At 40.7% G+C, this 52,752-nt stretch overlaps 2 protein-coding genes across 3 annotated transcripts in view; one reads left to right on the plus strand and one right to left on the minus strand.

The window, feature by feature from the left end:
- Positions 1-11,803: 11,803 nt before the first annotated feature.
- Positions 11,804-36,872, minus strand: eif4eb (eukaryotic translation initiation factor 4eb). Of its 2 annotated transcripts, none has more exons than XM_043674449.1 (7): positions 36,752-36,872; positions 28,156-28,262; positions 25,746-25,841; positions 20,658-20,721; positions 17,524-17,637; positions 16,866-17,005; positions 11,804-12,937 (listed from the first exon to the last, which is right to left on the minus strand). In XM_043674449.1, exons 1-7 carry the CDS (start codon positions 36,767-36,769, stop codon positions 12,823-12,825), a joined length of 654 nt encoding a protein of 217 aa, XP_043530384.1. In that variant the 5' UTR covers positions 36,770-36,872; the 3' UTR covers positions 11,804-12,822. The 2 variants fall into 2 exon arrangements, with proteins under 2 accessions (XP_043530384.1, XP_043530383.1); XM_043674448.1 differs by lacking the exon at positions 36,752-36,872 and adding an exon at positions 32,220-32,303.
- A 15,492-nt stretch (positions 36,873-52,364) lies between these two features.
- The window catches only part of metap1 (methionyl aminopeptidase 1), a 36,453-nt gene continuing 36,065 nt past the window's right edge, over positions 52,365-52,752 (plus strand). The window contains exon 1 of the mRNA XM_043674450.1: positions 52,365-52,539. Within this exon, the coding sequence (XP_043530385.1) occupies positions 52,399-52,539 (141 nt within the window). The 5' untranslated portion in view covers positions 52,365-52,398. The remainder of the gene's footprint in view (positions 52,540-52,752) is intronic.

Raw genomic sequence — 52,752 nt, forward strand, 5'->3', positions numbered from 1 at the left:
CCTGGATGCTGCCTGACCTGCTGCGCTTTTCCAGCAACACATTTCCAGCTCTGATCTCCAGCATCTGCAGACCTCACTTTCTCCTCATGTATTTGGAAAGGCAAGGACTGATTAGGAATAATCAACATGGCTTTGTGCGTGGGAAATCATGTCTCACAAACTTGATTGAGTTTTTTGAGGAAGTAACAAAGAGGATTGATGAGGACAGAGTGGTAGATGTGATCTATATGGACTTCAGTAAAGCGTTCGACAAGGTCCCCATGGGAGACTGATTAGCAAGGTTAGATCTCATAGAATACTGGGAAAACTAGCCATTTGGATGCATAACTGGCTCAAAGGTAGAAGACAGAGGGTGGTGGTGGGTGGTTGTTTTTCAGACTGGAGGCCTGTGACCAGTGGAGTGCCACAAGGATCGGTGCTGGGTCCTCTACTTTTGTCATTTACATAAATGATTTGGATGCGAGCATAAGAAGTACATTTAGTAAGTTTGCAGATGACACCAAAATTGGAGGTGTAGTGGACAGCGAAGAGGGTTACCTCAGATTACAACAGAAATCTTGACCAGTTGGGCAAATGGGCTAAGAAGTGGCAGATGGAGTTTAATTCAGATAAATGTGAGGTGTTGTGTTTTGGGAAAGCAAATCTTAGCAGGACCTTTTCACTTAATGGTAAAGTCCTAGGGAGTGTTGCTGAACAAAGAGACCTTGGAGTGGAGGTTCATAGCTCCTTGAAAGTGGAGTTGCAGGTAGATAGTGAAGAAAGCGTTTGGTATGCTTTCCTTTATTGGTCAGAGTATTGAGTACAGGAGTTGGAAGGTCATGATGCGGCTGTACAGGACATTGGTTAGGCCACTGTTGGAATATTGCGTGCAATTCTGGTCTCCTTCTTATCGGAAAGATGTTGTGAAACCTGAAAGGGTTCAGAAAAGATTTACAAGGATGTTGTCAGGGTTGGAAATTTTGAGCTATAGGGAGAGGCTGGGGCTGTTTTCCCTGGAGCGTCTGAGGCTGAGGAGTGACCTTATAGAGGTTTACGAAATTATGAGGGGCATGGATAGGATAAATAGACAAAGGCTTTTCCCTGGTTTGGGGGAGTCCAGAACTAGAGGGCATAGGTTTAGGATGAAAGAGACCAACGGGGCAACGTTTTCACACAGAGAGTGGTTAGTGTATGGAATGAGCTGCCAGAGGAAGTGGTGGAGGCTGGTACAATTGTACCATTTAAGAGGCATTTGGATGGATATATGAATAGGAAGGGTTTGGAGGGATATGGGCCAGGTGCTGGCGGGTGGGACCCTAGATTGGGTTGGGGTATCTGGTCTATGGATGAGTAGGACCGAAGGGGCTGTTTCTATGCTGTACATCTCTACGACTCTATGGTCCTCTTGGCAATGATAATACCTTGTATGGTTTTATCTTAGCACATCTACTGTAATAAAATGACCCACTTAGAGTCATAGAGCTGTACAGCACGGAATCAGAACCTTCTGTCCAACCTGTCCATGCCAACCAGATATCCTAAATTATTCTCGTCCCATTTGTCAGCATTTGGCCCATATCCCTCTAAATCCTTCCTATTCATATACCCATCCAATGCCTTTTAAATGTTGTAACTGTACCAGCCTCCACTACTTCCTCTGGCAGCTCATTCTGTACATGCACCACCCTCTGTGTGAGAAACTTGCCCCTCAGGTCTTTTTTAAATCTTTACCCTCGCACCTTAAACCTTTGCCCTCTAGTTTTGTACTCCCCCACCCCGAGAAAAGACCTTGGCTTTCACCTTATCCATGCCCCTCGTGATTTTATAAACCTCTATATTTTATAAAACCTCTGAGGTCATTCCTCAGCCTCCAACACTCCAGGGAAAATAGCCCCAGCCTCTCCCTGTAGCTCAAAACCTCCAACCCTGGCAACAGCCTTGTAAATCTTTTCTGAACCCTTTCAAGTTTCACAGCATCCTTCTAATAGGAGGGAGACCAGAATTGCATACAATATTCCAAAAGTGGCCTAACCAATGTCCTGCACAGCCACAAAATGACCTCCCAACTCCTACACTCAATGCCATGATCAATGGCAAGTATACCAAACACCTTCTTCACTATCCTGTTGACCTGGAATTCCACTTTCAAAGAGCTATGAACCTGCACTCCAAGGTCTCTTTGTTCAGCAACACTCCCCAGGACCTTACTATTAGGTGTATACGTCCTGCCTAATTTGCCTTTCCAAAATCCAGCACCTCATATTTTTCTAAATTAAATCCATCTTGCACTCCCCAGCCCATTGACCCATCTGATCAAGGTCCCATTGTACTCTGAGGTCTTTGCTGACTTGCAAAGTCACTCATTACAGCAGGTTATCAAAAGTTTGGTCATAGAAGTAGATTTTAAAGTGTTTTAAGCAGAGGAGAGAAGTGGAGAGATTTAGGGATGGAATTCCAGATATTGGGAGTCCTGGGAGCTAAAGGTTTTGCCACCAGTGGTGGACTGATGGTAACTGGAGATGTGCAGAAGGCTGAATTAGAAGATAGTCGAGATCTCAGACGGTTGTGGTTATGGAGATTAGAGAAATAAGGACATGGAGGGATTTGAAAACAGGAATGAGAATTTTACTGTTGATCAGTGAGCACAGTGACAGTGAATGAATAGGATTCAAAGTAAAATAAAAGAATTTTGATTACCTCAAAACTACAGAGTTGCGTCTGGAGAGCAAGGGCCAATAATGCCTGGAAATAGTCAAGACTGGAGCCAGCAAAGGCATGAATGAGGATGTTAGCAACAGATGAGCTGAGAGACATGTGTATAATCAGGGAGTTTTAAGAAGTGGAAATAAGCAGTTTTGCAATGAAATGGCAATGTGGTCAAAAGCTTATTTTGGGATCAAACAGGATGCCAAGATTATAGTGTTTTGGTCAGCCTTGGGAAGTTTTTAAAGGCAGAATCATTGTAAAGGGAATGAAGTCTGTGACAGTTCAAAGGCTGAGACTTCAATCTTCTCAATATTCTTTTGAAAGACTTTTCTGCTCGATCAGGTCTGAAAGTCAAACCAGCAGCTTGGCGACCAGAGGCAAGCTGTGTCATGTTAATCCAAGCCTCAGGTTTTCCATCTTTTTAATTTAATAATAACCATTGAGGCACCCTTTGCTGACTTGTCCAAGATGTACGGAAACATTCTCCCGCTACCATTTCCAGCTTGCTTAGCAAAACCCTCCAAAGTGAAACAAAACAAAGACAGAATCAACAAGAGCAGTTTTGCAATACAGAACATGTGAAACCATATTCACTGGGGTAAGGTGATTGTTTATCGTTTGATTGGACCTGTCAGACACAATCTAGATTAGTTGAAATGAGTAAATATCTATGGCACAATAAGTTTAAATTTCTGTTATTTCCCAAGTCTCAACTTGAACAAGCCTTTCCCCTTGGTAATCTGGGTTCTCATTCAAATATGCACTGGGAACATTGCAAACAAATCAGGAGTGCATGAAATGTGAAAGCAACATTGGCCAAATGAGCCTGTCTTTTCCGAATGACCAGGCATGATTTGCAACATCATGTGCTTTCTTTAACATGTTTAATCTTTTGCAACATTTAAGGAACCGCAACTAATCTACTAAGAAAGCCTAAGTAAAACACTGTCCAGGCTCTCTGTTAATTGAATTTAAGATCTACCTCAGTCTAGTAATATAATCTGTGCTATTTAATTCACCGTTGACATAAACAGAAATTTGAGCATTTTGTTCAAACTTTTCACCTTGCACTCATCAGGACAGTTTGCAAGAATATGAATTCAAAAGGCAAATCAAATTTATTCAGCATGAGAGAAGAATGCTGATTGGTTCAGGGGTTACTGTGAAGAATGCACCTACTGATGCAGTTCAAAATCACACACACCAGGTTATAGGCAACAGATTTGTTTGGAAGTATCAGCTTTCAGTGCACTGCTCTTTCGTCAGGTGGGGCAGGATCATAAGACCCAGAATTTATAACACGAGATCATAGTGTCATACAACGATACGATATATTGAACCCAAACCTCGATTGCTGTTAAATCTTTTGTCTTTTAGAATGAGTTGCAGGTTTCAATTCATTAATATATAAATCCCAGAACTTCTTTCAAGTCTCATTCTTGAAATAACTTAAGGTTTTAGAAGAAAAGGTGATATCTCAGCTCAGATGATGCATTAAAGATGCATCTTTAAGTCTGTCTGTATTCCAATCTTGAGGCAGATTGGTTCTATTTCCAAAGTAGGAATTTATAAAATGTCACATGGATTGACTGCCTACAGATTGTGTGCTTTTTGAGCAAAATAGAATGTATCTACAAATACAAGTCTGCAATTGTAAATTCATCCCATGTACTTATGCGGGAGAGAGTGAGAGTGTGTGCATGAGTATGACGAAGTATAAACCTGTGAGAGGGTATGCACATGGGTGAGTGTAGTGGGTGTACGTTTGTTATTCTGAGAGAGGGTCTGCATGAGTGAGAGTATGTGTGCTTTTGTGTGTGAGCGAGTGTATGGTGTAGTGGGGTCACCTGTAATGTGACATGAACCACAGGTCCCAGTTGAGGCCAACCTCCTGGACATCGAATGTGACTGTCAGCCTCTACTCAGCCACTCTGTGTTGTTGCATATCCCAGTCTGCCTAGGAGGACATTTACCTGAAGATCCAAGGCCGAATATCCCTGACCGCTGAAGTATTCCCTCTCTGGGAGGGAACATCCCTGTCTGACAATTGTTATGTGGTGTCCGATCATCCGTTTTTGTAGTGTCTACTTGGTCTCACCAATGTACCATACCTCTGGGCATCCATGCCTGCAGCGTATGAGATAGACAACATTGGCTGAGTCATGAGTACCTGCTGCTTACAGGGTAGGTCATGTCCCCACTGGTAATGGTGGTATCCGTGTCGACACTCTGACACGTCTTGTAGTGATTGCCATGACAGGGTTATACGGTGTTGTGATCATTGTTGTCCTGAAGGCTGGGCAGTTTGCAGTGAACAATGGTCTGTTTAAAGTTTGGCGGTTGTTAAAAAGTGAGAAGTGGAGGTGTAGGGAAGGTCTTAGTGAGGTGCTCATCCTCATTGATAATGTGTAGCAGGCTGCAAAGACTTGATGCAGATTGAGTATTTTAATGTTTGTTGCTCGTGCACCCAGTAATGCAGTTTTATACTTCCTAAGTATTCTGCAAGTGGGTTGGAGGAGTACCATGATGATTATCAGGGTTTGGCAAATTTGAGATACCAATGTGTGTGGTGGAGGGCCATGTGTGGCCTGTGCCGTGACACTCAGCTCTCTGAAGCTGAGCCACACAGAGCTGAACTCGCCAGGTACCTGCTCTGACCTCCCTATCAAGATTTCCCAACAATCAGCTTGTTCAGTCTGTTTGGTAAGAGAGGAAGCTGAAAATTGAGGTGAGCTGTGCCAGTCATAACAAGCTTTAAACTTTTAACAAGCTTTAATCCCCTCAATTGCCTCGAGAGAAGCTTGCCTATCCACTCCGCAAATGCATAAAAGATGCAGCGGATTACTCCTGACATTGAGATAGACCTCGCTAGACTCCTCTCGCAATTGTGCCACAGATCTGCCCACAGCTCATTTCATCCAAGCCTCTGTAAGATTCCACCCATTAACTCTGCTTCTCCTTCTCTCTCCACAGAGACTGCCAACATCTGCTGTGTTTTTCTTTTGTCTTTCAGGAGGGTAAAATTTGGGCAGTGCATATGTCTGACCTAAACCTTTTCACATCCAACACACACAAAATGCTGAAGCTATGATCGATTGGCAAAGCAAACTCAATGGATTGAATGGCCCAGTTCTGCTCTTACATCTGAAACAAAACCAGAAATTGCTGGTACAGCTCAGCAGGTCTGGCAACATCCGTGGAGAGAAATCAGAGTTAATGTTTTGGGTTGAATGACCCCTCCTCAGACGTTCACTATCTTCATAGAAACCCTACAGTGTGGAAACAGGCTATTAGGCCCAACAAGCCCACACCAACCCTCTGAAGTGTAACCCATCCAGACCCATTCACCCTACCTTCCTACTCTACATTTACTTCTGATGAATGTATCTAACTTATATATCCCTGAACACTGTGGGCAAGTTAGCATGGCCAATTTGCCTAATCAGCACATCTGTGGACTCTGGAATGAAACTGGAGCACCTGGAGGGAATGCACACAGGCACAGGGAGAATGTGCAAACTCCACACAGACAGTTGCCCAAGGCTGGAATCAAACCCACATCCCTGGTGCTGTGAGGTAGCAGTGCAAACCACTGAGCCATCTTATGGACTAATGGTCTTAGCTCACAATCCAGTTTCTGATGCTACGGTCTTTTACTAGGAGGTAGAATGGTCACAAATTGCTTGTATTTTGCAATAGTCAAATTATAATTTGAGATCAGTAACATCTATTGCAGTAATTTCCAGTGTGAAGCAAAACATTGATTTAAGTGGTTTGCTCCCTCTGCAGACTGTCTGCTAGAACTGCACGCAAACTTCTGTAAAAATGCCTTCAACTGAAGGTTCAGAAAATTATCAGGAAATGTTAGATGATTTAACAGAAAATGGGACTTTGCCCCACTTGAACTGTCTGTTTAAATCACCAAACAGCTTGCAATAGATCACATCATTTCTGAATAAGGTGTACTGTATATCACCGTGTGGTTAAGTTCTGCAACAGAACAGAGAAACATAGTGCCATCTGGTGCTTATTAAACAGAGTTCAGCATGGTTCCACAAGAGCTGGGTAGCTCTAATAGTATTAAAACTTATAGAATGGCTACAGAGCCATTGAGGAAGTGCAGCATGTACAAGAATGATAACAGACTGAGGCTTTACCCATCAGATGTTTCCACCTGGATGGTTGTATTACTTCATGCCAATGTGAAAAAATCATTCTGATGAACAGTCATTGGCTGAAACATTAATTCTTTTTCTCTCTCCTAGAGAATGTCAAACCTGCTGAGTTTCTCCAGTATTTTCTGTTACTTTATCTTAAAAAAATAATGGTTTGGACAGAACAATCATCAGCCATAGTAGACACACAAGTCAAAGAGCAAGTAGTGCACAAGTTTGAAAGGTTTTCTATGTTTGACTGCATTGTGTAGAAATGGTGTTTTCATGTGCATTTTTTTTGACCAACTGTTGGATAGTGTTTGCATGGTGATAGAATAGCAAATCTGGATAATCTATTGGTATGAGCCAAGTATGTAAATTAATACAACTTGTTAATTTGGGGAAGGAATTTGTAAAAACTATCTTTATTGCCACAGTAAGAATGATGCAGAATGTCTTACTATTGGATTTTAATCAGTCAGTTAATCCTAAAAAGTTTCATTCTATCATGGGACCAGAGTTGTGTATGAAATGCAAGTTCATAAGAAGCTTAATTTTTTAATCCCCAATTATTTTTCATACTTGTCCTTTCCTTTTTAGACCCTTAATTCATGTGCAAATATATTATTTGATGTGGTTTTTCTATCTTGTCCAAATCTTTGTTATTCGTGTGACTGTCCTGGTTTCATTGGGGTCATTTGAGCCCAGGGGTTCTTACCACCTTGTCATTGGTAGTCCTTGGGAATTGAGGATGAACTTTGCCATGTTTAGGGAATCTTCAGATGACTGAGGAGCCCAGTAGTTTCTGCAATGAGAATGTGTTGTTGTGTGGATAAATGGAAATGAGGCACATTGCGGCTTGGACCCAGAATTCATATCTGTTCAGACTAATAATACTTCATCACAACCTGTCTCTTTTTGTGTTGGTGGAAAATGGTACACTCACCCAAGTAGGAAAATCTGGCCCCCTTATAAAGTCTGCTCAGTCTTTACTGATTCGTAAAAACCCCTGTCTGTTATCACTGAGTGATGATCGGAAATGATTTGGCCTTTTAAATAGTCAGTTCTGCTATAACACGTTTCTTCAACCCAAATTGGCTTTAATGAGTTTGAAGAATTTAGACAGTTATTAACAGACAATGATCTTTCCTTGCCTGTACTAGCTATAACGCATTTCTGGCCCCATTAGTTTAAATGGTGCTGCTATTGCATGATTTTCTTAATAAGAGTTTGCACCAGAACAGAACTATCATGTTACATCATAACAGAATGCATTACAAACAGGCAATAATCGATTGCAACAATCCTATTGTTGCTCAACTCTACAAGCGATGGGAATAGTTTTAAACCTGACTTGGAAACTGACAAACCTTTTTTATTCACTCACAGGATATGGATATCGCTGGCTGGCCAGCTTTATTGCCTATCCCTGGTTGCACTTGAGTAGGTGGTGATGAGTTGCATTCTTGAACCGCTGCAGTCCATATTCTAGGGTAAACCCACAATGCTCTTAAGGAGGGAGTTCCAGAACTTTGACCCAGCAACAGCAAAGGAACAATGATATATTTCCAAGTCAGGATGAGGATTGGCTTGGAGGGGAACTTGCAAGTGGTGGTGTTCCCAGAAATCTGCTGCCATTGTCCTTCTAGATGAAAGTAGTTGAATTACGAAGGTGTCGATAAGGATCTTTAGTGAATTTCTGCAGTGCATCTTGTAGCCAGTACACATTACTGCAACTGTGCATCAGTGAAGAGTGTATGTTTGTCGATGTGGGACCAATCAAGCAGGCTGCTTGCTTTTTCCTAGATCATATCAAGCTTCTTGAGTGTTGTTGGAGCTACACCTATCCAGGCAAGTGAGGATTATTCCATCACACTCTTGCCTTGTGCCTTGGAGATGAAGAACAGGCTTTTGGACTTAGGTGAGTTACTCGCCACAATATTCCTAGCTTCTGACCTGCTCTTGTCACCACTATGTTTACATGACAAGTCCAATTCAGTATCTGGTCAGTGAAAACCCCAGGGATGTTGATAATAGGGTTTCAGTCATGGCAATACTATTGAATATCAAGAGGTGATGGTTAGACTGCCTTTTATTGGAGGTGGTCATTGCCTGGCATTTGTGTGGAACAAATATTACTTGTCCAACTATCAGTCCCAGTCTAGCTATTGTCCAGATCTTGTTGCATTTGAACACAGACTGCTTCAGTATCTGAGGGGTTGTGAATGGTACTGAACATTGCTGATGATTACACAAACATTCCCACTCCTGACCTTATGATAGGGGTCATTGACCAACCTGAGAAACTCCTGCAGAGAGGTCCTGGAGATGCCTGACCTCCAACACTCACAACCATCTTCCTATGTGCCAGGTATGACTCTAAACAATGGCAAGTTTGCAGATGATTCTAGTTTTGCTCGGTGTTACTCAGTCCAATGCAGCCTTTGTGTCAAGGGCTATCAATCTCACCTCACTTCTGGAATTCACCTCTTCTGTCTACATTTGAACCAAAGGCAATTTTTCACATTGTTAGGTAGATGCCAGAGTTATAAGCTCGGAGTGGGAAGTTCTGGAGCACAAGTTTTCAGTACTGCTGCCTGAATGTTGTCATGCCCCACAGCCTCTACAATATCCAGTGCTTCTAACAGTTTCTTGATATCACGTGGAATGAATTGACTTGGCTGAAGACTGGTATCGAAAATATTGGGGACTACTGGAGGAAGCGGAGATGGATTATCTACTTGGCACTTCTGGCTGAAGATTGTTGCAAATGCTTCAGCCTTACCTTTAAGCTGAAATACTCAGGTCAGAAAGTATCTGTGGAGCCATAAACAAGAGTTAGCGTTTCAAATCAAAGAGGAACGGGTCGGAAATAGATAATATCATTTCCAATCCACCCAATTTATTTCTCTTCGCTGAAGTTCCACCTGATAGACCCTTGCAGATCTTGTATGAACAAGACTGTTCCAACCCCTTGCATATTAAGCTGGTCTATGCCAATTTTGCACCATTTGATAGAAACACAAGTAACAACTCGTACTATGTAAAGCAAATGATTAAATGAATGCCAGTCATAGGATTCTGCTATATACACACACACACACACACGCGTGCATGTGCACAAGTCCTGTGCTAATTAAAAACTGTATATGGGCATCCTGAGGGCCCTGGTAGCACAGTTATAATGTCCTTAGCTCTGGGCTGGAAGGCCTGGGTTCAAGACTCACCTGAAGAGGAAATCCCTCCTCCTGCAACTCAAATGTGTGACCCTTATTCTGAGGTTAAGCCCTCTTTCTGCATCTACCCTATCTAGTCCCCAACGAATCTTGTGTAATAAGATCACCTCTGATCCTTCCCAATTCTCATGATTATAAGCCCAATCCTTTCAATTCCCCTCATTAGACAGTCCCTCCACATGTGCAATCAGTTTAGTGAACCTTCTTTGGACTGCCTCCAATGTTAATATACACTTAGCTAAAATACTGAATAGTTTTCAGCTCCTTACCTGAGGTCTGACTAATCCCTAGTCCAGTTTGAGCTAAATTTCACTTTTGTACTCCCATATCCTTTGAAATAAAAAGCCAACTTACTATTTGTTTTCCCTTTTAGGGTGCATATTGGCTCATGCATGAGGACTCAAATTCCTCTGTTCTGTTGCTTTTTCCATTTAATAATATTCAGAACTTCTATTCTTCCTGTCAAAGTCCTCAGTTTGACCATTCATGTATATCACATGTTGGCAGCTCTTCTTGAAACCGGATAATGATCAACAGCAGCAGGATGACGGCCTTAATTGCAGCAGGATGTGAAAGCAAACCAGATTTTCCCCATTTGGAACCTAATCCTGGAGGAGGCAGGAAAACAATGGAGTGCAGGTACACTGCTGCCCTCTGTGAAGACTTGTATTTTTATTTATTGGACGTGGACTAAAGTGGGTAAAGATACTGCTTTAAACCACAGAAATAATATATGTTTGCAGTTTTAAGAACAAAATCGGAGTTGTATCAAAAAGGTTCCTTTATTTAAACATTGGGGGAATTCCATTCAAAATGACATTGCCTTTGACTCTGGTCAAAATTGTCCTGAGCACAGTCTTTAGATTGGTTTTATAACTGACACCAGTTGTGGCGGCCAGAGGTCTCAAGCACAGTATCAATCATTTGATTAGCTCCTGGGCAATTGGCTACAAACTCTATGTGGACAATACAACATTAGCCTCCAGCCTGCAACAAGAAAGCATTCATCCATCCTTTGTGCGAAATAGAATATAAACAATGAATTTTCATTCATCTATCCTTCTCCCACTGGGCTGTTCTTGAGCAGTTTGAGCAATGAAGGACAATTACCTTCTCAAGCTCACTTCTCCACCCATCAGGGCTAAACAATTTTCACCGTATTAAAATGACCCAACAATAAATTAAAAGTGTACTTTAACATTCAGTTTCATCAGGAAGCAGGGTTAACAAAATTTTCAAAAAGGAAGAGATGGTACATTTAAAAGCAGTGTCTTTGACATGATCTAAAAGACTACTGCGTTCTAAGCAAGTATCACAGTTATTATTACATCAAACAATCCTTTGGCATTAACAAAAATTAATTTTGTGAATGTGCAGTTTACTGCAAGTTATTATCTGGATGTGACGAAGACCACATTCAGTCACTTGATGTCAAAAAGCTGAGAATTGCTTCTATCATTTTTCATAAACAGAAAGACTAAATTTATGAATATTCAGTAATGAAGCCAATGATCAGCACAGACAGTAACCAGTTTTTAAAATGTTGACAAAATAGAATTACAAATGGATTTCTATTGATGACGATGATAAAATAGTCAACTGCCAGCTACTAAATTAGTGACAAGTAGCATGCAATATTGTTCAATCCTGAACCAGCTCGCTTTTGTTGATAAGTATGTGGGTTACTGTGTAACCAACTGAAGATTAAATGAGACCACAGCCACTGAATGCAAGAAATTTCACTGTACAAGTTTTATTTACAGTTCTTGTTTTTACACTTTTAATACGTTTGCTTTTTGGGACCATTTTCCTAATTCAGCCTTTATAACCAATGCAAAATAGATTCTTCTAAGGATACAAGTTTTAAAATACAGCATAACAATACAAAACATATAGAGGATTTCAATATATTTCAACATCTCGAGCAAGGAATGTAATTATTGTATTGCAATTTAAAAAACAAAATACACTTTTTTTTTGAAGAGAAACCCACACACTTGCCCAAAAAGTAAAAATCACTACTAAACTGCAAAAGCTTGTTCAAAGTTAAAGTTTAAATCAATCTGTGAATTCTGTATTAATGTAGCAGGATTAAGTAATGCACATGACAAATTTTGAATACTACCAATTTAAAACTATATGTCCAGTCCCAAACACGCATTACATCTCATGATCTAATTTAAACCAAGCTGATATTAGAGCTTTTTAAAATTTTAAATCAATGAATAAATTAAACCTAACAGCTAACATCAAGCATGGATTACAGCAAATCATCTATTTGCTGCCCAAAACAAAAGAGTCAGAACTGAACTAAATTGCTAAGTACTACAACATTCGGACAAGATCTTCTTAACCCTTTCCCTTCCAAAATTACTAAATGCTTAAATGAGCCCCATCCCACCAAAGAAAAATTGAATTGTGCTGTATTTAGTATAAGGAAAACTGTTCATCTCCCAAAACAAAAACTTACAGCTTTTTAAAATATTTCACTTCACAAGTTATATTTAAACATTTTCAGAAAATTTCTGGAACCAAAAGATTCATAAAACATTTTGAAGGGAAAGGGTTATTTCACAGAATACTGAACAAGGTGAAAGATAGAAAACGGACTGAAAACTTGCAGTCTTATGTATAATATTAGAATGAAGTCCCACTCTGCTTACTAGAAGCTTTGGTTTAATTTGAAGTGTAGATTGCTTTACGCGTCCAGTCTTCTAGTGATGAGCATACAACTGATGCCTTCTTTCTCAAACAACATACCTGTTCTTGGTTGTCGATCCACTTTTTGTGGCAGTGTCTGTATGGGACTGGTAGCCAATCACTACTTTAGGAGGAAGTCCTAACCTTTCCTTGTAAATTCTCCTGTAACGAACACAGCAAAACACAAATAATTAGCATATTTTCATAATTCATGTTGAGCTAAAAACATTTCCTTCAAATAATAAAACGATTTCCAAGTAAATAGCCAGCCAATTATTGCTTCTAACCTATTCATCATCATGCTTCCTCCATGGTTATATTCATCACATTAACTTTGCGCAATTACAGTACTGATCCCATCAAATGGGTTTAATCCAGAAACAGAAACCAGACATTTCCCTCCTCCCCATAGCTCTTCCATCTTAACATCACAAATTAGCTTGTGTACAATACCTGCTCAATTTCAAGGCAGGCAGTTCTAAGTGGCAGAAAATGGCCACCTTTTTGATTTGTTTAGCTCAGGCAACGGTAATTGTTGAATGTTGAGATTAACAATCCATTCAATGGCTTTACTGATGTAGTGTGAATGGTTATGACACCATCAGGAATACGTGTGTCAGGCATGTTTCAGTATGTGGGTATGGTTTGCCTTGCAACAGTCAGTCTCAATTTGTGCTGTTCCACTCAAAGAAAAGATGGTATGGAAAAGCCAGGGAACTATAGACTGGTGACCCTGACATCGGTGGTGGGCAAGTTTTTGGAGACAATCCTGAGGGACAGGACATACATGTATTTGGAAAGGCAAGGACTGATTAGGGATAGTCAGCATAGCTTTGTGCATGGGAAATCATCGTGCGTGGAAAACTCGATTGAGTTTTCTGAAGTAGCAGCAAAGAGGATTGATGAGGGCAGAGCGGTAGATGTGCTCTATATAGACTTCAGTAAGGAGTTCGACAAGATTATTCATGAGAGACTGGTTAGCAAGGTTAGAATTCATGGAATACAGAAAAAACCAGCCATTTGGATACAGAACTGGCTCAAAGTTAGAACACAGGTGGTGGTGGTGGTTGCTTTTCAGACTGGAGGCCTGTGACCAGTGGTGTGCCACAAGAATTGGTGCTGGGTCCACTACTTTTTATCATTTATAAAAATGATTTTGATGTGAACACAGCAGGTATAGTAAGTAAGTTTGCAGATTACACCAAAGCTGGAGGTGCAGTGGACAGCGAAGGAGGTTACCTCAGATTACAACAGGATCTTGACCAGTTGGGCCAATGGACGGAGGAGTGGCAGACAGAGTTTAAATTTAGATAAATGCGTGGTGCTGCATTTTGGAAAAGCAAATCAGAGCAGAACGTATACACTTAACGGTAAGATCCAGAGTTGCTGAACAAAGAAACCTTGGAGTGCAGATTCATAGTTCCTTGACACAGTCACAGGTAGAAAGGTAGTGAAGGCAGCTTTTGGTACGCTTTCCATTATTGGTCAGAGTATTGAGTATAGGATATTGGAGGTCATGATGCGGTTGCACAGGACATTGGTTAGGCCACTTTTGAAATATTGTGTGCAATTCTGGTCTCCTTCCTATTGTAAAGATGTTATGAAACTTGAAAGGGTTCAGAAAAGATTTACAAGGATGTTGCCAAGATTGGAGGATTTGAGCTATAGGGAGAAGCTGAATAGGTTGGGGCTATTGTCCCTGGAGCATCGGAGACTGAGGGGTGACCTTATAGAGGTTTATAAAATCATAAGGAGCATGGACAGGACAAATAGACAAAGTCTTTTCCCTGGTGTGGGGGTGTCCAGAACTAGAAGGCATAGATTTAGGGTGAGAGGGGAAAGAAATAAAAGGGACCTAAGGGGCAACGTTTTTCACACAGAGGGTGCATGTATGGAATGAGCTGCCAGAGGAAGTGGAGGAGGCTGGTACAATTACAACATTTAAGAGGCATCAGGATGGGTATATGAATAGGAAGTGTTTAGAGGGATATGGGCCAGGTGCTGGCAAATGGGACTAGATTGGGTTATGATATCTAGTCGGTATGCAGGATTTGTACCGAAGGGTCTGTTTCCGTGCTGTATATCTCTAGGACTCTAAGTAATTGGCCAATCTTCACTGACCCATTCTCAAGTGGTTGGGAGTTTTGTGGACTTCATGATTTCAGTCACCAAGTTGCAGTTGGTGATTCTTGAAGTTAATCAGTCATTGTAGCATCAAGATGTCAAACTGGCATAGAGTGTAGAGTGCTTTTACTAGCAGTGCTATGGGATTTCAAATGATTGCATGGATTGATACAGAAGATTCGAAGCTTGAACATACACACCAACAGGTTCAAGAATAGTTTCTTCCCTGCCATTATTAGACTGACGAATGGACTATCTAACTTCAAATAATATTGATCTTGCTTTGTGCACCTGCTGAGTACTGTAACCCGTATGCTTTGTTCTAATCACTCTTAGATCTGTGTCCTTTCTTGCTATGATCTGCTTACATTGCTCACAAAACCAACCTTTTCACTGTACTAAGGTACATGTGACAAGTAATCAAATGGTTTTTGAGGTCTTCCTCCTTTGAGGAGAAAGCTTCGCCTGTGAAGAACAGGAAAATTATTTTTCATTCTTTTGTGGGATGTGTGCATTGCTGGCTAGCCAGCATTTTAGGCCCGTCCCTAGTTGCCTTTGAGTTCAGCATTAAGTCAACCAAGCCACCCTCAAATCGTTGAGACAATGTTAAAATATAATTAATTGCCTTTGGTACTGTCATAAAGTGGTTCAGGGTCATTTGTAAATGAATGGAGTACCAATGAAATTTAGGATTTTGATTTAACTTGTGAAAATCTCATTCGCTGTTGACCATATGATTCCACCATGTGCAGAAAGGAATCAAACTAAACACAGTGATTTCATAATCAATTTTGTAGTTTTCAAAACCATTGAAATACATTTTTATATAAGTGATAATAAGCAATTCATTCTATACGAACAGAATTACTAAACCAAACTAAAATTTATAGGATTATTTGCATACATCCCCTTAATCTTCTAGGTCTTCAACCTCATTACCCAGCAGCTTGCCTTGTCAGTGTTCTTATTTTGCCACCCTTTATATTTGGGCTATCGTGCATTTCTATATCTAACACTTTTTGACATATCCACATCATCCTTGATAAACGTTCAGCATATCCTCAATGTTACCTGTAGGTTTAGCTCCAATCTCCTGGGTTACATCCAATTTGTGATGTCCAACTATGCCTGCATTTTTTAAAACTTAATTCATGGAATATGGGCACCACTGGCTAGCCAACATTTATTGCCCGTTTCTGGCTGCCCTTGAATGGCCATTTCAGAGGGCAATTGAGGGGCAACTATATTGCTGGAGGTCTGCAGTCACATGCAAGCCTGACTCAGTGAGGATGGTAGATTTCTTTCTGTAAGGACATTACTGAACCAGATGAGTTTTTCTGACAAATCAAAGATTCAGTAGATTATTAATTCCAGATTTATTCTTTATTGAATTCAAATTACACTATCTGCCATGGTGGGATTCAAACCCAGGTGCCCAGAACATTGCCTGAGTTTCTGGATTAATAATCTAGCAATCACTAGGCCATTGCTTCCCCAACTTTTCCTCAATCAGTAATTCTCAACATCACAGCAACATTCACAGAGATTGGATCAGCTGAATAAAAAAAAGATCAACATGATCAACAATAGCTCTCACATTTAATGCATTTGTACCCATTCAGCACAATGTGTAGAGTAATGAAATATAGACAGAAGATTAATCCAAAAAGCAGATTTGAAGGATCCAAGACACAATGTTTTCTTTCCAGTAAGACACTGACTTGCAATGACATCCTTTTATTTCCAATTTGTTTGCTTAATCTTCAACAAGCCTAAGGCAAAGCTGAATCTGCTGTGTGTGGTTTAAAAAAGAAAGCTCTCCTAAACTTTAGTTCACAGTGTTAAGGAGAAAAGCAAAACATTGCCTTGCTTAGATGCTGAATCATGACACAATCTTTCAGAATGCCACCTCGGAGAAAACTGCCAAGAGGATAAAAAGGTAACAGTCAATTTGAGACTCACTTACCCTATATATGTGATAGATTCTCTATTTTCACAATCAGTAGTCCATATTGCTATTTTGTCACCTTTGTTTCTGACATTAACTACTGCACCACAAGCGTCGTCACTATGTTCATCAAATGCTTCTCCTATAAGGCACAGTAGCTATTTTTTGGGGAAGGGAAAGGAGGGAGGAGAAAGAAAGGGCAAAAAGGAATTAGTGAATTGTAGTACTAGATTTGCAAGTTGAAAACAAAAGCACTTCAAGAAAATTCAAAAAATTATTCATTTGAAATACTTCTTAAAGCCCAAAAGATAAATTATCTATAGGATAAGATGTAAAATCAAAGCCCATCTGCCCATCATCCCAGTAAAATAAAAATCCTACTGCACAATTCTGAAGAGGAACAGGGCCATTCTCCCAATGTTTAATAATTCAAACAAACAGATTATCGGATCATGAATCAAACTGCTGTTTGTAGGATCTAGCTGGGCATAACTTGGCTCCAGCATTTGATAGCTTTTATTTAGGGTGTATTGGTTACTGTTATGATGTAGGCAAGCTCCCTACATAATGTAGAGGGTAAGGGAGTGTTACAAAAACCAGAGTGCAGGAGCTACAGTGTGTAGAGTTAAAAAAAATAAATAAACTGGACAATTCTAGATAAAGGCAGGATACTTACAGTTTCTAGCCAAATACGATCCAGATCTGTTTTTCTTTGTTGTTTAGAAAGGGTGAGCAACCATCTCCCTCCTCGTTTGTTTTTTTCATCTTCCCACATAGGTTCAATACCATCCTACACAGAAAACGGGGAACTCACTATTTCACATGAAACAAAATTCAAGCATAAGAATACAATTTGCTGATGGAAGATTAATTTTCTCCCAAATTAAAACTGATCCCTACCAGCTGATAGGATATACAGAATGAGCACATTTTAAATTCCATTGATATAAATATCCAGGTGTAGTCTATTCCATATGCATTAGTAATCCAATATGCTAATGTGTACGAGATACAAGTTTTCTGGCTGGTTATTTTCTTTGTCATGATTTGCAACCACCTGAAGAGGCAGCACCTCAAAAGCTAGTGCTTCCAAATAAACCTATTGGACTATAACCTGGTGTTGTGTGATTTTTAACTATTTTCTTTGCAACATTCTCTGCTACAATTCTGAATCAAAAAAGCCTTAATATTTTGGAAATTAGATTTAATAGGTGTCATTACTAGGGAGACTTTATTATTACAGATGACAATAGTTATATTGGGCAGATGCATTTCTAAATGATTTTAATAGCACAGCAACTACCGCTGGAGCATTTGGTTGCCAAGCTCTGAAACATCTCTATTTCCTTTTTTGATAGTACTCTTTATACATACTTTTGACCATGCTTTTTGTCATCTGGCTTAATATGCCCTTATGTGGCTCAATATAAAAGTTTCTTTAGTAATGCTCATATCACCTTAGGATTTTTTTAAAAAACACTTATGTTTTAGGGCAGCACGGTGGCTCAGTGGTTAGCACTGCTGCCTCACAGCACCAGGGTCCCAGGTTCGATTCTGGCCTCGGGCGACTGTCAGTGTGGAGTCTGCACATTCTCCCCGTGTCTGCGTGGGTTTCCTCCGGGTGCTCCAGTTTCCTCCCACAGTCCAAAGATGTGCAGATCAGGTGAATTGGCCATGTTAAATTGCCCATAGTGTTCGGTGCATTAGAAAGAGGGAAATGGGCCTGGGTGGGTTACTCTTCAGAGGGCCAGTGTAGACTTGTTGGGCCAAAGGGCCTGGTTCCACACCGTAGGGAATCTAACCTAATCTAAACTTACATTTCCATCATAAATTGTTGCTGGTGTAAGGCAGAAGCCATCTTTCTCAATTAAACTTTTAAAAAATAGAAATGTAGAGCAAAGCGACCCACAAGGTCTCTGAGCTACAGATTGACCACAATAAATTAGATTCTGTTTGCTTTTCAAATTGTTATTCTGTCTATTGTCAATAAAAATTCTCAGTTAGATTTCTAAACATGCCAATTAGAAACGTGAATGGTTTCAATTGTGAGAAAAGCATAAAAGTACAACTGCCTCCATTATCAAGGGACATTTAAATATACAATATTTACAACACTGAACCTAGCCAAAGTAATAAGTAGTTTGGTCTGAAGATATCTTATTAGTATGAACACATGCTCTTGTGGTGAGATAGCTCTGGGCTAGAAAGCCTGGGCTCAAGTCTTACCTGCCCCACAACTGTGTCACAACATGTATGATAAGGCTGATTAAAAGTATGAACATAGAAACAGGCCTATAGGCTTGCAGGTTCACAATGACATGCATATTTGGGTCTCCTTCCAACCCATCACCTTATCAAGCTTCCTCTTAAATGTATTTAGATTATTTGTTTCAAATGCTCTATGTCTTGTTAATTCCTTTATCTCTAATGAGAGATGTTTTGATCTGGATAATGTAGTAGACATACACGTTAGTTCAATTACTAGAATTGATCATTGGAGCCAGATGTTAACTGTATAAGTGAATAGATATTGAATAAGTTAAAATTGGGCCATTGGGAGTCTGTAGTGGACATGAACATTATGTTGCCTACATACATCAAGTAATTTGAAAAATTTCATTCACGCAGTCCAAGAAGCATGCCCACGATTAGGATTTCTAGGTCATTAAAGCAAGGAGGAATGATTCATGAAGTGTCAACTAACTAGTATTTTGCTGTATCTTACTGCTTCTGTGTAACATTTTATTTATAAATAAATCTAACAGGATTTATGCCATACGTAATATTCAAGAATATCTTTACTGCTTAATACAGAAAGGAGCAGAACATCCTACATGGTCTCTGCTGCAATATTCCATGCTTAAGGGGCATTTGTTAAATCGTGAGGTTCACTACCCCACTCACTGCTATTTCTTTATATAAAAACTGCCTTTTAAAGTTTGGACTGAAAATGTGTTGCTGGAAAAGCGCAGCAGGTCAGGCAGCATCCAGGGAACAGGAGAATCGACGTTTCGGGCCTAAGCCCTTCTTCAGGATTCCTGAAGAAGGGCTTAGGCCCGAAACGTCGATTCTCCTGTTCCCTGGATGCTGCCTGACCTGCTGCGCTTTTCCAGCAACACATTTTCAGCTGATAGTCCATCATCTGCAGACCTCACTTTTTCCTTTTAAAGTTTGGACCAAAACAGACGGATATGTATTACCTCATATTGAATCAAAAATTCAGAGAGATTATTGACCAAAAGTAACGTAAGAACACAAAATAAAATTTGAAGTAGATTTAAAGAGAATTGATTTTCATTTCCATAGTCACTATTCAGCACAGCAGCATTCAATACAAGTGCAGTCGATATCAGATGTAATGCATTCCAGAACAAAGGAGTCTTAGTTACATCTTGGTTTTGACTCTAATACAAATCTCGGTCTCCTCACTTCACTCCAAAGTGAACAGTAATAGGACCACACATGAAGCATTTAATTAATGAATGCTGTAGGAAAGTTTGGCCAGAAAATGAGAGAAGTTGGAGAAAAGGTGTTACACAAAGTTAAAATGTTGGTCCCAGACAAAATTGGTGAAAATTAATTTATTGTTGATGCAAGAAAAGCAACAGTGAAAAGAAATATTTTGCCAATAATAAATACATAATGACTTTCAAGTTAGCAAATATGATCTATGAAATGGAATGCTGAGCAATGTAGTTAGCCAAAAGAAAAGACTTTTTTCTCCCAGTTACTAGTTGTTTAGATATTTTTGTCGTTACATAACCAGAAAAAGGGAATTTCAAATCTTTTAAAGCATAAACATCATCTTACCTTAAAGAGAGAGTAATCGCAGCCTGATATTAAATTACTACAGAGTTGGATATGATTATAAAGACTGTGAGATGGAGAAAAGAAAAAAAGGATTAGTCAGAATTCAGGATGCAAAAATGTTGCACTAATGGCCCATTGTGAAAATCAATACCAGGATAGAAACTAGCTTTGTTTTCTGTGTTACATATCTGCGCATGCTGAGCGTTATTGATTGAACTATTTACTACATACGTGACTCCTCGTCTACAAACTTTCCTTTCATTCCCCAAAAGGCTAAACTCCACACATGTATAAACATTTCTTGATTTGGTCTGTTAAAATCAAAATACTCTGCTCTTCCATGACTCAATATTATATACCCCAGCTTAAGCAAATTCTTCAGCTAAGTGAGGTCCTTTTAAGATAACCACGAATGGAAGCATGCTTTTGATAAACAATGAGGTTGTTAAATGAGGTTGTTCAAAAACTCAAATGGCTAACCAAGAACTGCTACAAATGTTACAGCCAACCATAAAATCAAAAGGATGGCTATTAGGAAGATCACCTCCAAAAAGTGATATTAAATAATTTCTCTTAGTAAAAGACTTTTTAACTAAGCACTAATGGCTTTGTTGGACTTCTCCCAAAAATGCAGTTTTTTTTAAACCAAATCAAATTGATCTGAAAGACCATTCTGCTATCTAACCTGAATCAACGAACCACATCAGCCTATGGGGGCAGCATAGTGTCTCAGTGGTTAGCACTGTGAACTCTCAGAGTCAGGGTTCCAGGTTTGATTCCAATCTCAGGCAATTGTCTGTGTGGAGTTTGCATATTCTCCCATGCCTGTATAGGTTTCCTCTGGGTACTCTGGTTTCCTCCTACAGTCCAAAGATGTGCAGGTTAGGACTTGCCATGCAAAATTGCCCATTATGTTCAGGTTAGGTGGGTTGGCCATGGAAAAATGCACAGTTACAGGGATACGATGGGTTGGTCTTCTGAGGTTCAGTGTGGACTCGATGGTCTAAATGGCCTGCTTCCACACTGGAAGGATTCTATTTGAACACAGCTTGCAAGATCTGACAGTGCATTACGTGGCAGTTTTCAATATTTACAAACAAAATGAAAGCTTTCGGAGTACATTGTTGTACCTTGGATTTTATCTGAGGGTTATACATTAGTTGTTGGACCAGAGTCTTGGAACATGAGGATTGTAGGATCTGGTGGTGTCGCAGGAGGCTTATTAATACGCTGGGATGATAACCTATGGCAGTAAACTCTGCTTGCTCAGGAGTTTGTAAAGCCTTGGGATTTTCCAACCAGCATTACAATTGACTCGGGAAAGCTAACGAGCATTACGTAAATGTAAAGTTCTGCTTATGCAGAATTTTTCAGTTATGTTAGCTTGGCAACACAAGCATTCTAATGGGGTGCATCACATTCTAGCATTCAGATCAAAAATAGAACTGACTTAATTTACCAGATTAATTCTGCCCTATTAAGTAGTAAAGGGTGATTTATTGACCCAATTTGTTAATCTTCAGTAAAATGTTTCATAAAACACCTTCAAAAGAAGCAGATTGATTGAAGTATTTCACCCAATTTACTGGCTGTTTCTTGTTATGAGTCATACTTCCCTTCAGCAAAGACAGCAAGTTAGAAGATAGAATTTTTCCACTTTGACTTTGAAACCCAAGACAAATGAATGCTGGATACAATTATAGGCAACCAAGGTCCCAGCCCAAGAACGAACAGATCAGCATGCTGAGAAAGCTAGCAGTCTATAGACTGAGTTGGTTGATCATCAATGCCAAGAACTATTAACAAAAATGAAATAAACTGAAGCTCGTGACCCAGAAAGGGTGAGATCTACTGTTATTAATTTAAAGCTGTTTTCCATTTTCAAAAATCTGAAATAAGTGATTTCAAATTCAGATCAGGTGTGTATGGAAACAACCAAATTCTATTGGAAAGTTGAAGTAGAAAAGGCTTTCCAATGTAGTTAAGAAGTATTATGCAAAAGATTGCTCTAACCAAGGCAGACAACACATGAGTGCATAAATCAATGTGTACTTTTGCAGGATGCAATGCTGACAAACCTGTGGTGTTTAGTAACATGAATATCACATCTGAGGTATCAGTGAAAAGTACAGAATACAAATCCTATTATTAGTCCCTAAGACAGAAGCAGAATTAGGCCATTTGGCCAATCATGTCTACTCCACTATTCGATCATGGATGATACGCTTCACAACCCCATTCTCCTGCCTTCTCCCTGTAATCCTTGAACCCCTTACCAATCAAGAATCGATCTAGCTCTTTCTTAAATACCCGAAATGGCAATGAGCTCCATAGATTCACTATCACCTGGCTGACGAAATTCCTCCTCATCTCAGCTCTAAAGGGTTGTTCCATGACTCTGAGGCTATGCTCTCGGGACCTCGTCTCCCCTACGAGGAGAACATCTTCTCCACATGTGCTCAATTAAAGCCTCTTAAGATTCTATAAGCTTCTGATGCCAGCACATCCTTCCTTCGATACAGGGCCCATAGCTGCTCACAATATTCCAAAAGTGGTCTGGCCAGAACTTTATACAACTTGAATAGTGTATTTCTGCCCTTGTATTGTAGCCCTCTTGAAATGAATGCTATCATTGCATCTGCTTTCCTGACTGCATGTTAACCTTAAGAGAATCCTGAACTAGGACTCTCAAGATCCTTTGTGCCTCTGATTTCCAAAGTCTATGCCTATTTAGAAAATAGTCCACACCTCCATTCTTCTAAGGTGCATAGCCTCATAATTTCAATCAATGTTAGTTCAATTGTGGTTAAGTTTACCAATCTACATCTTCACAAGCATCCACATCCATACTCCAAAAAAAAGTCCAGAGTCAACGAGCAATGAATAAAGCAATAAATAAATCCAGCATTGAGCCTTGCAGATCTTGGATCAGATTTTGCAAACTAGGAATTATGAGGATGATGTCGCAGTCTACATTAGGATCAGCCACTAGAAACAGTTCATGCACTCGGTGTCAACCTCAGTCAGAATTCTAGCCTATCATGTGGGGAGAGTTCAACACTTTCCAACCTATGGCCCCAGATGGTGTCAGGAAAAATTGTCAAGGGATACTAAACATCAAATCTGAACACTGATCATGGTTTCCCTCATAACCATTAAAAATTCTGTAAAGGAAAAGAAAATTGAAAGCATTTAGAATAAATAATACATGTTAATCAAGAAGAGGGTGCAACCATTTATACAATAGATGTGAAACATTTTCCATGTGAGATGCTTGTAGAAACTGAACACAATGTATGTCATTAGTACAGCTCTTTAGATGGCTTGCGTTCCTCTAAAATGTGTGTTTTTTTAAAATAGGAAGCAAATATTGTACTCATAGTACAATTGTTAAAATGAAATGAGAAAGTACTAGTCAAATTAGTGGCAGTGCTGTCAAATTGATGGACTTCTGAAGTTGTAGTAATGACAGACACTACATCATGGTGCTATCATGAAGTTGTACACAAGTAGATAGTCTGTCTAAATGCTGAATAATGCAATTTAATACTTATTGTCTTTCAAATAAAAACCTGATGGATTGGAACACATTAAGGAGTTTTCAGGCAATGGTACAAGGCAACTTCATCTCAGTATACAACTCAGAATTGGATACACAGTATAACTTAAATCATTTCATATAAGCAACTTCAGAAAAAAAAATCTTAAAAGTTAGGTGATAAAAATGATGAATTTCCTATGTAACTACTATTTTCATTTGTTCTCAAATTACCTTCTAAAATAATTTTATCAAACTAGAATTAGCAACTTAAGGCTTTGTGAAAGTTATGATGAAGAAATAAAATTAAATTAAATTTACATACATAAGAGCAGAAAATAATTGTCAAAGATCAGAAATTTCCAATAAGAAAATAACATTAAAAGCATATAACCAAAAGCTACATTTATATAAAGCAAAATATTAGCAATTGAAATACATACTCTGCACCTGATGCAAATAAAAAAATCTTAGTCTCTTCACAAATTTCCAAACTCAAACAAGCTGCACGGCACAAAGAGAGTAAGACATGGTGGCAAATTAGTAACGCCTCAGAGATTACAAAGGATGTGCAGCAGAGGAAGAGGCCATTCAGCTCAGGTGATCCCTGTACACAATTATATTCTACATGAGCCTCTTCTTACTTCTTCATCTCATCCAATCAGCATATCCTTTCATCTTTTCACCCAAGCAATTATCCAAGTTTATTTTAAATGCATCCATAATATTTGTCTGATTCCTTATTAGATCTATTAATAACTCCTTAATTTTATGGCCTGGAACTTTAATCTCCCTCTCAAATGGAAGCATCTTCTCTACAAGTACCCAATCAAACCACTTCATAATCTTGAAACAAAAAACAGAAATTGCTGTTCCGAAGAAGGGACAATGGATTCAAAATGTTAGCTCTACTTTCTCTCCACAGATGCTGTCAAATCTGCTGTGTTTTTCCAGTCATTTCTGTTTTTGTTTCAGATTTCAGACGCTCGCAGTTCTTTTGGTTTTTCATCATCTTGAAACCTTCTTTCAGGTCATCCCTCATTTTTTTTCCTCCCCAATCTGCTCAGTCTTTCCTGTTAGGTATAACTTCTTACTCCTCACATCAAACTTACATGTTATATCCAGTGCTCAATATCCTTCTTGTATTTTGGAAAATATCATTCTGCATAGTATTTAATGAGAATGTATTTTTCCTAAACTGTATTGATTGCCTGATTTCTACCATACTCTGTCAAAACATCTCCCAGTTTACTTTTCGTGGTTCTATTCTCAATCCTTCAAAATTAGTTTGTCTCCTCTACCCTTTAACTATGGTCTCTGTCTAACTAATCATTTTGTCAATTTTTTATTATGTTGAGAATGCGAAGAAATATTCCCCGATGCTCACTTCTAACTTATAAATCATCAGCAAGAATCTGCAAAACTGATCATCTCTCTTGTTTCTTTGTCAAGGGAAGCTGCATGTTATGCAGAAAACCAGAGGAGAGAGATCCCTTCATGCCTATAATAAAAAGGTACTTCTCAGTTTATAATTTTCTGTCTTTACTTACGCCCAAAAATCTTCCACTGTATCAAATTTGGATATCAGACGCAAATTTGCTTGCCAAGTTTTATTTTTGTCATTCTTGAAGAACCAAAGTGCCCATCTACAAGAAAAATTATATATTCATAGTATTGAAAAGTACACAAATCTGGAAACAATTTTAATTAGTGTTACTGAAAGCTAAGATTAAGGTTTCCCTATTGGGAAAACAAAATAAAAATCTTTAAAATAAATAAAGTTGAAAATAATAGAAGGACCTAAGAAATCAATACTGTTGTTCCAAACAATCGTAAATAGGTATAAAGTATTAATTCTGGGCTTCGTAGCAGACAGAATTTCCAATCCTGGATAAAGGTGCATTTTAAACAAAATGCTTTATATTCATTTTGTTTAATATAGGTAAAATTTGACATATGTTGAAAAACCCAAATTTCAAATAATAATTCGCACTAATGGATTTTCTGAAACATATGGAGATTAAGCAAATCAATTCAAGTCATACACCAAACCAACACTGCAAATTTATCAGAATAAAATTGTATTTCCATATGATCTGATCACTTCCTCAGAATATCTTAATGCATTACTTTAGAAGTAAATCTTATTATTTAAGCAAATATGGCAGACAACTTGCAGAAAGACTCAAACAACAAATTGCCAATTAATCAGTTTCTGGTGTTGGTTATTAAAGGAGGAATCTCAATCAGGACACCAAAAGAACTCTTGAGCTATTCTGAGTAACATTATGATCCAGTTATCATGGCACCTGATTTTATATCTCAGCCAATAGACAAAACCTCTAAATGCTACAGCACATTCTGTACCTTGTTGAGATTCCAAAGTGGAATTTGCTTCTAGAAGTTAGAATAGGAAGGAAGAATTATAAAGTACAGAAGAGACCCTTTGGCCCATCAATTCAGAATTGCCAAAAATATACTATTACATAAACTAGTACAACATTTGATACTTGTTAAGACTCAAGTTTTCCACTTTGCTTCGAGTATACTCGATGACGCAACAAAGTCTGGCAAATGGAATCTGTCAACATTTAAATTATTCCAAAAAGAATTTGCAGGAAACTGATGGGTACCAACTCTCTGCTAGTTCGCTTTCTACTCAATGCATGAAATGTCACACCTCTAACTTTTAAAAAAAAAATCACTAAATATGGTCAATGTTGGACTTCCTCAATTGATATGTGCTTGAAGTTCAGTTTAGAATCGTACAAAGAGGAGCCCATCAATTTTAGGACTGGCTAAATAAAATCACACAATAGTATATGTCTGTGTCCTGGATCTAATTACTCTCAAAATGTTCAAGAAGTCATCACCTTTTTAAAAAAAAACTTAAAGTTGAGTGCCAAATTTAGAAGTCCACGAGAGCTTTGCCAAACTATGTTTAGGAAAGAATAGCTTTTTTGTAATTGGTCTCAAACCAATGAGATGCAAGTTAAGACATAATATTGTCTTTTGATAAGATGACATAGGAGCAAAACTAGGCCATTCAGCCCATCAGTCTACTCTGCCATTCAATGAGATCATGGCTGATCTAATAATCCTCAACTACACTTTCCTGATTTTCTTCCCTCAAAACCTTTGACTTCCTTACTGATTAAAAACCTGTCTACTGCAGCATTGAACATACTTTAAAGACCCAGATTCAACAGCCCTCTGAAGCCCTTCCACAGATTTATAACTCTGAGAAGAAATTCCTCATCCATCATAAATGTGTGACTCCTCATGCTGATATCATGATCTCCAATCAAATGCTCTTCCACAAGGTGAAACAACATTTCTACATCTACCCTGTCAACTCCCAGGAACCTATATGTTTCAATAAAGTTCTCTTTCATTCTTCTAATCTTCCAATGAGTAAAAGCCCAATCTAGTCAATCTCTCCTCAAAAAAGACAAATCTCTCCATACCCTGTATCAGCCTTATGAACCTTCTCTGGACTGCCTCAGATGTCAGTGCACCTTTCCTGACATAAAGGACTGAAAAAATGTTCAATTTTCCAGGCAGTCTAACTAGTGCCTTCGCAAGATTTCCCTATTTTTATACTCCATTCCCTTTCAAACAAAGGCCAACACTTCATTTGCTTTTCCTATTATCCACTGAATTTAGATGCTATGTTTTGTGATTTATGCTAGAGGACTTCCAAATCTCTGTTCTGAAACTTTCTACAGTCCATCTCCATGTAAATATTATATGGGAAACAGGGAGGAGTTTGGGTTTGCCATGCACTCCAAGTTGCTGCCACTTTAAACTCAATGGAAGAGAATGTGTAGTAGCATTCTTCACCATTCCAACACTACATAAATGACTGTGTAAACAAACTGTGAACAGTTAGCAGCTACAGGGACTTGTTAATTAAGTCAACAATGAAAACCATCAAATGCTTTGTTGTTATTCTTTTACCTATTTTGTAATGGATGCTTTATATAGTGTTCAGGCTTCACTATTTCTGGACTTGCTGTCTCAGTTTTACTTTCTTCTTCTGAAGATTGCGGTTGTGTAGTGGTTTCCTGCAGAAGAGATAAATTATGGCCAGAAATCCTAAATACACAGATTTAACTGAATATGATTACATTACAATAAATGGTTAATATTGTGCAAATTGGATAAATCAACAGCAAACAATATTTAGCTCCAACAACTGACCTTACAGGTCCTGCTGGAAAGTGCATAGAGTCATAGAGATGTACAGCACGGAAACAGACCCTTCGGTCCAACTCATCCATGCTGACCAGATATCCCAACCCAATCTAGTCCCACTTGCCAGCACCTGGCCATACCCCTCCATAGCTTTCCTATTCATATACCTATCTAGATGCCTTTTAAATGTTGCAACTGTACTAGCCTACACCACCTCTGGCAGTTCATTCCACACACGCACCACCCTCTGCATGAAAAGTTGCCACTTTAGTTTTTTTTATATCTTTCTCCTCTCACCCTTAAACCTATGCCATCTAGTTCTGAACTCCCCCACTCCAGGGAAAATACTTTGTCTATTTATCCTATCCATACCCCTCATGATTTTATACAACTCTAAGGTCACCCTTCAGCCTCCAACACTCCAGGGAAAACAGCCCCAGCCAATTCAGCCGCCACCTATAGCTCAAATCCTCCAATCCTAGCAACATCCTTGTAATTTTTTTCTGAACCCTTTCAAATTCCACAACATCCTTCCAATTGGAAGGAGACCAGAACTGCATGCATATTCCAAAAATGGTCTAACCAATGTCCTGTACAGCCGCAATATGACCTCCCAACTCCTGTACTCCATACTCTGAACAATAAAGGAAAGCACACCAAAAGCCTTCTTCACTATCCTATCTACCTGCGACTCCACTTTCAAGGAGCTATGAACCTGCACTCCAAGGTCTCTTTGTTCAGCAACACACATCAGGACCTTACCATTAAGTGTATAAGTCCTGCTAATATTTGCTGTCCCAAAATTCAGCATCTTGCATTTATCTAAATTAAACTCCATCTGCCACACCTCAGCCCATTGGCCCATTTGATCAAGATCTCATTGTAATCTGAGGTAATCTGCTTCACTATACCTCCAATTTTGGCGTCATCTACAAACTATGTTCACGTCACTTGGGTGAATATTTAGTGAGTTCAGGATGAAGGTCCACAGTCAAACAGTCTACAGACTATCAGCGTCTAATTTCACATGGGAGTGCTGGAGTTATCCCAGTAAAACACATTTCCCAATGGGAGAGACAAGTCTGCATTTTTTATCTTTTAAAAGCAGAACGCATGTTTTATGCGTTGCATTTGGAAAGAATAATTGTAACACGCAAACTATTGCTTGTGTCTCGATTAATACTGAAACTCCACAAAGATCTTTGAATTGCCCAGTGAATAGTCAGGAGTAGGCAGAGGACATCCATGCCTGGTGACCCCAGGTTTAAACTCTAGTGGATGATGAGCTTCTTGATTGCAACTGGAGCTTCATATTTGGTTCTGTGCCTCTGGGCTTTGGGTAGAAAGCATTAAGATTTGAAAACTCCAATTAGAAAATGAAAACATTAGAAATACCTGATGTAGAAATGGGGCCACAGTAAAGAATAGCTAACAATATGACATAGAATGTGAGCAAGAAAAAGAATGATAGGAGGCAAAGATGCTCTTCAACTCATGAGACAATTCAGTGCACAGAAGCCTCTAAGGCTGATACAAACAATATTTATCTATTCAGGTCTTTTCATTAAATCAGAGAAAAGAGCCAAAACTACAGTTTTTGAGCAAAGGGAGAGAAAGCGCACACCAGATAGAGAATCCCATGTGGTTTTTAGACGAGAGAGATATGTACCACTGGTTTCCAGAAATTTAGAACTTGAAGTGCAAACGAGCAAGCTTCTGCATGGAGAATTGATGTAAAGTTTGATGGGGCTGGTTTATCAAGTACTACTATATTACTCACAGGATGGACATAGTACAAACTGGCTCACTCAGCAAAATGTTTTTAATCCCCACGCGAGACCCATTATAAAAGAGGGGTCAGGTGACCACTAGTTTTCAAGCTACATTATTTGCAAAGTTCATCTGTGAAGCTTGGGACTCTTCCATGCACTGAGAGGTTCATAATACGAGGCTTCACCTTTTCACTAGTCATAATGCTATGCTCAACATTTCATGTGCCTGCTAAACTAATGAGCAGCAATATACAAAACTGCCAGGAGCAGAAGGGGAATTTAGAATTCAATGTGCTGAGTTTAGCTAAAGTTCCAAGAAACATGCATAACATATGACATTTAGGGTGGATTGCTTTATTTTAGTATGGCTGCCCCTAACTCTGACTGATTTGCATAGAGCACTGCAACTAAACATTTATTGTTCAGTTAATGCCAGAGCTGTGGCATATAGCAAAATTTGCTGCACAATTATCACAATCTTTAGGAAGGGTGTGATAACATTATTCACAAGTATGAACATCTGAACTATTCGTATCTACCATTTCTGTCCACTACTTAAACCTTGATATACCCATTTCCTTGCACAAAGGCAAAATTGCAAGGTTTGTAGCTCAGGTTGAGGTTTAGGGTGTAGGTTTGCTCGCTGAGCTGTCGGTTTGATATCCAGACGTTTCATTACCTGGCTAGGTATCATCAGTGGCGATCTCCAAGTGAAGCGTAGCTGTTGTCTCCTGCTTTCTATTTATATCTTTCTCCTGGATGGGGTTCCTGGGGTTTGTGGTGATGTCATTTCCTGTTCGTTTTCCGAGGGGTTGATAGATGGCATCGAGATCTATGTGCTTGTTTATGGCGTTGTGGTTGGAGTGCCAGGCCTCTAGGAATTCTCTGGCATGTCTTTGCTTAGCCTGTCCCAGGATAGATGTGTTGTCCCAGTTGAAATGGTGGTTTTTTTCATCCGTGTGTAGGGCTATGAGGGCCACCAGGATACACGAACACCAGCTAGCCACAAAAAGACACGACCCCCTCTCCCTCATAGCCCTACACACGGATGAAAAAAACCACCATTTCGACTGGGACAACACATCTATCCTGGGACAGGCTAAGCAAAGACATGCCAGAGAATTCCTAGAGTCCTGGCACTCCAACCACAACGCCATAAACAAACACATAGATCTAGATGCCAAAAACCTCTCAGAAAACAAACAGGAAATGACATCACCACAAACCCCAGGAACCCCATCCAGGAGAAAGATATAAATAGAAAGCAGGAGACAACAGCTTCGCTTCACTTGGAGGTCGCCACTGATGATGTTACCTAGCCAGGAAATGAAACGTCTGGATATCAAACTTACACCCTAAAGGGAAAATTCCTAAAACTAGGTTTTAGAGCAATTGCAGGCACATTTACATATTGGGCTGAGTCCACAGTAAAAATTCACATTTCAATAAGCATTTCATTAGCTACAGTTCAAAAACTATGTGGCAAACTACCTGTGAAAAGGGAACATGTAGTTAAATTGTTCACTTTTCACTTGTTCACTTTTTACATGTATGATTTAATTCAGTGCCATTTAGATATCAGAAAAATGTAAAAATGCAAAATGAAAATTTGTGGAGAAGTTAGAATTAAGTCCACACGGACGTTTCTTTTGGAAACTATTGTCATTAGTACTCTTTCCCAAGAACATGTTAAAGCTTTGGAAACAAGGCAAATCCACAAGGAACAAAACCAGGAGAACCATATAATAAAAAAGCAATTTGTGTGTGTATTTTTAATATGGTAAAACAAAATACATGTTGGAAACAACAACAAAATGGTAATCCTGCTCATGAATGGTGTCACAAGACCTACCATTGAACTGAACAGTTTAAAATCAAATCAGCTCCAGAAGTGCAGCACACCCACGGTACCACCCTGGACTGTCACCTCGACAAGATTTTTGACTCTTCAGAATGGGATTTTAATCAACTATATTCTAAGTCAGGCGTAATGTATTAAATCCAAAGCTAAGGAAACCCAAATAGACAAACAAGTTTCATTATCTGAATACATACCTCATAAAATAACAAGTGTAAATGTGGCATTCTTTACATACGGAAAAACATTACACTCAAAGTGTTTGAATTTGGTCCAACTTCTCAGCTGATCAAAACGTGTGCAGGATAAATTTGTTGATGCAGACTAAAATTTCATGAAGCTTGTGGCAAGACGAAATGAATAGTAAAATTATAAAAGTCAATGTAATTAGCCACCAGACATTATTTACAGTGAAAACCAAAAGCAGCAAAAGTAAAGCGAGACACTTAAATGAGTATGAGTATCAAATGATTAATTGAAGCACAAAAAATATTCTTTACACACTATAACAAATTATTTTTAATGGATTTTTCTATGGTGCTTACATGCACCTGGAATTTCATCAGAAATCACACAAGGCCTTCAAAAAGACAGCCCATGATAAATAGAGCAACTTTAAATTTGTTCATGAAAATCAAGGTCTATTATCACATTTGTGCCATAGGGCCATTTCATAGCAATGAGAATTTTTTTTTATATGCAAATGCAGCAACACATCAGCACAGCAAAATCTAAATGAGGTTCGTAACATTTCTTTGGCAGATATCAGAAGGGATGGCTATTGACCCTGGTCTCAGAAAAACCTCACTGCTCTTCAAATCGTGCCAAAGTATACACCCATGCAGCAGACTGAGGCTTAGTTGAAATCCTTATCGAAATGATGACATCTCTGACACTGTAGCATCACCAGATACTGCACTGAAATATCAGCCTAAACTGTGTCCTGGAAGTCCTTGGAGTGGAGCAAGAATTGACAACAGCAGGAGCAAAGTCAAGATGGCATTGCTATACAGCTCAGTCATCAAAATAAACTATAGCGTTAAGGCTGTTTTGTTTAATGATTTACAAGTGGGATTAGGAGACATATTTAGGACCTTAAAGTGATGGAAGTGATAAATTCTTTCCATCTGCCTTACTTATTTAGGAAGCAAAATGATGGAAGAATTAAAAGGGCATAATTATAAAGTGATTAGAAATTAGGGGAAATACTGGGAAGTATTTCTAGTCACAGAGCACCACAGCTTTCTGAAATAGAATATCAAAGGCAGTGTGAGTTTGGATTTCTTGCAGTTCTCCAAGAGAAACTGGACAAGTTCCTGAGACAAGAGGACACCAAGTTATAAGATAGCTTGCAAAGTGGCTCGAAATAGAGGAATCAAGTTACTGCAGGATTACTTTCAATTGCCTTAGAGGGTTGGAGAAGAACTTCCCACAGTATTTTTCTTTCTCCCGAAGTTGGCTATGGAGCACAACTTAGCATCAAACAACATTGCACCGAGCTCTGGACAAAGCAGGTTTACAGAACCAGTTACTGTTTTTCCCATTTTATTTGTCTGAATGTTACTATCGTACAACCACAGGTCTAGACTATGCCTCCTTTATTATATTAAATAAGTAACCTGTTCAAAGATGTTACCACACAACTCTGGAGCAGGTGGGACTTAAATACAGGTATCCCAACCCAGAGGAAGGGACACAAGCCTTGCATCACAAGAACCCTTTCCTTCTTTGTATATGTTTTTCCTCGCTACCGCAGAATAGAGACCCAGATACGCTTTTTTTTCTATTACACCTATTCAGAGATGTTATGACACAACTCTCTAGCAGGTGGGACTTAATCCCAGTTCATTCTTTGTACAATTACTTCTGCCTGTCAGACACTTGAACATTATTGGACTACTCTTACTTCTAAAACACTATTTTTGCCTCACATTAAAGTCAATCAAAACAACAAAGGAAAACTTGGAAGTATTTTCTTATTCAATCATAACTTAAATGTACAAACGTTCAAACACCAAATGAGGTACTGAGAAGCAAAGTATTTTTTCCTGGATTAGAAATTAGGGATGGGATGGGATGGGATGGTACGATGCACAGGAAGATATAAAGTCACAGAAATCTCCACATATAGCACAATTCATATTTGAATTACATTATTTGAATCAAAATGCATTGAGTTGAAGAATGTTTTTGGGCTTTGCAATTTCCAAAAAGGGAAGTTTAGTCACACCTTAATTCATTAACAGGATGTTGGCATCACTGGCAACTCCAGCATTTATTGCTCCATTCCAAATTGTCCTTGAATACAGAATCATTTCAGAGGGGTGTTAAGAATCAATCATCTTGCTGTAGGTCCAAAGTCACATGTTGGCCAGGCCAGTAAGTATGGCAGATTTTCCTCCCTAAACGACATTCATGAACTACATGGGTTCTTCTGATAATCAATGAGTTACATTGTCATCATTGCTGAGACTTTAACTGAATTCAAATTCCATTACCTGTTGTGATGGGTTTTGAATTTATGTCCCTTGAGTATTAGTCTGGGTCTCTGGACTACTAGCCCATTGACATAACTAGGAAGTCACTATTTACCCAGTCATTTCTCAAATTTCCACTTACCCAAGATTCATGCTGAGCTACAGTTCTATTGACACCAGCAAGCCATAGTATCTTAGCTAAGTGACCATTCATCATATTTACATCATGCAAGCAAGCACTGGTGGCCATTCAATTGTATAGGAAATAATCAACTCATTCTGCCTTGATCCACATTAATACAAATGGAGTTCCACCACTGAACGTGAAATTTTCTTCTCTTTAGCATATTGTCTTTAGCATATTATTGAATCTTGGTGATGGAAAATGTGCAAACTGATAGATACAATCTACAACAGCTTAATAAAAGTAACATGGCACAAAAAATTGGCATTTTTAAGTATAGGGAGTATTTTGTGCAGGCAATGCTCTTTTCAGTGATAGTTTCTCTAATCAGAAGCTGCAGCACAACTCAGTTTTCTGCACTATGATTACAATGATTTCTTACAGTGAGACAACTTTGTGATGTTTCTGCACAGCCAAAAATAAAACCTTACAGTTACATAAGATTATGCTGTATTCATAGAATCCCTAGTGGGGAAACAGGCCCTTCGGCCAACAAGTCCACACCGACCCTCCGAAGAGTAACCCAAGAACAAGCCTCATTCCTGATGAAGGGCTTATTCCTGAAACATCGATTCTCATACTCCTCAGATGTTGCCTGACCTGCTGTGCTTTTCCAGCACCACACTCTCAACCTCCATTCCCCTACCCTATTACTCTACATTTACCCCTGACTAATGCAGCTCACCTGCACATCCCTGAACACTCCGGGAAATTTAGCACGGGCAATTCATCCAACTTGCACATCCTTTGGATTGTGGGAGGAAACCGAAGCACCCAGAAGAAACCCATGCGGACATGGGGAGAATGTGCAAACTCCACACAGACAATCGAACCCAGGTCCCTGGCGCTGTGAGGCAGCAGTGCTAACCACTGAGCCACCATGTCACCCTAAGATCATCTTCTTTCAATATTATAAAGCTATAAAATTCAAGTAAATTTTCAAATATTAAGCTTTTTAAAAAAACAGATTAAAAGGATTCATTCAGAACATTTAAAAGCACAAGGAGAATCAAAGTCATATTCGTTGTTTGGCTACTGAGCCATAGATAAATATGAACATAATAAAAGTAAGTGAAAGGTTAATAATCTAAGTGGCAGATCTCATTTTACCATCTGTTGGTCTGGATAGCTGCCCCATCAGCTGTTAATATTACACTGTAAATGGCTGTTCTCAGTGATGAACATGGGCCAAAGATGTACACCATCCCCAATTTTCATTTCTAAACAATTTTATACTTAGTGACTGGAAAGACAAAAAAAGATCAACACGTGAGAAAGAATCAGAAGTTCAAAAATGGTGGAATAGCATTGTTGAGAGTATAGTCCTGAGCCATTAACGCATTTTTATAAAGATCTCAATTATAATTCAGAAATTCATTTGAGACGCTGGAGGGGGGAAAACGCGTTCTCCTTTACGACTTCTATCGACTTTGAATGAAGAACAAGCGATGCTACAGGTAGTGACTTTAAGTAACATCCACTCAGAAAAACTGACAAATTTTAAAAGAAAACAATGGCAACAGCGGATGGGGGGGCAAGGGTATTCAGCTTCTCCTCCCTACTTTTTGAGGGGCGGGGTTGCGAGAAAGAAGGAAAGATGGGACGGACGAAAGAAAGAAGATTGGTGGAAGATGTAAAGTATAGGGACATGGTGGGGGGGGGGGGGGGTGATGAAGGTGAAAGACTGGTGAGTCACCCTCCTCCTCCCACCGCCACTAACACACACAGATACATAAGAAGTGTCAGCCGAGGATGAGGAGAGAGGATCACCTTCACTGACAGGCTGGAGAGCGAGAGAATGAATGGTGGGGCCAGGTTAGATCTGATCGAGGCCTGGCTCCAGCCGCCAGCTGCACAAACAGAGCGCCATGCTGCTGCTGCCGGGCCCCTATGCGTGTGTATGTGTACATGGATTAGAGGTTTTGTCCCCCAACATTCCCTCTCCGCCGGACGGTTGACGTTTGTTAATTACGCCTACCCCCCCACCCCCGTGTCCCTCCTCCCGTTCTCGGGGTGTCCGTCTCTGTTGCTGCCTCAGCTGCCCACTCCTGAGGTAAATGTCACTCACCGACTCCACGGTCGCCATCTTGTGTCTGACTCCAGCCTCGAGCGCACCCACCGATTGAAGCGACCCGGGTCACGTGGTGCCGGCCCCGCCGGCTGGGCCCCGCCCACGGGAGCGCGCAACCGCCTCCCTCCCCCGACACACGCGGCAAAGGCTCACGTGATGTGTTCGCGCGCAGTCTCCCATTTTGAAAGAAAAGGTGACTCAAACCGCCCACTTCCACACCTGCCGCGCCCCTTCCACCCATAACCACGCCCACTCAAGGAAGGCCCATGCCCTTTTTGATTCGCCCCGCCCTTTCCATTCAAACCACGCCCATGTTTCAGCCAAATCACGCCCACATCGCGCTCCGCCCATCGTCACCCAAAAACCACGCCCCCTTATTCCACTCAAACCACGCCCCCTGTGAGTGCAGTCCACCCCTTTCCATCCAACTGATGGTGAACTGCTCCAGCTGAAACTGGTCCTTACCCTCAATGATTTCTCCTTTGAATCCTCCCACTTCCTCCAGACAAAAGGGATAGCCATGGGCACCCACATGGGCCCAGCTATGCCTGTCTCTTTCAGGAGAAAGTGAGGACTGCAGATGCTGGAGATCAGAGCTGAAAAATGTGTTGCTGGAAAAGCGCAGCAGGTCAGGCAGCATCTAGGGAACAGGAGAATCGACATTTCGGGCAGGATCCTTATTCCTGAAGAAGGGCTCATGCCCGAAATGTCGATTCTCCTGCTCCTTGGATGCTGCCTGACCTGCTGCACTTTTCCAGCAACACATTTTCATGCCTGTCTCTTTGTCAGCTACGTGGAACAGTCAATCTTCCATAGTTACACCCACCTTTTCCTCCGCTACATTGATGACTGCATCGGTGCCACCTCATGCTCCCACAGGTGGTTGAACAGTTCATCAACTTCACCAACACATTCCACCCCGACCTTAAGTTCACCTGGATCATCTCAGACTCCTCCCTCCTCTTTCTGGACCTCTCCATCTCCAACAACAGTGCCCAACTCAACACAGACATTTTCTACAAACCCACCAACTCCCTCAGCTACGTGGATTACACCTCGCCACATCCTGCGTCCATTACAAATGCTATCCCTTATTCCCAATTCCTCCGCCACATCTGCTGCCAGGAGGACTGGTTCCTCCATAGAACACACCAGATGGCCTCCTTCTTTAAAGACTGCAATTTCCCGTCCCACGTGATTGATTATGCCCTCCAGTGCATCTCATCAACTTTCCGCACCTCCGCCTTCAAAACCCATCCCTCCAACCGCAACAAAGACATAACCCCCCGGCCGGTTCTCATGTTCCACCCCACCAACCTCCGTACACATTGCATCATCTTCCATCATTTCTGCCACCGACAAATGGACATCACCACCACGTAAAGAACGTTCCCTACGCAACTCGTCAGGTCCACGCCCCACCCCCAACAACCCATCCTCCCCTCCTGACACCTTCCGCTGTCACCGCACGAATTGTAAAACCTGCGCCCACACCTTCCCCCTCACCTCCGTCCAAGGCCCCAAAGGAGCCATCCACATTCATCAAAGTTTCACCTGCACTTCCACACATGCCATTTACTGTATCCGTTGCTCCCGATGTGGTCTCCTCTACATTGGGGGGAAGGATGCCTACACGCAGAGCGCTTCAGAGAACATCTCTGGGACACCCGCATCTCGCAACCCCACCGCCCTGTGGCCGATCACTTTAACACCCCCTCCCACTCCGCCAAGGACATGCAGGTGCTGGGCCTCCTCCATCGCCACTCCCTCACCACTCAACGCCTGGAGGAAGAATGCCTCAACTTCAGCCTCAGGACCCTCCAACTCCATGGCATCAATGTGGATTTCACCAGTTTCCTCATTTCCCCTCCCCCACTTTATCCCAGTTCCAACCTTCCAACTCAGCACCACCCTCATGACCTGTCCTACCTGTCCATTGCTCCTTGCATGCTGCCTGACCTGCTGTGTTTTTCCAGCATCACACTCTTGATTCATGCCCCCTTGCAATCAACCCCACTTCCGAGCCAAACCACACCGCTCCGTTACTAAGTCATGACCACTCCTGGCTCTGTCCCCAACCAAAGCCCCACCCCTGAAGTTTCACTTGCTCTGATGACACACCAAGGCCCCACTAATATGCTCCTCTTCCTTGTTACCAAACGTTCAATTTCCATTAAATCCACGTAGAGACATGCACGGAGTGCACACTCATAGTTTACAGGATCTTCAACACATGACCAATGGGAAATGCAACAAAATCTAGTTCTGATGAAGGGTCACTGGAATCAAAACATTCACTCTGTTTTTCTGTCCACAGATGTTGCCTGACTTGTTGAGTTTCTCCACACTTTTTTTGTTTATTTCTGGTCTCCAGCATGTTACATTAACAAAAATCTAATTCCTGGCAAATAAGAATCAGCGTGTCCTTTAAACTCGCCAACTTTCAGGGCATTTTAATGGTCATTGGATAGGCATATGAACGAGAATGGAGTAGTGTAGGTTAGATGGGCTTCAGATTGGTTTTACAGGGTGGCAACATAGAGGGCCGAAGGGTTTGCACTGCGCTGTAATGTTCTATGTTTATCGATTATTGAAATAAGCACATTGTCTCCTACAGACTTTAATCTCCATTTCCTAAGGGTTTAATAAGGGAAAATATGGTTAACATTTTTTTCAATTAATGCCACCATCAATAGAAAAACTTTAAAAATCAGACAACACCAGGTTGTAGTCCAACAGGTTTATTTGGAAGCACTAGCTTTCGGAGCACCCCTCCTTCTTCTGGTGGTTTGGAGTAGGATCATAAAACACAGAATTTATAGCAAAAATTACAGTGCTATGCAAGTAAAATACTATATTTAATGAACCTTTTTAACTTAGTGCACCCCAGTCCAATACCAGCTCCTCCACATCATCAACAGAAAAAAATTCCTTTGGGGAAGATTAGAGAGGGAAATTTTACCAATTGCCAATTTTTTCCTTCATTCCTTAGATATGGGCATCACAGGCTACATAGGCATTTTTTGCTGGACAAGGTGGTCTTGAACTGCTTTTCTGAATTACTGCTGTCCATGGGGTTTAGTTCCACCCACAGTATTGATTTCCAAGGCTTTAACTGAGCAATGCTGAACATGTGTTGCTGGAAAAGCGCAGCAGGTCAGGCAGCATCCAAGGAACAGAAGAAGGGCTTATGCCCGAAACGTCGATTCTCCTGCTCCTTGGTTGCTGCCTGACCTGCTGCGCTTTTCCAGCAACACATTTTCAGCTCTGATCTCCAGCATCTGCAGCCCTCACTTTCTCTTTAACTGAGCAATAGTGATTTTGTTCCAAATCAGGATGGAGTGTGGCTCAGAAGAGAACTTAGAGATAATGATACCCCAATGTATCCGCTGTCCTTGTCCTTCTAGTTGGTGGCAGTCAAATGTTTGGAATTTGCAGTTAATAAAGACTTGGCAAGTTACTGCAGTGCATATTAGAGATGTAGTGCTTCCTTCAGCTGCTTTGCAAGGTGCTGCTCCTCAGTGTAAGGACACATTCTCAGTACTAGCCTGATCATCTTTCTGGAGGCCAGGAGGCAAGACGGCAGGGAAAGTTACCCTCCCAACTTATCACTGTTCCTAACTTGGACAAGATAACCTCTCACAGGTCCACGAAGAACACAATCAATGTCGGTGTAGGGTTAGGTTTTTGATCTATATGCCTCCTCACTTTTGTTAGAAACAAAAAAAAAGTGCAGATGCTGGAATCCAAAGCAAACAAGCAGGAGGCTGGAACAACACAGCAAACCAGGCAATATCAAGAGGTGGAGAAGTTGACAGTTTGGGTTATTTGGCTAAGAGGAGAAAGTGAGCACTGCAGATGCTGGAAATCAGAGCTGAAAATGTGTTGCCGGAAAAGCACAGCAGGTCAGGCAGCATCCAAGGAGCAGGAGAATCGCCCTGAAGAAGGGCTCATGCCCGAAACGTCGATTCTCCTGCTCCTTGGATGCTGCCTGACCTGCTGTGCTTTTCCAGCACCACATTTTCAGCGCTTATTTGGCTAAGACATTGCTTAAGTGACCCTGGAGAATGAACACACTGTGTATGCTGGTAACATAAGGCATCCTCCAATCTGTGGGCATGGGAAAGATTGGCAACTTCTTCCCTAAGACAGCTCCCCCAGGATCAATGATGACATGCTTCCCCTCCAGTTCGATGGGTTCTGAAATGAATGTTAGGTCCAGTGCAACACCTGCAATCTCTGCACATATGTGACAGAGATTACTTCAAAGATTGGGTAGGTGGGTTGTTTGGAAGTTTGTAGGCTTCCTCTAACATCTCAACCTCACCTCTAAATATTCCTGAGAAAATCACTTGATGTTCTGGATGTAGGTTTGCTCGCTAAGCCGAAAAGTTAGTTTTCAGACATTTCGTCACCATACCATGTAACATCATCAGTGAGCCTCCGGATAAAGCATGGGTTGTATGGCCCGCTTTGTATTTATGTGTTTCGTTTTCCTTTGGGTTGGTGATGCAATTTCCTGTGGTGGCATCATTTCCTACAGTGACATCATTTCCTATTCTTTTTCTCAGGAGGTGGTAAATTGGATCCAAGTCAATGTGCTTGTTGATAAACTTCCAGTTGGAATGCCATGCTTCTAGGAATTCCCTTGCGTGTCTCTGTTTGGCTTGTCCTAGGATGGATGTGTTGTCCCAGTCGAAGTGGTATCCTTCCTCATCTGTATGGAAGGATACTAGTGAGAGTGGGTCATATATTTTTGTGGCTAGTTAAGGTTCATGTATCCTGGTGGCTAGCTTTATGCCTGTTTGTCACAGTTCTTGCAAGGTATTTTGTAAATGACATTAGTTTTGCTTGTTGTGCTTTATCCGGAGGCTCACTGATGAAGTTATCTAGTATGGTGATGAACGTTTGAAAACTAACCTTCCAGCTCAGTGAGCAAACCTACATCCAGAACCTCAATCTGAGCTACCAATCTCTTGATGTATTTGGTATCATCTGAATGAGCCTTCTCCATTTGGATCAGTCACAGGCCAGGATCTCTTATGTTGGCCAAGAATGTTTCACCTCATCAGGGATATGTTGAGTACATCCCTTATGTATTTGTGTTTTCCTGTGAGGTTTGTTATGGCCTAGGTCAGACCACTCAAAACATTCTTGAGCAGGCAACCCAGACCATAATTTTGCAATTTGTTTTAGTAAGTGTACAGTGAGAATTACACAGAGTAAGCTAGCTAGACTGACTACTAGATTTTAAAACAGACAGAAATTTATATTCACAAAATTACACAATGAAACACAAAGAACAGAATAAAGAACCCCTACAGAACTCAGTCTGTCTGAACTAGACTTAATTGTGCTGTTCCGAATATACAGAACTGTCCCAATAAGCAAACCTCCTTTAAAAAAGTTAAAAAATGGAACAGATGCTTATAGGTTGAAGTTAGAGGGACAGAAAGAGAGACAGTTCCTGTTTCTACATAGCTGAATTCCTAACTGGTTCTGGACTGAACTGCTCAGCTAGAGATTAGTGTGGTGCTGGGAAATCACAGCAGGTCAGGCAGCATCCGAGGAGCAGGAAAATCGACGTCTCGGGCAAAATCCCTTCATCAGGAAGAGCTTCTAATCTTGATTCTAATCTCCAGCATCTGCAGTACCCACTTCTGCTCAGCTAGAGAGCTGACCACTCCCCTTTCATTGTACAGGTCACTTCTAAAACATGACCACTTTGGCCTGAAGTCTCATCTGTTTACATATAAACAAAAAGGCCTCTCAATGCTCTTTAATCTCTCTACCAAACCAGTCTAATTGGAACTGGGAGTGGGTTTACAAACCCTCTAAAAAAACACAAGGACACAGCATCCTTGAGAAAAGGAACAGCTTTCAGAAAAAAGGGACCAGCTTTATTACAGGTTCCTGCCGTGATTAAGTTCCAAGTCAAGCAGTTGCTTCAGGAGTCTGGTGTCAGATATTACAATCAACATATCCTACCCATTGGAACTGGTTTTGAGGGATGACAGCCTCCATGCTGGATAAATTGCCTTGGGTGAGGATGTTTCTTTTGGACTAGTTAGTTGCCATCAGATATGGACAATCTAGTGAAGATACTTTGACATACCTGCTGTAAATTGTCCAAGTTTCCAAGGCCTATGGGAGCCTGGAGATCACTGCTGCTCACTGACCCAAAATATTATGTCAGTTTTTATATCTTGGTCCTCAAATACTCTTTATCGCAGCCTGATAAAGGCTGAGCAGGTAAATCGGAGGCAATGATGAATTTTGTTGCTTGTCTTCTTTCACTGAGAGGACACTCCCAAGATTAATATCAGGGCTTTCACAGATGCTGCGATTGTGAATATTGAAGGGAGACAAGTCTGATGTGGTACCTAATCCATTCTATCTTTCACAGGGAAGACCATTATAAGGATCCATTTCAACCACCTCAGTATTCAAGGAACTCATTCCAGAATCACAGTGGGCTCCTCACTATTGACAGGCACCAGAGACATGATCTTCACGGTGCAGCAAATTCAAGAAAAGTGCAAAGAACATCGCCAATTATTACACAAGGCCTTTTTCAACCTCTCAGAAGTTTTTGACTCTGTTAACCATGAAAAGTTATCAATAATCCTCCTCAAATTTTATTACCCTCAGAAATTTGACTCATCCTCTGCTGACATATAAGCTGTGATTCTCACCAATGGAACCACCACAAAGCTTATCTCACTAAGAACTGAGGGCTGTGAAGTTGCTCCAACACTCTTCAATTTCTTCATTGCAAAACTGTACTTCATCTCAAATTTCCACAGACATGGAGATCATTTACAGAACTCACAGAAAACTGTTCAACTTTTACTGCCTTCAGTCCAAAACCAAAATCACCCTAATCTCAGTCACTGAGCCTCCATATGCAGAGGCTTGTGCATACATATGGACTCACTCAGAACTGAGCTCCAGATCATTGTTGACTCCTTCCCCAAGGTATGGGAGAAAATGGACCTTGCACTAAACACCCAGAAAACTAAGGTCCTCTTTCAAACAGCACCCACAGTAAAACATCCTTTCATCAGTTAGAATCAATGCTGAGGTCCTGTTGTGAAAAGCAGATAGGAAACAGGTTTACACTTTGATATTCTCTTACGTTAGCTCTATTAAAATTTGGAAACTTCTTTACTTGCCTTTAGAAAGGTAATGTTTTTTGTTTATCTAAATTCAATTCATGATTTAATCATTCTAAGTGATAGTCAAAAGTAGCACGTTAGTGTAATACCTGGGAATCATAAAATGAGAAAGCACAAGGGCCATTCAGGATAAAGTGAGGACTGCAGATGCTGGAGATCAAAGTCAAAACGTATGGTGCTGGAAAAGCACAGCCGGTCAGGCAGCATCCAAGGAGCAGGAGAGTCAACATTTCGAGCATGAGCTCTTCATCAAGAATCAGCTCTCCGGATGAAGAGCTCATACTCGAAACGATGACTCTCCTGCTCCTTGGATGCTGCCTGAATGGCTGTGCTTTTCCAGCATCACACTTTTCAACATTTGCCATTCAGTCCATTGTAACCATGGTAACACTTTGTTGAAGTTATTTAATTAGTCCTATCTTCTCCTCACTGTCCCTTTTTTTCTCACAGTTCAACAAGTTTTTACCTTTCAAGTATTATTCAAGCTCGAGGAACAAATTCCATTTTCCACTTAGGCACTTTATAGTCTTGAGGTCTCAATGTTGAATTCAATATGTTTAGAAACTTGACTGCATTGTATCTGTTCTCTATTTTTCTTACATTGTCTCTCCTGACCCCCCACAAAGGCCTTGTCTTGTTTAATTTGCACTTAGTAAAGACCAATTTTTTTCCTTTCACACCTTAGTTTAGTCATTTTGCTTTTTTCCCTTTTCTATTAAAACCCCATTTGTCTTTTGTGTTGGGCCTCTGCCTTTGTCAAAACATTTCCAACACCTTTCAGTTCAGATGAAGTCATGCCAGACTCAATGTGTTAACTCTGTTTCTCTCTCCATAGATGTTGCCAGACCCACTGTGTTTGTTTCAGATTTCCAGCATCTGCAGGATTTTATCTTTGTTCCTCAGTTTATCTGTATTGTGGACCAAACCTGACAAAAAGCACAGAACATATTTCTGTACTTAACAAGAATTTCAACTTATTATAAGTGAATAGACATTAGCTACAAATAATAAAAAGTAGTTAGCATTTACCTATAATTAAAACTCTAACCCATTTTAAACTCCCCCTTTTACACACACACACAAACATGGATGTAATGGGCAGAAGGAAAACTAAGAAAGCAGTCCAGTGATTTGTGGAGATGATTCTTGTGCTGATCAGATGACTACTCCTTGGTTTTCTTTATCCAGATGCTTACATAGGTTTGTGGGAGACACAAGATCAACTTATAAAAGGTCTCTGACTTATTAATTGAAAGTTACAGCAACTAGTAAAGGGAGAATAAACTGCTTTTCTTTAGGCTTGAACTGGGTTTTGCTGCAGAGAACAGAGACAGCTCCCAAGCCAGTGGAGATCTGTTGACTTCCCTCTATGTTGTTCAAGTCCCAGATTATTCAGTGACAGCAAACAAAACACACAGTCATTGGCAGGTCCAAGGCCTTTAGCATCAATAAATGGTCATTAATCACAGACCAATCAGTTACATTGTGCTGGCTGAATCTCCATTTGGACACATCCCAAGCTCCAGCTCATCTGCACCTTCCACGACTACTGTTTGAAGTAGCAGTTGTGTAAACAGTGCTTACATTGAGCATCAGATTATTCGCTCTTTAAAAAAAATTCTTCAAGCCTTGGTTTTTAAAATATAGGAATTTTATTTTTTAAAAATCCTATTTACATGTTTAATTCGCTGCCAGTTCTTTTCCAGGAATGTTTCATCTTAAAAAAACCTCTGCTTTTCTCTCTCTGATGGTATTCCCCAATATGTCTTTCACCTTCTTCATGAGAAAAACTGTTAAATTTCAAATACCTTTCATTTCTGATGAGAATCACTGATCTGAAATGTTAACTCATTCTTTATTGATGTTGTCCAACATATCATTTTATGTTTCCAATAATTTTCAACTTTTACTTCAGATTGTCAGCATCTGGACAGTTTTGCTTTTGTGCCAATTTTAACCTGCTCCAGAAGGCTTTGTTCATCAATGACAGCACAATGGTTGCTAATGCGGCATTTGTTGGATTCTGGATATTTGAAAGGGGCAGAAAGGCAAAGGATTTGAATAATGAGTGTGACCTATTATGTTGAGACAGCCAATATCTCTGTGACGGTAATCCATCAAAAGTTGAACAATCAGCCTACAGGATAATTCAGTTTCTCAATATTACAAAAATAATATACGTTTGATTAGATTAGATTACATTACAGTATAGAAACAGGCCCTTCGGCCCAACAAGTCCACACCGACCCGCCGAAACACAACCCACCCATGCCCCTACATTTACCCCTTACCTAACACTATGGGCAATTTAGCATAGCCAATTCATCTGACCTGCACATCTTTGGACTGTGGGAGGAAACCGGAGCACCCGGAGGAAACCCACGCAGACACGGGGAGAATGTGCAAACTCCACACAGTCAGTCGCCTGAGGTGGGAATTGAACCCGGGTCTCAGGCGCTGTGAGGCAGCAGTGCCACCGTACCGCCCACAAAGCTCATTGAATAAAGAAACAGCTTTGCTAAAGAAGGAAAAGATTTCATTTATAAAAAAACGGTATTTAAAAACTGATGTGAATAACAATTTGGGACAGACATTTCCACATCAACTTCCTTTAACAAAAAATGTATTTAATTGATTTGAGATGTTTTACAGGAATATTACATAAAAAGACTAAGCTACATAAAAAGTAGATATTAAACGACATAAGAGGAAATAAGGACAGGTGACTGAAATGCACATTTACAGAAGTAATTTAAGAGGAAGAGAGAGAGAGAGAGGTGAAAGTGGCCTCAGTTTGAAGGCAGCATTTCTGACCTGTGTGCCAAAGCAGCTGAAGGCATGGCTGCTAACATTGGCCAAATGGAATTGGGAATCAGTGAGCCAGAACTGGAGCATCTAAAAGGCTCAAAAGAAATAAACATATGATCCCATTTCCTCCAATCTCAACTGTAGCCCTCAATTGTATGAAATCATGTGTTTTACACTTTAGGAAAGGCGTCAAGGGATTGAAATGAGTGCAGGAGAAATCTCAGAGATTGTAGGCTCTGAGGAAGTTAGAGAGGTATAAAAGGAACAAGGCTGTGAAGGACATTGAGCACAAGGATGAGAGTTTTATAACCCAGATAATTTTTGGATCAGGAGCCAATGCAGGTCAGAAATCACAGGAGTTTGACATTTGAAGCAAGGTAGGATGTGAGCAGTGTCGGACATGCTTGAGTTCAAACAGAAAGCGCAGGTCAGAGACAACTAGATGTTTTGTTTTCTCTTTATGCATTACTTTCTTTCTACACATTTGTCTCATCTGTCTTTGTCTCCTTTTGTCTTATTTTTGTTTCAAAGTTTATTTGACAAATATAATGCAACAATTTTTTTTTGACAAATTTTCAGGTTCCGTGGACCTTAAATATTATTAGCTGCTTAGAGATCTACAGCATGTTGATAAGTTCATGTGGAGTACAGGATATTTATACAAAATTGACCAAGACTCTTGTGGCACAATGGTAGTATTCCTACCTCTAGACCAGGTGGCCTGGGTTCATGAATTGGTTGCTTCAAAAGCATGTCATAACACATCTGAACAGGTCGATTAAACATACCTCCAGTATTAACCAGGAAGAGGTATGAAAACAGAAAATGATAACCAAAGATTCACAAAATGACAATGATTTACACAGAATATGTACAGAATGAAAGCTAGATTTCCATATTTCATACACCAATGTTGTTGTCTTCCTTGATTTATTATTGCTTTTCTTGCATTGAGAGATTCAGGGTTTTATGCACTGTATTCTCTGATATTGCCAATTAATTCCCAAATACCCAAACAGCAGAGATAATGACCATCTTGCATAATCTTATTAGTTTTCCAATTATTAATTACCACCGATAAGAAAGGATCAATTCCCTCCCCAATATAAATTCCATTGTTACCACATACGCAGAAAGCTCTGCAAAAATTGTAGATGATTGTAGATGCATTGCAATTACCAGATTGCATAAGAGGTTTCAAGGTGGTAAAATAAGTAGTTTGCCAGTTAACTAAAACAGCCATAGAGTCATGGAGATGGACAACATGGAAACGGATCCTTCCCTTTGAGAAGGGCACTGTTTGTCACTGGCCACTGGCCACTCCACTGGTCACATGCCACTAGTCTGAAAAATAACCCTCCTCCACCACCCTTTTCCCTTTGAGCTGGTTTTGTATCCAAATGGCTCAAACTCCCTGTATTACATGAGATCTAAGCTTGCTAACCAGTCTCCGATGGGGAACCTTGTCGAACGCCTTACTGAAGTCCACACAGATCACGTCCATCGCTCTGCCCTCATCAATCCTCTTTGTTACTTCTTCAAAAAACTCAATCAAGTTTGTGAGACATGATTTCCCACGCACAACGCCACGGTGACTATCCCTAATCAGTCCTTGCCTTTCCAAATATGTGTAACTCCTATCCCTCAGGATTCGCTCCAACAGCTTATCCACCACCGACGTCAGGTCTATAGTTCCCTGGCTTGTCCTTACCACTTTTCTTAAATAGTGGCACCATGTTAGCCAACCTCCAATCTTCTGGCACCTCACTTGTGACTATCAATGATACAAATAACTCAGCAAGGGGCCAAGCATCACTTCCCGGGCTTCACACAGAATTCTAGGGTACACCTGATCAGGTCATAGAGTCATAGAGTCATAGAGATGTACAGCATGGAAACAGACCCTTTGGTCCAACCCGCCCATGCCGACCAGATATCCCAACCCAATCTAGTCCCACCTGCCAGCACCCAGCACATATCCCTCCAAACCCTTCCTATTCATATACCCATCCAAATGCCTCTTAAATGTTGCAATTGTACCAGCCTCCACCACATCCTTTGGCAGCTCATTCCATACACGTACCACCCTCTGCGTGAAAAAGTTGCCCCTTAGGTCTCTTTTATATCTTTCCCCTCTCACCTAAACCTATGCCCTCTAGTTCCCCAACCCCAGGGAAAAGACTCTGCCTATTTATCCTATCCATGCCCCTCATAATTTTGTAAACCTCTATAAGGTCACTCCTCAGCCTGTTCAGCCTCTCCCTGTAGCTCAGATCCTCCAACCCTGGCAACATCCTTGTGAATCTTTTCTGAACCCTTTCAAGTTTCACAACATCTTTCCGATAGGAAGGAGACCAGAATTGCACGCAATATTCCAACAGGGGCCTAACCAATGTCCTGTACAGCCGCAACATGACCTCCCAGCTCCTGTACTCAATACTCTGACCAATATAGGAAAGCATACCAAACATCTTTTTCACTATCCTATCTACGTGCGACTCCAATTTCAAGGAGCTATGAACCTGCACTCCAAAGTCTCTTTGTTCAGCAACACTCCCTCGGACCTTACCATTAAGTGTATAAGTCCTGCTAAGATTTGCTTTCACCACCCTCTGTCTTCTACCTTTGAGCCACTTCTGTGTCCAAATGGCTTGTTCTCCCTGTATTCCATGAGATCTAACCTTGCTAATTAGTCTCCCATGCGGAACCTTGGCGAACGCCTTACTGTAGTCCATATAGATCACATCTACTGCTCTGCCCTCATCAATCTTCTTTGTTACTTCTTCAAAAACCTCAATCAAGTTTGTGAGACATGATTTCCCACGCACAAAGTCATGTTGACTATCCCGAATCAGTCCTTGCCTTTCCAAATACATGTACATCCTGTCCCTCAGGATTCCCTCCAACAACTTGCCCAACACCGAGGTCAGGCTCACTGGTCTATAGTTCCCTGGCTTGTCCTTACCACCCTTCTTAAACAGTGGCACCACGTTTGCCAACCTCCAGTCTTCCGGCACTTCACCTGTGACTATCGATGATACAGATATCTCAGCAAGAGGCCCAGCAATCACTTCTCTAGGTTCTGACAGAGTTCTCGGGTACACCTGATCAGGTCCTGGGGATTTATCCACCTTTATGCATTTCAAGACATCCAGCACCTCCTCCCTTGTAATATGGACATTTTCAAGATGTCACCATCTATTTCACTACATTCTATATCTTCCATGTCCTTGTCCACAGTAAACACTCATTATATATCTCCCCCAACTCCTGCACCTCCACACATAGGCTACCTTGCTGTCATAGAGGGGCCCTACTCGCTCCCTAGTTACCCTTTTGTCCTTAATATATTTGTAAAATCCCTTTGGATTCTCCTTAACCCTATTTGCCAAAGCTATCTCATATCCCCTTTTTGCTCTCCTGATTTCTGTCATTACTCCTACTTCTTTTATACTCTTCTAAGGATTCACTTGATCTCTGTTTATACCTGGCATATACTTCCCTCTTTTTCTTAACCAAACCCTCAATTTCTCTAGTCGTCCAGCATTCCCAACACTGTACATTTCCAATGAATAACTATTGAAGTGTTCTAATTGAGGCATAAATGGCAATTTATTTTCACAACAACAGTAAACAAATACAGATATTCTTACTTTGGTGGAGATCTTTATTTCTTTATTGTTTTATTTTGGGATTTGAGCATTTAAGACCATAAGACATAGTAGCATAAATTAAGCCCTTCAGCCCATCAAATCTGCTCTGCCAATCAATCATTGGTGATAGGTTTCTCAACCCCATTCTCTCATAACCCTTGATCCCCTTGACAATCAAGAACCTGTTTATCTCCATCTTAAATATATTCAATGACTGGCCTCCACAGCCTTCTGGCAGTGAAGTTGTTGGCCAGCTTTCATTGCCTTTGAACTGAGTGACTTGTTTGGCCATTTCAGAAGGTAGTTACATAAGAACCACATCGCTGAGAGTCTGGAATGACATGTCAGCCAGATCAAGTAATGAGAGCATATTTCACACTGTCGAACCAGATGGGTTTTTGATAGTTTCACGGTTATGAATCCAGAGGCAGGTTAAGGAAGTGAGCAAAAACCTGGTCGATGAAACATAATATGTAGATACATATTTTATAGATAGTTTATACATTTTGGCAAGAGAGAAATAGAGGGGTTGAATATTATTTAAATAAAGAGATTGCAGAAAGTTACAGAACTGAGAGATTCACGTTTCTATGAATTATGTCAGTGGACTGAGGAGTGGCAGATGGAGTTTAATTTGAATAAATGCAAGGCATTGCATTTTGGTAAAACAACGAAGGGCAGGACTTATATTATTAATGGTCGGGCCCTGGGCAATGTCGAAGAACAGAGAAACGTCGGGGGTTCAGGCACATGATTCTTTGAATTTTGCATCACAGGGTGATTAAGAAAGCCTTGAGCATGCTTGCCTCCTTTGCTCATTGAGTATAGGAGTTGGGACATCATGTGGAGGTTGTAGAGAATGTTGGTGAGGCATCTTCTGGAGTACTCTGTGCAGTTCTGGTTGTCCTGTTATAGGAAAGATATTACTAAATTGGAGAGGGTTCAGAAATATTTACCAGGATATTGCCAGAAATAGAAGGTTTGAGTTATAAAAATAGGCTGGAAAGGCTGGGACTTTTCTCACTGCAGTGTAGGCAATTAAGGTGTGACCTTAGAGAGTTTTATAAATCATGAGGGGCATAGATAAGGTGAATAGTAAGGGTCTTTTTCTCTAGCACGTGGGAGTCCAAAACTAGGAGGCATATTTTTTAAAGGTGAGAAGAGAAAATTTTAAAAAGGTACCTGAGGGGCAACTTCTTTACAATGATTCATGTGTGGAAATGAACTTCTAGAGAAAGCGATGGATGCAGGTACAGTTACAACATTTAAAAAACATTTGCATCAGTACATAAGAAAGATTTGAAAGCATATGGGCAAAGTGCAGGCAGGTGGGATTAGTTTAACTTGGGAACATGGTTGGCATGGACTAATTGGACTGATTAATGACAACAAGAACCTAGCATCCTGGTTCAGCGGGAAATAGAAAATGTAAATGGCATTTTGGCCTTTATTTCAAAGGGAATGGAGTAAACAGTTAAGAAAGTTTGGAGCACAGCTGGAGTAATGTGAACAGTTTTGAGCTCCTTATCTAAGGAAGGACATACAGGCATTAGGACCAGTCCAGAGAAGATTCACTAGGTTGATCCCAGGTATGAAGGGGCCGTCTTACAAGGGGAGGTTGAGTAATTGGACCTGTACTCATTTGAATTTAGAAGAATGAAAAATGATCTTATTAAAACATATAAGATTCTTAGGGAACGTAACAAGGTGGATGTACAAAAAGATGGCTTTCCCTTGTGGGAGAGTGTAGGACCAGAGAGCATCATCTTAGATGATTTTTCTGGTAAGATAGCAGTGGAGTAGGGCTCATCAGGCTCGGGGTAGACCCCCCGCCCCCGCCGTCACACTCTCTCTCCGTCCTTCCCCACTGTCATACACTCTCTGTCCCCTCACCCTCACCCTCTCCCTCTCACACACACGTTCTCTCTGTGACTGAAGGACTGGGTCCTGCCGTGGGCCGCATGCGCAGTGCTGTCTCCGAGCTGGGGTCCTCCAGGATCCCGGCATGCCGCGGGTGTCCATCATGGCGGCGGACGGGGAGGTGGTGAGGCGCGTGTGTGAAACAGACGGTTGTGACAAGGAGGCGCGGCTGCAGTGTCCCACCTGCATCAAGCTCGGTATCCAGGGCTCCTTCTTCTGTTCGCAGGTAATAGCAGCCGGAGGGGGAGGGCACGGCCAAGCCGGGAGGCCGCCCGCCGGACCCATGTTAGTGTTGGAGCCTGACCCTTAACCTCGAGCCTCACCCCCAACCTCTGACCCCTACCCTCACCCTCACCCTGACCCACGGGTCCCCCTCCCCTCGATTCTCCCCCGCACCGGCGTATCCCCCACCCCGACTCGCCCCCCCCCCCCGACAACT

This window comes from Chiloscyllium plagiosum, chromosome 32 (assembly GCF_004010195.1).
Source record: "Chiloscyllium plagiosum isolate BGI_BamShark_2017 chromosome 32, ASM401019v2, whole genome shotgun sequence".
Taxonomy (NCBI): domain Eukaryota; kingdom Metazoa; phylum Chordata; class Chondrichthyes; order Orectolobiformes; family Hemiscylliidae; genus Chiloscyllium; species Chiloscyllium plagiosum.

Bases quoted from the DNA above. Each gene is read 5' to 3' on its own strand.
- eif4eb (XM_043674448.1), bottom strand. From the start codon at position 32,249: ATGCCACATTTACACTTGTTATTTTATGAG. The intron at 28,263-32,219 runs GTATGTATTCAG...TCTCTTCTGCAG, and splicing joins TACACTTGTTATTTTATGAG to GAAACCACTACACAACCGCA. The intron at 17,638-20,657 runs GTAAGATGATGT...TTTTCTGTGTAG, and splicing joins GCGATTACTCTCTCTTTAAG to GATGGTATTGAACCTATGTG.